We start from the raw sequence: 72089 nt of genomic DNA on the forward strand, positions 1-72089 counted from the left end.
CTTTCCTGGATAAGGTATCTGCTACTACATTGTCTTTACCTCTTTTATGTAGTATTTCCAAGTCAAAAGCGAAATTTTTTTCAATCCATTTTTGTTGTTCTTCGGAAAGCGTTTTTTGTTGAAGGAGATGTTGGAGACTGTTATGGTCTGTTCGAATAGAAAACTTACTTCCCAAAAGATATTGCCTCCACTTAGCTAGTGCGTGCATGATAGCGAGCATTTCTTTGTTGTATGTGGATTTGAGGCGCTCTCTTTTATTGAGCTTCCTACTTTCAAAAGCTATGGGATGTCCTTGTTGCATTAGTACTGCACCTATACCGAATCCAGAAGCATCACACTCAATGATAAATGGTTTAGAAAAATCTGGTGTTGCTAATACGGGAGCATTAGACATAATTTCTTTTATTTTTTCAAAACACCTTCCTGCTTCCTCATCCCATAGAAACGAATTCTTCTTTAAAAGATTTGTTAGAGGTGCAGTTATATGTGCATAGTTTTTAATAAACCTTCGGTAATATCCTGTCAAACCTAAGAACCCTCTTAGCTTGGATATATTAACAGGTTTGGTCCATTCTTTTATAGCTTTGATTTTGTTAGGGTCCACCTTTACACCTTCATGGGATATAATGTGTCCAAGGTATTCTACTTCTTCCTTTCCGAAGGTGCATTTGGATTTTTTTGCGTAAAATTGGTGTTCTTTAAGTAGTGTAAGAACCTTATCCAAATGTTGCAAGTGCTCCTTCCATGTTTTACTGTAAATTAGAATATCGTCAAAGAATACTAATACAAACTTTCTGAGATGTGGGCGAAATAATTCATTCATAGTTGCTTGAAACGTTGCTGGTGCATTGGTTAATCCAAATGGCATTACTTTAAATTCATAATGACCTTCGTGTGTTCGGAATGCGGTTTTTGGTATGTCTTCTAATCTTATTCTAATTTGATAGTAACCTGATCTTAGGTCCAATTTTGAGAAATACCTTGCGCCATGTAGCTCATCCAACATTTCGTCGATAAAGGGGATTGGAAACTTGTTTTTAATTGTTATTTTGTTTAATCCCCTATAGTTAATATATAGCCTGAATGACCCATATTTCTTCCTTACCAACACCACTGGAGCAGCGTAAGGACTTTTACTTTTCGAGATGATTCCACACCTTAAGAGGTCTTGGATTAATCTCTCGATTTCTGTTTTTTGGTGATGTGGATATCGGTATGGCTTGATGTTAACCGGGTCTGATCCTGCCTTGACTTCTATTGTATGCTCAATTTCCCTATTAGGCGGCATATTTAGAGGTAGATCTTGAAATACTTCTTCATGTTTCCTAATTAGTTCTTGTATCTCTGGTGACTCTTCACTGGTCATATTTGCAGATAACATTTCTAACTGATGACATTGTACTACATAAGCAGGTGCTCCTCTTCGAATCATCTTCATCATCTGAGATGATGATACAATTTGATTTTCTGGTGCTTGGAACCCATGTAATTTGTACTTTTGACCTCCCCATTTGAATTTTATAAATTGTACTTGGTGGTTAGCGGCATAAGTACCTAAGGTTCGTAACCACTGGACACCTAAGACTACATCTACTCCTCCTAATGGTACTGTGAAGAACGAAGACTCTAAACTGAAGTCTTGAATTTGCAATTTAACCTTATGACATTTCCCCACTTTTTCAATCCTCTTACCGTCTGCTACCATTACCTTCATGTTTGGCAAGGGAAATGAAAAAATATTGAGTCTCTTGGCCATGGTTGCATCCAAAAAATTGTGTGTGCTACCAGAGTCAATGAGGACCACCACGTTGTTCTTTTTAATGTGTCCCTTTAACTTTAGAGTCTAAGGTTGTGATATACCTGTCATAGCTGATAACGACACTTGCGGAATACTTTCGTCATCTAATTCTGGTGAGAATTCTGGGGCATCTCCTGTTTCTTCTATGTCAGAATCTTCACTGTTTGAATCATTGGTTGCTTCACAATTATATAGGTTTTTTGGTTCTTTTCCTTTAGCACATCGATGTTTGGGATCCCACTTCTCACCACAGTGCTTGCATTTACCCTCCTTTATCATTTGCGCTTCCACATTAGATTTTTCATCTTCACGACGATGTGGTGGAACATATCTTGTATTTTTTGCATCTGCATACTGAGGTGTTCTTCGTCTTGAATATGTTTTTTTCGGCTTTTGACCAAAATATTTGTTCGAATTTCTTTTCGGCTGTTTTTGCTTTTCGTCTTGCTACTTCTATTGATGAAATGTCATGCATCTCAAGTTCTTCTTGTAAATGGGTTTTAAGTCTCGAGATGTATGACTGAATTAAACGAGATTCTGATAACCCAGGTACTCGAGTTACTATGGTCTCCCATTCTTGAGTGTATTCATCCACACTTCCTTTTTGTCGTAGTTTGATGAGTTTTGAAAAGAACTCTTCTTATTTTACACCTTGAAATCTTTTAAAAAAAGCATCTTTAAATTTTCTCCAGCTAATGACGTGTGTTGTTTTTTTCCACCACATATACCAGTTATATGCTTCTCCTTCCATTTTCATGGATGCATGTCTGAGCTTTTCGTCATTGTCAGTGATTTCATATATCTAAAAGTATTCTTCTGCTTTATTTATCCATGCAACATTGTTTTTTTCGTTTCCATCGAATTTAGGCATCTCAACCTTTGCCCTCTTCTGGTATGTGGCTAATGGTTGAGCAAAAAGAGGGTGTTGATTAGTAAGGGTATCCCAAAGTTGCTTGTTTGTAAAAGCTGTGTTACTTGCTTCTTGGTGGGGTGTCGCTGATTTTCTTGGGGATTCAACCTTTTCATGAGAATATGTTAACTTTGTTGAATCTAATGAGAGGTGTTCTTGATTCTCTTCACTTTCTTTTAATAGCTCTTCAGGTGTACAATTCGACCTTTTACACAGAAGTCTCAGCATTGTTAAGGCATCTCTGATGTTTACTTCTGTTTGGACATGTTGACTTTCCATCTTTATCTCTATTCGATTTGTAGTGTCTTGAAGATTTTTGATTTTGTCTGCTTGCTCCCCAAGCTTGCTCTCGACTTCATTTAATCTTTTACTAACCTCGTCGTGGTTGTTATTTATCTTATGCTCTGCGTCAACCAATTTTTTCTGGAAATCCGCCATTGTCATTGTCGACATTGAGCGGGTTTGCGGGGGCGTGTATTTATCTGCCAGCTTAAGTTGTTTTGTTTTGTTTTGTTTTTTTTTTTTTTAAATTAAATTAATTTAATTTAATTAATTTTTTTTTTAATTATAAATTATAATAATTATAATTTATAATTATCAATTATTTTATATATATATAAATTAAAGTTATAAATTATATAACTTTTAATTAAATTATATATATAATATATATAATTAAAATATGATATATATAACTAAATCACGTTATAATTTTTTTTTATATCTATCATTAACTTTTGAACCGTCACGTTGATTAACATAACCCCTTGACTATTCAAAAAAATATCGAATATTACCGCAGGCTGGGGTGTATGGAACGAACGCAGCGGGGACGGTGGACGCGAACAGTAATCTCTAACGGCTGGTCGATGGTGGATGTGGAGAGTTACGGTGTTTTACGGGGAGACTGATGCGGTGTCGGACATGGACACGATTGGGAGCAGCGAAGTGGATGCAGCAAGGTGGGAACAACGAACGGATGCAGCAACAGCAGAGTGGATGCAACGAACAGAGACCGAGGATCGCTAAGCTCTGATACCAGATGGAGCAGAGAACTTAAGATGCGCAGAAATTTATATATAAATATTTTATTAATAAGATGAAATTACAGATGATGAATGTTTACAGTGGGCTGCCTGGCTTATATACCGCCATGGGCACCCTTTAGGAAAGGGCATGATCTTATGTTCATGCCCTTTTGTCTAACTAAACCTAAATTAAATAATAAACCTAAAATTAACTAATTTTTTTACATAACATCCGATAAGGGAGGGATGTTCAAATAGCTGCTTGATGGGGGGGCAGATGAATGCGACATGATTAGGGGTTCAAAGACGGCTATGGTGGATGAGCTAGGTAATGTAAAGTTAAAATCGGAGGATGAAGGGAGGGAGGTTAGGCCAACACAAGTATCCACAGGGTTAGGGTTAAGGCAACTCAAGGCAAACCCTAGTGAGGAAGGTGACGACGGAGGGGTGGAAAGGGACGGCCAGGTCGGGGGGTCGTCCGGCAGTATCACCGAATGGTCCGAAGGGCCCGAGAACGGAGGTAAATCGACGATGGTTTCTGTCAACACACAGCTAAACGGGGTCGTGCCTTCCTCAGTAACATGCAGAGTCGTCCAGATAGAGCCTTCCACTAGTGGTTCGTCCGAGTAGTCAACAAGATCGAGGTCCATAGTTGTCGGGGAACACAGATCGCCAGCTGCCTGAGGGTAACCATTGAGGGAGCAGCAAGTAGGGCGGGCGGTAGTGTGACCAAAGAGCTAAACACTGGGCGTGGAAGCAGGAGGGCTACGGGCGTAGTAACTTCGGTAAAAACCTTGTTACGGTAGCAAAGACGGAGGGTAAGAAAGAGAAACCATCACTGTCGAGCGGCCTACATGTTTCTGCTGTTCGCTGCCAGCTACAGTGTCTCGTACTGCAGACACAAGGCCCTGCCCGTATTCTCTAATGTTATTAATGTTATTAAAAATTATTAATATATAATTAATAAACATTGTTATTTATTTACACTATTATTTATTGTTTAATAATACTTAATTGTTTTATTATTATTATTATATAGTATAAGTATATGCCACATATTAATTTTCACAATAGTTAAGTTGATAACTTTGTTTGGTTTGGATTTAAGTTTTCAAAATTTTAATTTAATTATTAATAATTGATAAATATATAGTAAAGATTTATTTTTTATAAAATATTTATAGAATATTTTAAATATTAATTAATATAAAGGATTCAAATTTATCTCAAAGTGAGTTATATCTATTTTATTTTAATTAAAAAATGTTATAAAATTAAATAGAAATAAAATATACATAAAATATTTTAGTTGTGAAATGAGTTATGATTTTTTAGATATGTGATGTTGATCTAGTTTTTTTTCTAAAAAATCGAAATCTAAAACCATCTCATCAAAACCACTAAAGAATAATACCAAACTTACCTTAATATAACTAATTTTTTGTAAAAAAAAAAACTTTATAAAAATATTCCCTTAATAAAAAATACCTTCAATCAAACAAAACACCCTATCACAATTTTTGATAATCTCATAGCTTTAGACTAATAATATTCAGGGTTCATGTTTTATAATTTTCATAGCTCTGGCTTTAAAATTGCCAATGCCAATTTTTGCCACACCTTAACAATGTGTATATGTTAAGTGTATTAGAAAAGGGGAGCAACCCCTTGGGAAGAAACACATATATTACCTCATCATTACAACATCGTTGCGTCAACAAACAGTTACACATCATGTATAAATCGCGATTCGACCCCAGGTGAGGAGGTAATTAATGAATAGTTACAACCATCGGCGATAATATCCACATAATATGTTAAGTATATTGGCATACTTGTTTAAAATTATAGCCTTGAAATCTATTGAAGAAATGCTTACATATGATTGCACTTTTAAAGTATTTTACCATAGTTTACAATTTTGCTAGATTATGAAAATAGTGTAAAATGGAAATTTGTGTTAGCGTAAATATGAATGTCTTTAAGATTTTCTGGACCTTATGTAAATCGACTACAACAGTTAAGTTTTTCAATATTTTATTTTATTGAATGCACTTTTCCTTCTATGTTTTGCTAGGCTATACTTTTATCGAGTTAAAATATATTTCCGTAACATTGTTGAGAAAGAAAATTGTTAATGAGACTTTATGATTTTCAACCAATTAGGTTCGGGGTTTAGGAACATTTGTTAAGGAGTTTTTACTGAGTGGAGAAATTGTTTAGATGGCTAAAAGTGTTAAGTATTTGGTTAAAAAAATCAAAAGATTTTGTGTTAGTGGAAATGGATTCAGCATCATCAAAAATTTATGGGGCACTCAAAACCTTGAAGTTTGACAGGTGTAATTTGGATTTACAAAAATCTCTGCAAGATTTTATCAAAATCTTACCAGAATTTCCATAATTTTAACAACAAAAAGTCTAATTAGATTACAACATTTGTTAATATCAGTCATTAATATCTTTCAATAATTATAATAACCATTAATATATAAGCAAGTAATTAACAACTTTCAATAATTATAATAACCATTAATATATAAGCATGTCAGACCATAAAATTGGCTAGATTATTCAGATTTATCTGATTGGAAACGAATTTTAAAAGTTTATGAATAAATTTTATAAAATGACTCATCCTTAAGAAAGGTCACATATGAATTCTATTATTTCAGCGTATTTTGGTTTATTAATCCGTGCTACACCATATTCATTGAATCATTTATAATGAGAAATATAAAAAATGAACATGATAATTCCACATTTAATCACTTATTCTTACACATGTTTGAACTTTCAACTCTTTCATGAATCACTCTTTCAAAATTAGGTTGAAACAACATTATTTTTTCTGAGGGTAGCAATTGAGTTAGTTTTTGAAACGACATTATTTTTAGATGGGTAACCCCTCGTACCACTTCACTTAGTGAATAAAAATAACCATTGAAGTTAATACATCACAAATACAAGATTGCATAGTTTATGCCACCAAAACGATTCGGGAAGCTAATCCCAAAACTAGCCAAATGTGTTCATAATATACAAGTGGAAAGAGAGAAATCCATATCTGTATTCCATGTGAAATTTTTTTAGGTTTATAATTATGATATGTTAAATGTGAAGTGGACTTGAAATATGTCACTATATGTCACTATTATATGAAAGGTGTTTTTAAGATATTTTTTTTAAGACAAAAGAATTTTTTGTCTTAAAAAATCATTTTTTATTTTAGCTATTTTGTATTAAAATTTAATATCAATTGAATTGTCTTAAATATAAAATTTAAGACAAAAACAGTTTGGGACAAAAATATTTCAAGGCAAAATTTTATATTCAAAACAAAAACAGTTTAAGACAAAAGTATTTTAAGACAAAATTTTAAATTTAAGACAAAAACCGTTTCAGACACAAATATTTTAAGACAAAATAGTTTAAGACAAAAATATTTTAAGACAAAAATATTTTAAGACAAAACTTTATATTTAAGACAAAAACAATTTGAGACAAAAATATTTTAAGACAAAACTTTATATTTAAGACAAAAATAGTTTAAGACAAAACTTTATATTTAAGACAAAAATAGTTTGAGACAAATATTTTACGACAAAACTTTATATTTAAGACAATGGCCACTTAAGACAAAACTCATTTAAGACAATTAACAATTAAGACAAAAACATATCAATTTAAGACAATATTATCTAACAACTGCAAAATTGACTTTGACAATGCGCCCTAAGTCCGTTAGTTTGCAGGCTACTACTATCTCGTGCCTATACCGAGGTTGTTATTTCACTTACCATTCACGTTATCTTATATAAAGACAATGATTTGTTGGGATCTTCGTTTTGTGGGGTTAGCCGACTCTGAAGAACGCAACAATTTTTCCTGGCAAGATTTCTTGGACATCAATTCCACTTCTATCCCTTCGATCTCTCCTGATACAATTAGAGACAACTTGTATGTCGTTGCAATTCGACTGGTGAGTCACTTTAGTACTTACTATTGCAGAGAAGTTGATAAACTAACTAAACTGTGGACTCCTTCTCCTGGTTATGGGATTAAGCCTCGAGTTTGAATTTCCCTTAATATGCATCCCCTCAGACTTTGGATCTAGCTCAGGGTAATCAGCTACAAGAAAGATTGCAATGTGGTTGGCTTACAATTGGGTGGAGAGTTGAAGTCCTTCCTTCATTTTTCAGTCATCATTAAACACATAGATAAGTGTACATTGCTTATGTGTATTGCCTTATGGAGTGTGATGAATCTTGTTACATTGTGAATGGTGCAAGATCTTGCGTGTTTGTAAATGTAAATGAATGTCTGAGTTTTGACGCTCACTATATCTTCATGATTAGAACGGTGTAATGTATGCACATGAATTTTAAAGTGTGCCTAGAATATGTTATTCATTATTATGTGCATGGTGAATGCACAATTATGTGTTCATATTCAGTCAATTGATTTCCAAATTTATGGGTATAATTAGTTTAACCAATCCCTACACTAGTTATTTTGTTAACACAAAGAATTTAAGTATCAAGAATTGGGTCATGAGTCTCCTTGAAACTACAAGAGGGTGGGCGCACACAGTTGTAGTTCTACTTTATGAACCTAGAACATGACTTTGTTGACATGCTATCAAGTCCAAAACCTAGTGGGCACTTCACCCTAGTGGAACCATGTTGTGTGTATAGACACCAATCATAATCCATCGACCCCAGTGATCAAATATGAGGTAAGGGAAGGGTCTATACACTTGGCCAAATGTTGTTTTATTTTGGGTGAGAATCCTAAAGGGCAAGAGTGTGGTACAGGTAGAACTGGGAGTGTTGGGAACATTTTCAGCCACCCATCGTTGAAATATTTGTACCTTACAACACCCTAAGAGTGTAAAAATTAATATAAATTTGCTACTACTGATGTATTCGAACTGAAAACAAGAGATTACAAATTTCCTCTGCTATTCTGAGAAATGGAAATCACAATTTAGAAACACATGCAATGACATGCAACCATCAAAACAACACAAGAACACAATTATTTATAGGGAAACCCAACAAGGAAAAACCCTTCCACTTCTTTTCATTAATCATATGAGAATGAGAAATGATTACAATGTCTTGCTTCAATCTTGAAGCACACCTTGCATTGTAAACCTATTCTCCTACTGATTGTCCTGCTCTGGCTAACACTTAGTCAATTCAAGGCCCCATCTTTCTCCTATTTCCTTGCACAATTCCCAAGGAAATTAGTTCCTAAATAATAGGGGAATTCACTATTCCCTTGTGCAAATCCCAAGTAATCGATCACTTGCCTCAATGCCCAACATGTACACTCAACTAGTATACAATTAATAATTACAATGTGCCTTTTCCTCCACTTCAGTTTGGCAATTCAAATTCCATGCATGTCTGGGCTATTTTTAGCTAATTGACGAGTTTAACTGAGAGATCATTGAGTTAACAAAAATTCTACTACTCAATTGACCTTCAACTGACTCGACTAGTTGCTTGAGCTCAGTTAACTGAGTCAAACTGAAAATAATTGAATTAGATTGCTAAATTTTAGCAACACTACATGCACAACTCTACTTCTAGCATATAACTAGAATTTATTGAGTAAACAAGTAGACAAGGCCATGCCACACAAGTTAACTGCCATCCAAGCCATCTTGCTGATTTGGAAAATTGAATTACTAAATTTGACTAAGGAACAAGTCAAATTTAGCCTTTCTTACTACATTTTCTAACACTCCCACTTAGCAAGAAAGGGATTTTGAACCACCCATATCTTGCACTTGTGGAATTTGAATTTTCCTCTTGACAATGCCTTTTTCAATATATCTTCATCCTGCTTCTCAATTGGAATGTAATGTAGCATCATAATTCTCCTATGCACACAATTCCGCAAGTGATGGTACCTGATATTAATGTGCTTGGACCTATCATGAAATACTGGATTCTCAGAGAGTTTGATACAACTCTGATTATCACAATAAATCATTGTTGAATCCATCTACTTACTGAAAAGACCCACGAGTATTTTCCTCATCCATATGGCCTCACATGTTTCTTGACTTGTGGCCATGTATTCAGCCTTTGTTGAGTTGAGTGCCACATACGTCTATTTCCTATTATACCAGGAAATAGTTGCAGGCACAACAATGAAGATAACACACGAAGTATTTTTCTTGTTTGATGGACTCCCTACCTAATTTGCATCAGTGAAGCCTTGGAGTTTCACTCTCTTTGTCCTCCTGTACCATACCCCATACTTAGTTGTGCCTATGAGGTACCTCAACACATGCTTTATTGCCTTCCAATAAAGCTTGTGATGCAGGAGCATCTAGACTTAGCCAACAATGTAAAATTATGTTCACATGTTGTGGCTAAACAAGTTGAATTTCACTGACCTGAGTGGTCAAAAGTTAGTTTTTACCGAGAGGGTTTAGATCTCTCAAGAAATGAGTTGTATTTCATTATTGTAATAAGTAGAAATTGTCTTATTTTAGATTCAAAGATAAGTTGTTAGCATAGGTGTGTGATATAGTTGGAAAATAGTGACTTTACTGTTAAATTGTTTAAGAATAGGGATTGAGTTGTTAGACAGGATGGAATTGATAAAATGAAGAAAAATGTAATGTAAAAGGATGGGCAGAGAGAGGGAGGATGGAGTGAAGCGAGATTCAAGTCAGAGCGAGGATTTTATATTGAAACAAGGGTCTTTTAATCGTTGTAATCGAGCCCAAGGCCGAGACTCTGTAACCTTTTTTTATTATGAATAATTGATGTGTGTATATGATTACATTGATGTTGTGTGTGATTATACATCAGATTTGTGGAAATCCCTCATTTTCTTTTGTTTCTTTGTATTCGGGACGATGTTGAATATTTCTTTGTTTTCATGTTCTACGATATAAAACACACAGTTAATAGAAATCACAACCTTTTGTATTATTAACAGCGTTGAATGCTTAAGATCTCAACCGTTGATCCAAGTTTGAACCAACGGTGCGAAGCCTCACCGATCGTTGGATCACTTATATCGCATCACAAAGATTTGTTCACGAGGGGCGGACATCAAGCCTCAAAGAATTGTGATATGCAATCAACGTAATATTGCATCGCAAATAGACAGTGGGGTGTGGTCGAATCACGATCTCAAGGAGTTGCGAAGTGTGATCGTGAAATCTTGCATCGCAAGAATGCTTGTGTATTATCGGAACCCAGTTGTGGAAACACTGCAATATGCGATTGCGATCCATCGCATCGCAACACTTCACTACCAAAGGAAAAAGGGCTTGAAACTATAGTGATTTGTGACTATGCGATTTAATCTGGACCGTTGGATCAAATGTATTACGATCTATGGAGAATCGCGAGAAATTCTATAATGAAGGTGAAACATTAGTGTTGGGCTATTAAAAGAGGGGAATCAGAATAAGCACAACAAGAGGAACTATAAGGGAAGTAATAAACGCAAGGCTGATTGTTGAGATTTTCTTGAAGCAATTGAGCCTGCGTCATTTGTGGTATCAGAGCACATAGAGATTAAGGTTGATTACAGTAAACATGCCGCCAAGGAGAGTAGCTGGCATTGGTCGAGGAAGACCGGAAGCAAATGAAGTTCTGCTGGAGGAGATCCGAAGTCTGCTTACAAGGATGGAAACAGTTGAGACTGCTCAGAGAATAACACCTGATGAAGGGGATGATAGTGCTAAAGAAGAATCTTCTGAAGAAGAAGAAGAGGAGGAAAATGAAACTACCAGAGTTATTAAGATGCTGGCGAAAGTGGGAGGAAAACTAAAGGTGGAAATTCCTACGTATGAAGGGAGTCTCAATGCAGAAGAGATAATGGATTGGATCAGGTCATTAGACAAATATTTTGACTATGAAGAGGAAGTTGATGACAAGAAGAAGGTGAAATTTGCAGTTACCAGATTAAAGGGTCATGCAACTATTTGGTGGTACGAGCTACAGACATCCAGAACGAGGAAAGGAAAGTCCAAGATCAAGCAATGGGACAAAATGGTAAGTAAGATGAAAGCCAAATTTATGCCTAAATATTATCAGTTAAATCTTTTTAAACAGTTGCAGAATTTAAGACAAAAAGGAATGTCTGTTAAAGAATACACAGAAGAGTTTTATAGATTGAGTATTAGAGCAGGATATGCAGAAGATGACATGGAGAAGGTAGTCAGATATATCAATGGCTTACGATATGACATACAAGATGAGATCAGCTTGTTAAGTTTGAAGACTATTGAGGATGCCTATCAAGCAAGTTTGAAGGCAAAGGAGAAGATGTTGAGAAACAGAATCAGAGGAATAGAGGAAGGAGCTCGATAAGAGGTAGAGGAACTACCAAACCAAGGGGACAACAACATCAACATGAAGCAAGCAATTCAAGTAGCAGAGCACCATAAAGAGGGGATTTTAATAGAGGAAAATTTGTGCCCAGAGGAAGAGGTCGAGGTATAGATATTCGGTGCTACACATGTGGAGAATGGGGACATGTGTCATGGCACTGTCCTCATAATAAACCAGCAAGTCAGAGGAATACGAAAGTGGTTGAGGCAAAGCTAGAAACACCTCAACTTATCGAAAAGGAAGAACCCCCTGACGTAGGATAATACCTGTTGTTGAGAAGGACATTGCTTAAGACAGAGAAAGAGATTGAAGAACTAGAGTAAAGGAAGAATTTATTTAGAACTACCTGTAAATCCAAAGGTAAGTGTTGTAAAGTAATAATTAATAATTGACAGTGGAAGCACTAATAACCTTGTTTCTGCAGAGATGGTGGACAAGCTCGGATTAGTAAAGATAGCGCAGCCTACTCCTTACAAAGTGTTGTGGTTGCAAAAGGGACATCATATTATTGTGACAGAACAATGCAAGGTTGAAATACAGATTGGTAAATATAAGGATGTAATATTATGTGATGTAATGCCAATGGATGTATGCCATGTATTGTTGGGAAGACCGTGGTAGTTTGATTGGAAAGCTATTCATGATGGGAGGAGAAACACTTATACTCTGGAGAAGGATGGAAATAAACATACATTGCTGCCATTGAAGGATGATGCTGAAAAAGGAGCACTTGGAAATAGTGTTATGCTGATGAGCGAAAAGGAGCTATTGCAAGAGATTGGGAAAGGTGAAGAAATGCATTTTGCTATCATAGGGAGACTGAAGGTAATTTTAACTTCCACAAACTTAGATGATTTACCTAAAGAAATCAAAACTCTGTTAAATGATTTCATTGATATTATTGTGGATGAGTTTCCAAATGCATTGCCACCGATCAGGAGTATTAGTCATCATATTGATCTAATACCAGGAGTGAGTTTGCCAAATAAAGCAGCGTACAAATTAACTGCTCAAGAGAATGCAGAAGTTGGAAGACAAGTGCAAGAACTGATGGATAAGGGACTAATCAGAGAAAGTCTTAGCCCATGTGTCATACCAATAGTACTCAGTCCAAAGAAAGGAGACGAATGGCATATGTGCACAGATTCCAGAGCCATAAACAAGATCACAATCAGGTATAGATTTCCTTTGCCATGAATGGATGGTTTAATGGATTTTTTGAGTGGATCAAAGTATTTTACTAAAATATATCTGAGGAGTGGATACCATCAAATAAGAATTCGAGAAGGAGATGAATGGAAGACTGCATTTAAAACAAACAGTGGGTTGTATGAGTGGTTAGTGATGCCTTTTGGACTCATTAATGCACCTAGCACATTCATGAGATTGATGAATGAAGTCTTGAAGGAATATGCATGCAAGTTTGTTATTGTTTATCTTGATGATATTCTAGTTTTCAGTAAAAGTAAGGAAGAACATTTAGAGCATCTTAAATTGGTTTTAAGAACTCCACAGAAAGAGAAACTACTGATAAATCTGAAGAAATGTAGTTTCATGAAAGAAGAATTAATTTACTTAGGATTTGTAGCTTCTAAAGAAGGATTTAAAATGGATCCAGAGAAAGTCCAAGCAATTTGGAACTAGCCTATTCCCAGAAATATATTTGAGGTAAGAAGTTTTCATGGTCTTGCAAGTTTCTACAGAAAGTTTATCAGAGGTTTTAGTCAGATTTGTGCACTGATTCTTGAAACAATTAAGGAGACCAATCAGCCAATCAAGTGGATAGAAGCAGTAGACCGAAAGTTTAAATTGCTGAAGAGGAAAATCACAAAAGAACCGATTTTAGCTTTGCCTGATTTTGAAAAAGTATTTCAAGTTGAAGCAGATGCTAGCGGGGTTGCAGTTGGTACAATTCTGAGTCAGGAAAAAAGACTGATAGCGTACTTCAGTGAGAAATTGAATGAAGCAAAGAAGAAGTATTCTTCTTACGATAAATAGTTTTATGCTATTGTACAAGCCTTGAAAAAATGGAGACATTATTTGCTACAGAAAGAGTTTATATTGTATTTTGAAAATCATGCATTACAGTTCATAAACAACCAACCAAAATTGAACCAAAAGCATGCCAAGTGGGTAGAATTTTTGCAGAGATTTACTTTTGTGATAAAGCACACAAGTGGTAAGTTGAATAAAGTCGCTGATGCGTTGAGTAGGGTAAGTTTTATTGTGCAAGAATTCAAAGTTGGTGTTGTGGGATTTGAAGAAATGATTGAAGTGTACAAAGATGATGCAGATTTCAAAGAGATCTATACAACAGTTCAAAATCCAATAATTCATAATAGAAGTCAATGGTTAGATTATCTCATCCAAGGAGGCTTATTGTTTAAAGGCAACAAGTTCTTTATTCCCAAATGTTCTATGAGGGAAAACATAATAAAGGAAAAACATAGTGGAGGATTATCTGGTCATTTTGGACAAGATAAAACCTTTGCTTAGGTGAATACTTTTTATTATTGGCTAAAAATGCAAACTGATGTTAAGAGATTTGTTGAGAAGTGCAGGATATGTCAGCATGCTAAGGGGAGAAGTCAGAACACAGGATTGTACCAGCCATTACCAATACCAGACCGACCATTGGATGCAGTTAGCATGGATTTTGTTTTGGGATTACCAAAAACTCAAAGAGGGAATGATTCCATTTATGTTGTGGTAGATAGATTTTCCAAGATGGCACATTTCATTGCTTGTAAGAAAACTAGTGATGCAACACACATAGCTAATCTATTTTTTTCAAAAATTGTAAGGTTACATGGATTGCCTGTAAGTATTGTGTCTGATAGAGATACAATGTTTGTAGGATATTTCTGGAGAACTCTTTGGAAGAAATTAGGAGATAACCTCAGTTTCAGTTCAACATACCACCCTCAAACAGATGGACAGACCGAAGTAGTAAACAGGAGTTTGGGAAACATATTGAGGAGTTTAGTGTATCAAAATCCTAAGTAGTGTGATTTAGCACTAGCTTAGGCTGAATTTGCTTATAATGACACTCCAAACCGAAGTACTGGAATGAGTCCATTTCAGATTGTTTTTGGAATGAATCCAAGAGGGGTGTATGAGCTCAAAAAATTGGGTAAACAGGAAACAAGAAGTTCAAAAGCTGAAGAGTTTGTAGAGTAGATGCATAGACTACAAGAAGATGTTAAAGGCAGATTGTAGGAAAGCAGTGGTAAATACAAACATAGAGTAGATATGAAAAGAAGAGAGAAGGAATTCCAAGTGGGAGATTTAGTGATGGTATATTTAAGAAAAGAAAGATTTCCTGCTAAGACTTACAGTAAACTGAAAATGAAAAAGATAGGACCATGTAGAATTGTAAGAAAGTTTTCAGCTAATGCATATGAAATTGAATTGCCAGAATGGATTGGAATATCACCTATTTTCAATATTGCAGATTTGTATACATGCAAAGAGACAGAGACAGAGCTATAGGAGGAAACTATAGAAGATGGAGTTCAAACCTTGAACTCGGACGAACAAATGCCAAACACTGTTAAGAAGTGGAAGTTGTTTTGGAGAAAAGAGTATCCAAAAGAACCAGAGGACAAACTTATTTTCAATATGTAGTCAAATGGGAAGGACAACCAGTGGAGGATGCTAGCTGGTTAACAAAAAAAGAGTTGCAAAAGTATGGAGTAAGCCCTAAAATTCTGAAGGATGGTTTCTTTCTTCCCAGGAGTCTGATGCAGGAGCATCTGGACTTAGCCAGCAATGTGAAAGTCTATTCACATGTTGTGGCTAAACAAGTTGAATTTCACTGACCTGAGTGGTCAAAAGTTAGTTTTTACCGAGAGGGTTGGATATCTCAAGAAATGAGTTGTATTGCATTATTGTAATAACTAGAAATTGTCTTATTTTAGATTCAAAGATAAGTTGTTAACATAGGTGTGTGTGATATAGCTGGAAAATAGTGACTTGACTGTTAGATTGTTTAAGAATAGGGATTGAGTTGTTAGACAGGATGGGATTGATAAAATGAAGAAAAATGTAATGTAAAAGGATGGGTAGAGAGGGGGAGGATGGAGTGAAGCGAGAGTCAAGTCAGAGCGAGGATTTTATATTGAAACAGGGGTCTTTTAATTGTTGTAATCGAGCCTAAGGTCGAGACTCTGTAACCATTTTTTATTATGAATAATTGATGCGTGTGTATGATTATATTGATGTTCTGTGTGATTATACATCAGATCTGTGGAATCCCTCGTTTTCCTTTGTTTCTTTGTATTCAGGACGGAGTTGAATATTTCTCTGTTTTCATGTTCTACGATATAAAACACAGAGTTAATAGAAATCACAGCCTTTTGTATTATTAACAGTGTTGAGCGCTTAAGATCTCAACCATTGATCCAAGTTCGAACCAACGGTGCGAAACCTCATCGACCGTTGGATCACTTATATCGCATCACAAAGATTTGTTCACAAGGGGCGAACCTCAAGCCTCGAAGAATTGCGATATGCGATCAACGTAATATCGCATCGCAAATAGATAGTGGGGTGTGGTTGAATCACAATCTCAAGGAGTTGCGAAGTGCGATCGCGAAATCTCGCATCTCAAGAAGGCTTGTGTATTATCAAAACCCGGCTATGGAAATACTGTGATATGCGATTGCGATCCATCGCTTCGTAACACTTCACTGCCAAAGGAAAAAGGGCCTGAAACTATAGATATTTGTGACAATGCAATTTAATCTGGATCATTGGATAAAATGTATTACGATCTATGGAGAATTGCGAGCAATTCTATAATGAAGGTGAAACATCAATGTTGGGCTATTAAAAGAGGGGAATCAGAGTAAGTGCAACGGGAGGAACTGTAAGGGAAGTAATAAACGCAGGGCTAATTGTTGAGATTTTCTTGAAGCAATTGAGCCTGCGTCAGCTTGGTAGGCTTCACCATGGCTTGAATCAACTGATTAGTTGCATAGTGTATGTTGGGCCTTGTGTTCACCAGATACATCAAGGATCCCATAAGCTATATGTACATGGTAGCATCTACTGCCTCTCCTAAAGAAGCACTCTCCTTCCTCCAGTTTGTAGTTAGAGGTGTGTCCATAGGCTTGTTTTTCTCCATGTAAAATCTCTGAAGTATTCAGAGGCATACTTCCCCTAACTCACAAACATCTCACCATCACCCTGCCATACTTCCAGCCTAAGGAAGTAATGTATTAATCCCATGTCCTTCATCTCAAATTATCTTGCAAGGTCCTCCTTGCAAGACCGAATCAACTGCTCATCTCCTCTGAGTATCAAATCATCAACATACAATACCAAGATAAGCAACTTTCCATATACCACAATGTGATAGAGGTTGGCATCTGCTTCACTTTTGGTGAATCCCAATCCACTGAGATATGTATAAATTCAAGTGTACCATGCTCAGGGTGCTTGTTTGAGACCATACAGGGCTCTTTTGAGTCTACACACGTCTCCCAGTCATATGTCTCAAATCCCTTTGGCTTCTTTATGTAAATTTATTCCTCAACAACACCATTGAGAAAGGTGGTCTTCACATCCATCATTCAAATTTGTGCAGGCAAAGGAGGTAACTTGAGCGTTACATTGCCTACATGGCTCTAATGACTGAGCTTATAGAGACTAAGCCATCCTCTTTGAAGGAATCAATAGAACAACATGTATGGGTTGATGCAATGGTGGAGGAATACAAATCCATTGGTCAATCTATTGTATTTAAAGAGGTGTCCTAGTGGATTGAGTAGGTGATGACCTACATCGAGTGGGGTCTATAATTGATAAGTGACATATCGACCTACATATTTTATGGAGGTTTTTTCAGACACTACTACATAAGGTACTTTTTCGTAATGCTCTCTAATTTGGTACACATATAGGCAGGATTACAGAGCGTGAGTAATGTCAACTATACAACTAACCGTTACATCTATCAATAGGATGTCACTTGATACTGAAGGCAACTAGGGAAGTGACGTGACATTACTCGATCCGTTGGTACATGCGACTATTGAGGTGGGGAGTCGTGGTTGCCCCAAGTCAGGGGTCCAACTTCTTCTTGCCAGGCCGCATATTTGTTTTCAACAATGGCTTCATCTGGGCTTACTTTCGAAGGGATAAGATGACCATTTTTCTTCCAAACCCTCAAAATGTGATCCTTCTCCAAAAATATTGGGGTACAAGTGGCTTTTGGCTTAGCCTCCAGCATCCAAAGAGCCTCTCTACCACGTTCAATCTTCAAGCAATCTTCAAACCTACCATCCACCAGCCCCTAATCTCCCTCAAATGTGGTCAATTGGGCTCCAAAGTGCATGATTCAAATCCAAGTCATTGTGAAAGTGGAAAGGAATGGTTCTAAGTGGAATTCCCAATGTCTTCAATAAACTATATCAACGGGTGAAAGTTCCCCAAAAGGCCCCTAAACTCAACTCAAAATAAATGTGTGGCCTCTGACCATCAATATACAAGTGTGAGGCTTGCATGATGTGCTAATTCTGAAAGCGCATAGCGCCTCACTAACCATCAACCAAGTAACCATGAACATCAACCTCAAGCCAAAGCTATACTCCTCTAAGCCAGGTTCATAGAGAGTAGTCATTATAGTATGGGAATAATTCTTAATAGTAGGGGGTCAATTTATCTTATTCCCACTTGAATGTTTCAGACGACGGGGTCTAGTGCTTTAGCCACAACCCATCCCCTGAATTCTCTTAAGGTAGTTGGAAGGATAGGGAAAAATGGCCCATCAAACACTCAACAAATGGCCCATCGATCATTTTAGTGGGTAAAAGGTACTTCAGAAAAGTTTCCATCTTACCCAGACTAGCTAGATTGAAATCTTGAGGGATTCATGTCCAACAAATTCATCAGACTTAATTGTGGATATTAATTAAACATGATGTGCAAATACAACTCGCCTTGCTGTCCTTCCTAATAAGGATTGCGACAAATCCTATATTCTTGATTAAACATAACTTAGAAGATGAAGAGTATTGCCACTTGTTTGTTGAAGCTACAAAGGTTGTGACAAACTTGATCTTATAACTAACCAGGCACTACGTAAGGCATCCTAAGTGGTATGACAAATGTATGATGATATGGATATAGTAAGTACACTCCTTTGCATTAAGCCTTGTTCCGTATCTTGCTTGTACCATCACTACGTGTTAGATTTGGCTTCATGTTGCTAGTAAAACTCTTGGGCCCTAGCTAAGAGGTTTGACCATTTTAAGCCCTTGCAATTGACCGTGCATAGAAATTTTGTAACTTGAATGTATTTTTGTCCATTTCAATTTAAATATAGTAGATCAGTTGCTAGGGAAAGTTACTATGCACCTAGTTCGTCATAAATTTATGTAATATTGCCATCTAAAGTGAGAAAAAATTACAATAAAAAACAGAATAATAACAAATTATCAAACTCATTCAAACCTTGATAGTAAGGCTGATACAACCCTATAACAACAGTAAATGTCTTTATCCTACTAGCTAGGGAAAAACAAGGAGGTAAGGTGCCTAGGTCAAGTAGGGCTAGATTTGAGTATTTTAGGGTTTGATAGTAGTTAAGGGTTTTTCTATGGCTTAGGGTCAAACCCTAGATAAACTGTTACCTAGGATGAGACTTTGGGTTTTGCGAAAATGATAAAAATTATGCTAAGACTAGTGCCTTACTCTAATCTAGGGTTAGGGAAAATGGAGTCAAAGCAACCCTAGGGCTAGGGCTTGAGGTTACTCAAGGAAGGAGAGTTAATTCTAGCAAGCACAACTCCAAAAACAATAAAAATGGTTATCATAGATTAGGATTTTATAAGGATGAGGTCTCAAACTAGGGCATCAATCAACTAAGTTTTCCAAACTAGGATTTAGCCTTGATAAACTATGAGGGCACCTAACCAATACAAGAGAGAGGAACAAGCATCAATAATCCCAACACATTCTAGTGTAGTCATCAATAAATGTCATCATATATTTATTTCCATTTGCATAAGGAACATGCATAGGGCCACACAAATCAAAATGAATGAGTTCAAGCTTTCTATGTGCTCTGGAATGAGAATCATGAAATTATTGTTTGTTGTGCTTTCCTAAGGTACAAGCATCACATTGCTTAAGTTTCCTAGGAATAGTTGGCAAACCAGTAACACCATTTTTATTCAACAAACGAAGGTTGTCATAGTTCAGATGTCCAAATCTAGCATGCAATAAAAGACTTGATGGAAGTGTACCTTCATCATAATGATAATTGTATGAAAAGTTTTATGCATGAGCATAGGTTCCTTGCAGCTTCAAAAGTCTTTATTCTTCTATCCCAGTCATGACAAGTGAGTGATCTAATGCTTTTTTGACCTCAACCTTTCCATATAGAGCAGAGGGACATAATATAGCAGGAAATAATGTTAGGGAATATTGCAGAGAATAGGAGTTACATGAGCAAAGAGTTGAATTGGGACTCTGCTTTTTGAGTGGGGGAATGCATAAGGAAAATACATTATACTAAAAAGATTAAAAGTGAGATGCAATCAGACCACAAAAGCCATTTATCTTCAAACTAAAAAGTTGATATGAAATTTAAAAAACATATTACAAATATACCACCTTTAGACATCAATGGAGTCACTTGGTGAGTTTTCAAATGCCTTCAATCCTATTGGATGTCTTCACTTCTACATACAACTTGTCACTTCAAAATATTTTGGTACAATGCTTTTTTTCCTCCTACAACCACTAGATCTTCAAAGAAATGCCTCATCAAACCACTATAACTAATCTACTAAATATTTGGAATTGGACACCATCCTCAACAACAATGGCAATTTGTTACCTACCAAACCTAGACTTCAAATATTACAAAGTCCCTTAACCAATTGCAACCCTATGAAAACTTGGAAAGGTTTCCCATCAAAACAACAATGCTTCCTCACTTTAGGTGAATTCTTTTCCAGCACAAGGGAGGAAACCCTACCAAAATTTAGTTTTATGGTATTTATTTAAAATAAAAATATTGTTGGAATTTACAAAGACCAATGCCTATCCATTTGGGTGATGGAGTTAAAATAAAAGAGCAAAGGCTTTGAATATGACAAAGAAGACATAATTAAGCCATTCACTAATGTGGCTTAATTAGTACAAAACAAATTTTCGAATAACGAAAGAGTAAAAGGAGAGATTTGATTGGGTCTAGTGAGGTACTAGTGATGTCGTTATTGCTTCTTAAGAGTTGGAAGATGGGAGCTTGGCAACATGAAAAAAAAAAGAGAAGAATAACTAGGAACCCTTAAAGAAGATGCACCATCATAAACATGAAATTACCACCAAGTGATAACAAACAACCATGAACAACAAAGGAATAACCAAAACATGAACTCTTAAATGAATTATAGAATGTAGTACAACCTTCTTATTGGACAAACAACCAACAATACATCATTTTTTGAATTTGATTTTGCAAGAAGGTCAAGAGGACCAAACAAGTCTCACCTAAACTCATGGAAATTTCAAAAACCATAATCATCCATGGAAAGAATAGAGTGATGGAAAAAGCTTACATAACCCCTCTTCCAATCCTCCCAAAGATATTCAACTAAGCTTGGAGGGAACTCCCAATATTCCAGCTATGACTTTGGCAAAAGTACCCTCTCCTCTATTTAGATCTTCCAAATCAAACCCTAATTCATAAAATAATATTTATTTTTTCAAGGCCCTAATCCTCCTCAAGTGGAACACTTCCTTTTGTCTTTTGAATAAATAAAATGGGTCCATATTGCCACTTGCCACTTTCTATTTCATGAAATCCTTTTAAAGCATGAATTTTCTATTCATCTGAGGGTTTGATTATGTCAACAAACACATGGTATCTCCCCATGCAAAAATTCTTCCAAATATGAAGAAAAGGTCTCGAACAATATGTACATTGAGAAATGTAGCGCAAGCAAGAACTTGTACATGTTTCAATAAAACATAAATACACCAAGATAGAGAGGTATTGCTCACATTGAACAACTGAGAGAAAGCAATGCACAATAAGGATGAACTTACAAGTTTTCAATAGGTTGAAAGGAAATTGTACAAAGAATCAATAAAATTGTATGGATCTGTATGGTCATATGGAGCAATATAACAGTTGTACAACTTCTGCCTTTCTTTTTTGTGTAGATCGTATACCTCATTTTGAAATGATTTGGATGACCATGCAATTGTTATTTGAGTAGCTTGTAGAGGTTTCCTTGAGGCATTCAAAGCTGATTTTGAAGATGAAATTACTTATGTATCTGTAAAACTCTTTTATTCTTCAAGTACTTAAATTTTTAGTTATTGTGTGAATGATGCCATGATCTGAAAGTAATTTCTATAGTATATTAAATTTAGCAATTTATCTATTTAACTAGGATCATATGGATAAAAGTCACCTAGGGTTGAATTTTTGTAATGTACTTAACCCCAAATACCTCAAAAGGTGAAATATGCCTTCAAATATGTGAAAATGTGTCTGGAAGTTTGTAATGGGCTGTTATGGTTTAAGCAGGCCTCGACGAAATTTAGGGCCTCAATCGAGAAACTTGGTGAAAGAGATAGTTGTTCGGTCAAATCCATTGATATTTTTGTCAGGATCTCGGATGGCACCTCCTTATGCTGCAGGGAGGAGGCAGACTCATTGGTTCCAGAAAAGTTTGGGGAAAAGGGAATCCCTTCTGTGATATTTTCTAGTGATGCAATTTTTTTTGAGTTTGGTGTCACTTCCGTCTCCATTCCAAGCTACTAAGGTGGAGGGTTTGTCCAGATGGAGATATTCTCTGTCAGGTCTTCCAAGTAATCTATCAATTCCTCCTCCATAACTATATCTGCTAGACACTATCGAGCCTTTCAAGGGAGTAAAAAATAAAATCGTCATAGAAAAATACCTTAACCTGTGGACACAACACAAACCCTAACCCCCACCTAGCCACAATGCACGACATTAACTCCTTGATCCATTAGGGAAGACCACGGCTTCTAGATGCAACCGCCTGAAGAGGTCCGACATCATTCCAACACTTATCTTATTCTCATTGTGGCTGTAGTCACGGTGAAGCATGCCAGAATACCTTGAAATCCATTAGAGAAGACTGCATACCAACTACTTTGTATGCATAAATAGGTATATTTTCATCATCTGTAAGAAAACCCAAACCCCATCTAAAACCTATGATTTCAATAGTGGCAATGATGCTAACCACATAACATGTAGGTTTTAAACACGTACAGTAATTACCTGCATACGAATTCTTAAAACACAGAAAAATAAGCAATGCGAGAGCATAACACATAAAACACATATACACAGAGATTTTCCCCTGGATCCCAAAACCGGGACTACCAACTTGATTTTTCATTATGTTCCTTTCATATGTTACAATACATATATATACATGCCAAAGCATCCAATACCATGGACCGAAAACCATCGCGCCCAAAACCATGTGTGAAAACCATGCACAAAACCATAGGTAGGTTCACCCGCCTAATATAGGGTCCAAAAAAATTTCCCCGAGGCGTGCCCTGGACCTCGTAGAGGGGGCTACCCGCCCCCCCTCTAACCCGCTGGTTAACTAGGGAGGCTAGTTGTGGAAAGAATATAACACAACCCAACATAACCCAAGATATTTAAAACATTAATTTTAGACGAAATAATAATTTTGCATTAAAATTATCATTTTTGTCTTAAGCCTTTTTTTTCTTAAAATTTTAATTTATGTTAAGCCTTTTTTTTCAAATCCACATGTGTTTATCGCTTTTCAAAACCCTTTTTCTTAAAATTTTATCATTTTGTCCTATCCCAGCTCTGCTTGTCTTTGGTGCACCCGTGCAAGTTTGAGTCTTCTATTCTATGTGGTCTAGGGTCCTGAGAAGTTTCAAGTTCCTCTTCTCTATCCTTTGTGTGGTCTAGGGTCCTAAGGTGCCATGGAAAGAGGAAGCTCTGCATCAAGCCACCCTTGAACACTCTACAATGAAAATGCTCCACATCGAGCCACCCATGAGCACTATGATGCAACAGCCGAGAGGTGTCATGGCAAGAGCACTCTGCAATGAAAATGCTCCACATCGAGCCACCCTTGAGCACTCCAATGCAACATCTGAGAGGTGCGAGGCAAGAGGAAGCTCTACTTTGAGCCACCCCTGAGCACTTTGCAACGTAACCACACCTCAAGTGCTTCTACTACCCAGGTATGTTCAATGCCCTCTCTAGATTGGGGGAAGTGGGTAGGAGAGAAACTTCATAGCCTTGGTGCCCATGTGGGAATCCTTTGTTTTTTAAACAAAAAATTCAGGGTATTGATTTTTACAACTCTTTGGGTTGCAGACATGTACTGAATGTGTCTTCCTTGGGAGGTGGAGCTCCAGAGTACCCCTAACAAGTAGTATGATGTAGAGAGTAGAAAGAAGCCATGGCGAAATTTGTATCAAGGATCATGGGTTGGTTACGCCTCAACACACTGGTTGGGATTAACAAGTGAGGCAACCACTACTTCACCAGAACAATGAATGTGGATGGAGCTTGTAAGTACTATTTTTTCTCTCTTCATATTAATTCTTAGCTATAAGCATCTTGTTCATATGAAATTCATGTATATTGGCTTCAGAAACAAAACAATATTGTATGGAAATAATGAGAGACTAAAGTTTGAACACACGCTTTGCAAAATTAATATTTGTTGGATTACTTCAATTAGGAAAACAATTGCCACAAGCTAAATATCATTGTTGAATTTGAACTTTCATGGTTTTGCACTGGTTCTTGGATCAGAAAAGGAATTTTATTGATGTACATTGAATAAGCACCTAAAATAGGGTTTCGTTATATTTCCTTGGGAGCAACTTAGCCTCCCAAAATGGTACCCTGATATCTGCCTATACATGGGAAAATACCACATTTTTTTATTTAGATGTCAAAGGTTAAGGCTTAAACTTGACTCCACGTGTTCACCTTACCTTGGCATAGGAGTCCCTCTACTGAAATATTTCTTCCATTCCTACTGCTAAAACAAAGGAAAATTATCATCATGCGACCGGTAGTAGAGACAGAGCATGCAAATGGGTTGTTGGTGGATAATTCTTCCAAGATTCACATGGAAAATCATCGGTTAGGGTTGACACTTTTCGTTCTACAAAGAAGCCTTTCAACCCTACAAATCATCATGCTAAGATTAAGTGAAAGGACAAAACTGGTAAGGATTCCAAGAAGCCCAAGCAGTCAATCTCTCCAGGCAAAAAGCTCACAAAATTTCTAAGTTCTCTCTTTATGGTTGGTGGTACCAAGAAGGAAAAGTGTTCATCACCTCCTTCTGTAAGCGACTCCAATTCATATGATTATTCTGCAATAAAACCCTCCTTTTTTTATTCATATTATTCTTCAGTCCAATCTAGACCATGTTTGAGTAAAACATCCAAAGGGTACTCGAACAAAAGGAGTGGGATGTGTCAAAGTCCATCGCATTCTGCCAAACAAGTGCAAATGTGGATTGGGACTTTCACCCATATGGGGAGAAGTGTCTTCACCGAATGGAAGGGTTTGATAAGGTGGAGAAAATGTAATTAAGCCGTTATTCATGTGTTATAATTACTTTGAAGGAAAATTTTAGAATATGCAAGAATACACAAGAAATGAAAAAAATGCATTACATGGGATGTGTTGTTAAGGAATGACAGTGGTATAAATAATGAAAGATCAATCATGATGTATTCACCGGATACTCAAGTTCCCAAGGCCTTGATGGCACAATGAGTCATGAGACAACAACAAACTGGACAAAACGTGAAACCGTGAGGTCACATGGTTGATTTTCATTATGCATTAATATTCCCTATGACAAAATCCTCTTATCAGTGCTCTGTGATTAATAATCAGGTGAAAGAATCTTTTTGTAGCTTATCTCTTGCTCAAGGGTTCTCAGATGATCATGTAATGGTGGATAGAGAAATATACTATCGAGATAAAAGGTAGAGGGCGGGAGGCTATACAATTAGTTAAGTTTGGAACTCGGCCCTGATATACATGGATTTGTAATGTGCCACCAACTTTTGCAGTAGTATCATGAATATGAAACAATTTAGAAGGAATAATAAGAGGAGAGATCAGAAAGATGATAGTGCTTTCTAGAAACTTATGTGAATTCTGCCCAAATATCTACCTTAGATTCACAATCAAGTGAAAGTTGCAATCATTTGTTTAATCACTTTCTGATACAATTCCTAATGCTACTACTAGCATGGAGAGAAGTTCTCCTCACAAGCTATCCAAAATAGATGATGTGAAGTAGGACATGCAAAACCATAAAACTAAAACATGGTCACAAATAATACCATCTCTAGATGCCATATAATAGAACCTGAGTTTCCACGTTAGGAAGAGGAAAATTGCTTAAGTCATTAACAAGGAACCCAACAATGGAAACAAAAGTCTTTCTTTGTGGGAGCCCAAGCTATTAAAAGATGGCAATATTGTCTCTTTAGAGGATTCATAGGAAGAGTTCTATGATGTGGAGTGATCCAATCTAGGATGCATCCACAAATGATAGCATAGTGGGTGATTCTGCTGCAAATTCTGCTCAGGGCTCATATGCAGAGTCATGTGCTTGGAAAGAAGAATTAGAGAGCCTTGTTTGTGGAGGTGTCCCCATGGCTCTTAGAAAAGAGCCTTGGCAAGATTTTGTTGGAACTCGAACACAAAGGATAGAGAAATGTTATAAGAAGTTACTTATTCTAAGGGGTGATCAAGGGTTTGAGAGAATAAAAGCTAGTGGTATTCTAAGCAGTACCACCATGAATGTTATTTTTGAAACATGTGTTGCTAAGAAATGGAAAAGCTAGATTGAGAAGGATTTGCCTCGAACCTTTCCAGGTCATCTGATGCTGGGCGAAGATGGTCAAAATTCTTTGATATGACCATTGACTGAATATGCATGCCATAATCTACCAATAAGATGGTGGAAGCTTAGGTGGACCAACTTGTTATTTTCAAAGGAATAACAGATGAATATGTGACAAAAGTTGTAAGAAGAAATATATGTTTACGTTTTGGGATATATATCAAGAGGACCCAAGCAAGGTTTCTACAATTGAAGTTGACTTGAACTATATTATATTGGATGGAGAAATAGGATTCTTGATTAATGATGTGAGGTTGGAAATGGTTTTCATGGATATCATAAAGTTACATGATGGAATTCTATGGAATTTTCTAATAAGACAAATATTGAAATCTGAACCATAAATTTGACAGTGGCATATAGTATGATGAAGATGATTGTGAGTTTGTTTTTTCACAGTGCATGAGAACCTCAATGATTTTAATTTTTATTTAAATGTCTCAGTACTAAATGGTTTCTCATATTCTCAAAAGGAGAAATGGTTTTGTGATTTACCATAATATGTTGTGACATTGAGTTGATGAGGCAAGTTATTAATCCTAGAGCACTGATAAGAGGATTTTGTCATAGGGAATATTAATGCATCATGAAAATCAACCGTGTGACCTCACGGTTTTAGCATTTTGTCCAGTTTGTTGTTGTCTCATGATTCATTGTGCCATCAAGGCCTTGGGAACTTGACTATCTGGTGAATACATCATTATTGATCTTTCATTCTTGATACTACTATCATTCCTTAGCAACACATCCTATGTCATGCATTTTTTGTCACAAAAAATAGCCATGCTCCCCTATTCAAACTTAATATATCTGCATAATTTCTTCAATCAAACAATTTCCTTGGTTGTTTAAGAAACTGAAATGTTCTCTACCTCAATACTTGATTGGGAAACCACTAATTTCCTCTTACTCCAACTCAAAACTCCTTCAAAACAAGATAAATAGATAAACACAGGTAGAATTTCCATTGTGCATATCATCTGCCTAGTTAGCATCAACAAACCCATGCAGCTGAAGGTTTTTACCTCCATCTTTCTCATAGAAAATAACATAGTCATTAGTGCCCCATATGTACCTAAATATCCCCTTGATATCTGTCCAGTGATATGTTTGAGGTCAAGAACTTTTTTGAGCTGATGGATGTGAGGCCATGTGGATTCCCTTTTCCTTTACCTCAAAATATGCTGGTTTTAATTCTGGTATTAATTTTTTTTTTTGCTTACACAGTAGCTATTTTCTACAACATGGAATGGTTCTAGAGTTCCTGAGTTGGTAATTTGAGGAGAGATCAGAAATATGATAGTGCTTTCTAGAAACTTATGTGAATTCTGCCCAAATATCTACCTCAGATTCACAATCAAGTGAAAGTTGAAATCATTTGTTTAATCACTTTCTGATACAAGTCCTAATGCTACTACTAGCATGGAGATAATTTCTCCTGACAAGCTATCCAAAATAGATGATGTTAAGTAGGACATGCAAAACCATAAAACTAAAACATGGTCACAAATAAGACAATCTCTATATGCCATAGAATAGAATCTGAGTTTCCATGTTAGGAAGAGGAAAATTTCTTAAGTCATTAACAAGGAACCCAACAGTGGAAGCAAAATTCTTTCTTTTTGGGAGCCCAGGTTATTAAAATATGGCAATCTTGTCTCTTTAGAGGATTCATAGGAAGAGTTCTATGATCTAGAGTGATCCAATCTAGGATGCATTCACAAATAATAGCACAATGGGTGATTCTACTACAAATTCTGCTTAGGGCTCATATGCAGAGTCATGTGTTTGGAAAGAAGAATTAGAGAGCATTGTTTGTGGAGGTGTCCCCATGGCTCTTAGAAAAGAGCCTTGGCAAGATTTTGTTGGAAATCAAACACAAAGGATAGAGAAATGTTATAACAAGTTACTTACTCTAGGCGGTGATCAAGGGTTTGAGAGATCAAAAGCTAGTGGTATTCTAAGCAATACCACCATGAATGCTATTTTTGAAACACATGTTGCTAAGAAATGGAAAATCTAGATTGAAAAGGATTTGCTTCGAACCTTTCCTGGTCATCTGACACTGGACGAATATGGTCAAAATGCTTTGAGATGACTGTTGAGTGAATATGCAGGCCATAATCTACCAACAAGATGGTGGAAGCTTAGGTGGAACAACTTGTTATTTTCAAAGGAATAACAAATGAAGATGTAATAAAAGTTGCTTGAAGAAATATATGTTTACGTTTAGGGATAAATATCAAGAGGACCCAAGCAAGGTTTCTACAATTGAAGTTGACTTGAACTATATTATATTGGATGGAGAAATAGGATTCTTGATTAATGATGTGAGGTTGGAAATGGTTTTCATGGATATCATAAAGTTACATGATGGAACTCTATGGCATTTTCTAATAAGACAAAAATATTGAAATATGAACATAGATAACAACCACAAACCAAAGAGGGCCCACAAGGCATGACACCAAAACCATTTAGTGATGTTAATGGTAGAGTGAAGGAGGATGCTATAACATTAGGGACCTTCACTCGAAAGGAATGGAATCCCAACATGGGAATGTGCCACTTTGGTAACGAGACTTGAAACTATTACAAACCCCAGATATATAGAAATTATTATTATTTTTTCGAAGGAAAATATCATGGGAAATCCAAGGGATTCTTCCCCACATTTGTGGATGATATCCCTTGTAAACCTGTTGACATAGACTTGTTTGTTTAACCTAGGGGGATTTGGTTTGGAGTTTCAGAAGCAAATGAGCAACTGTTGGAATGACCCATTTTAGGAATTTTGAGAATTTTCAAGGGAGTGGAGGCATAATGCTTTCTCTTTCTTTGTCTTTGCAGAATCATGTGATTGCTTGTGGTTTGGATTCAGTAGGCATGTGTGTTTGGGTCATGCTCTTGATTTAGGACCACGTGATACATTTTTCTGTTTTGTATGCCCCTATCCTTAGCTTTGAGCAAGAATAGTTGTGGAATTGGATGGCCTCTTCTTTGTTGACAACTTAATGCATCTTTTGGGGGACCTGACCATGTTTGAGTGTGAAGGAGACAAGTGTGGAGGTGGGGCTTTATATAAGGACTTTATATATTGTACATATGTAGCAGTGGTATCCCTTTGCTTATATTTTATCTTTTTGCTTTGACAAATAGTGTGGGTGTTGCCCAAGATGCTTATTGAATGATAATCCTTTGAAAGGTCACTATTGGGGAAAATGATATGCTGGTTCAGGATATTATGAGATATGATTTATGTGCTTCCTTTAATTCTATGCAAAATGGAAAGTCCTCAAACTGGGTGGTTTTCCTTATGAATTCCCTAAGTTCATGTGGGACTTTATTGGGGATCCTATTTGTTGTTTAGATGTAGATTTTTTTTTCTAGGTTCCTCTTTGAGTTCCTCAAGTCTCAATTATGGCTTGATGAGGCCTATTCCTAAGAATGAAATGAGAGGATATATAGGTGGTTGGTAGCTTATTACTTTTCTTACCTTTGCTTACAAATTTGTGGCAAAGGCTTTTGCTTTGATGATCTAGTGAGTTTCCAAGTATGTAGTGCGACCAAAGTGGACTAGGTTTGTCCAGGGGTCTGGTTAGCTTGGGAGGCAATGGAGTGGGCTAGAGAGATAGGGAAACAATGCCTTAAGTTGAAGATTTACTTTGAAAATCCTATGATCGAGTTGGTTGTTCTTTCATCTTTCAGATGCATTGACGTGCTTAGGTTATGATTCACAGTGTGTGGGTATAATGAGTGATCTTTTCATCAATTCCTTGGCCTTCGTTTTGTCATAAAGCCTTATCCCTACGGATAGTGTTACATTAGTTGATTCAATAGGGCCATCCTTTGGTGCCTTATCTATATTTATGCACTGTTGATGCCTTGGATTACTTGTTGGAGGCAACTTTCATTGTAAGGAATATCAACATTATTGTTCTTTTAGATGGTTGATAAAGGTTAATAACTATTTTGAAGATGACTCTTACTTGCTTGGACACCTTTTGTGGTGTCTTGAGTGCCATTTTAAGCAATCATAAAATTGATTTTTGGATTTTTGGGTTGGATTTGTCTCTGGAGTGGACTCCTACTACCTGGGTTATATTTGTCATGGAGTGATTTTCAGATTTGATATTCTTTTTGGGATTGGGTTATCACCTATGGACTCATGAGATGCAAAAAAATTATCTATTTTATTGCATTTATTGAAAATCGACATTTTATTCATATTAATTACTTATATGTGACTTCTAAAATACTTGATTTGTCCCCAGCGTAGGAATTGAGTATAAATAAAATTTGTTGTTACTAGGTTTTCACATTTGCAAATGGAACCTTGTGAATATTCTTGTCTAATTGCCTTACCTTTAAAATTGCATAAGTTGTTGACTTCAAAAGTTCATTTTCTTATTTCTAAAGCAATGAGGTTTTTGAAGATCTGTTTCAAGATTAGATGATGTTAATATGGGTATGGGCCTCATAAAATGTTGAGCTATTCTATTTGATGGGCCTTATAAAATGTCGAAAAGGAATGAGTGGGATGATTGAAGGGCGTAGATGACAAAGAGGGAAAAATGAGTGAGATGATTGAAGGGGAAGGCAACACGAATTGAATGGGAACGCAACATGCTATCGAAGGGTTTCTGCAATGGGATCTATGGTGGCAATGGAAATAACCCCCCTTTGGAGGGCAAAGTGTACATGCACATAGAAATAATAGAGGGCAGGATGAGCGGGATAAGATAAGGCAACAGATTGTGGAAGGTTGTCTGCAACGGGATCTACAGAGGTGACGACAACAACCACCTTATGGAGGGCATCATGTACATGCAAATAGAGAGAACATAGTAGAATGGCTTTTGCGGTGGGATCTATTGTGGCTATGGAAGTAGCCCCCTTCTGGAGGGCAGTGTGTATAGGCACAAAGAGAGAACATAGTAGAATGGATTTTGCAGTGAGATCTATGGTGACAATGACAACAACCCTCTTTTGTAGGGTAGTGTGTACAAGCACACAGAGATAACATAGTAGAATGGCTTCTACGGTGGGATCTACGACGACGATGGTGGAAGCCCCTTCTAGACGGCAATGGGAATGACCTAGGTTGCCTATGCCAACGTATGTGCTTCCATGCTTAGAAATTTCTTGAAGGAGCCCTACAAATTTGATGCCATCTCATGCGAGAAGGTTTAGTATACTTTTAGCAAATGGGTCGAGAGCAAACCAAAAAAACTAGTCGCGTGAGATCTTCCTTCTCAGGACTGATGATCCATTTGCAATGCAGTTTAGTGAAAGGGTTATTTGAGGAAGGAAAGTCATTAGTTGGTTGGTTGGGGTGTGCCCCCAATCGATATTCAATATTGGGGGAAATTGAAGGGTTATAAGGTGGCATATGCACCTTCTCATCCATTGTTACTTTGTATTCCGAACTGGATTCTGACACTTGCGATTCAGGTCTCTATCGAGTCCAGCTAGAAGGCGAATTTGCAAAACTTATAATAGATAAGATGATGTAGCAGGTCTATTATGTTCATCCTGATGCGTTTCACGTTTTTCGTCTTCAAACAATTTTTCGTTAGGTGCCTTCCTATGGAAGCTTGAATGAGGTAAATTTCTTCCCCACATAAGTCCATGACACATTAATTAGTGTGGACTGATGAAATAATGCACATAGACAGGAAAATTCATATATGTAGCTATTACAAGTAAATATTCTCACAAGCATATTATTAACCATATCGTTCTTGCTTTGCTTCTTAGGACTAAAATCCTAAGCAGCTGCAACTTATCTCCAAAACACCACTCCTTTGATACCATATAGGGTGTGATATTTATATAATTTAGCTAGGCACAAGAAACTTATTAGGAGACAATTACTGTAAAAACCACAAAAGTTAGGCATCAACATAAGCTCTATAATCAAATTTAGGCCAAGGTTCACAAAGATATTCAAATTTTGATTTGAATTCCATTTGTTTTAAAGAATGGCCTGAAATCATGTTGTATTTCATTGCATTGTCAATATTAAAAATAAATGCTTCAGATGGGCAACAAGCCCATGTAAAGTTGGATTTGATATGCACTAAGAGATTGCTAGGGTTGAGAAATTTAGGGATCAATTGATATTGTGGCAGGGATATTTTTTAGATCCCCTTGTTCCTCATCTTTTCCTCTATATTTTCAACCAATTTTTTCTAACTGGATCCCTCATGAAAACCATTTTTTTTATCTGGAACTTCTACTAGTTCTGGAATAGAGTATTTCCCTACCATAGGCTCCTTAAACAGGACAGGCACTATAGATACTTTTTCTTCTTCATAATCAGGTTCACTTTTATGCATTTTATTTTTCCTTCTTTCACCCTCTACCATTTGAAAGGTGGATCCTTTACACTCACATGTGTTGAAAATAGACCAGATTTAAATAATAATTTTCCCAGTTATAGGTATTTAACCAAGTTTGTGATATAAACAGTCAGGTGGATGTGCTCCAACTGCAAGGTACTCACAGTTAATTTAGTTTCCAACACCTTGATTTCCTTTAGGGCACCAATCCAATGCCCAGAGAGATCCACCCACATTTAGCACAAATTCATTCCGAAAGTTGGACAGGCTATTTTGGACATATTGTAATTAAAATATTGGATTAATGCCTACACCCCTAAAGGTTAGTATTGGATGTATTGTAATTAAAATCTTAGATAAAAACTGTTCACATGGGTGATATATTCAAATATTTATCATTTCCACCAAAGCATTTTGGTATCGGATGTATTATAATTAAAATCTTGGATAACAATTGTTCACATGGGTGATATATTCAAAGATATATCATTTCCACCAAAGCATTTTGACACAGAGAGCAAGTAGTAACACTATAGTTCTTTAAATCATGAATTTTTTTTAGTGGATAGAGCTATTGCATCCAAATCCTCATCACTTCTTCTATCAACCAAAATAATCTCCTAAGAATATAAGAAAAGGTTCTCCTTTTCAAAGTTTATCACTAGCTTAAATTGGTGACCTTAGCCAACATCATAGAAGCCATCAGTTAATTGATCATTAATGCCACAGAAAGACTCAATGCTATATTTTTTAGATGCCTAGGAGAATTCTTCCATGGATTTCCTTTCTTTGTTGGGCTTAGAATTTTTGATAAAAATATCATGGTGTTTACTTAGCGTGGGAAAATCGTTGTTGTTGGCCTTAGAGCAACAATCTAATTGACCAATCTCCTTCATAAGACTAAGGGATGTTCCACTCTGATCTATAATCGACATGACATTAGAAATGACTATTCCAAAATTACTACTAATGGAATTAGTAAACTTACAATTAAGATCATCCAAAGGAAATATTCCTTTTAATGTTGATTTTTTCACTAGAGATATGGAATCATTTTCTTTGGCATTAATGAACCTAGAGTCACCTGGATCTTGGATCTTTTCCTCTCGTTAACACATCCTGTATCTTAGGATCCAGTTATTTTTCATTGCAAGAAATTTTCTTATCAGCGCCTCACCCCTCTCTTGTCCATGATATAATTTCCCACTTGACACAGGCACTGACTCTATTGTAATTTCCATGTTCTGCATTTCTTTATGACCTTCAACACAGAGCTTCATACTATTGTTCAATCACTCTTGACGAGCCTTTAATTGTTGATTATCATGGTGCTACCACTTCCAAAGTTTTCTTGGTCTAAATGTAAGAGAATATATAATAGTTGACATGCTCTTAGAGGAATGGTATGAATGTGAGAGAATATCTAATAGTTGACATGTTCTTAGAATAAAGGCTTGACAAAGACATTTTAGAATCTCCTTCAGATGGATTTTTTATTTTTTCCTTACATAAATTTGAATCAAATACCTCTTCCTCAATAGAAGAGTTTATTGGCTCACACTCAACAACCTCTTATTCCAATGCATCATTTCCTTCCAAATTACAACTCATCTAGACAAGAATTTGCCAGTTTTTGCAGAGTTTATTATGTTGCTAAAAACAATTGGCAATATAAGAAGATAAGATTTCCTCATGTATGTTAATTTCCCTGACTCACATCTTGGAAAACAAATTTATAGATTCCAAAGATGTCAACTATTGTTCAACACATCAATAGTTTGCAGGTTTGGTGGACTTGATAGCCCAAATGGAAAGTCCACTAGTTTTTTTCTTGCTACCTTCAACATTTGTAAGGCAATTAAATTGGAAATATGATTTGATAAAGTCTTTAGTTTATTAAAGGATATCAAGCTCCTCTAGATGCTTGAGTGAACCAATATTAAATGATAGAAATGGTATCGAGAAGTGAAAACTGAGAGATACATGATGGATTTCAAGCTCAAAATCTCATTGGAATGATGAAAGATAAAAGTGCATAATCGTACTCTATAGAGCTCCATTTCCTCTAAATTAGAACAAAAATCAAGAAATGAACTCTACTTTCATGTAGGAGTCATCTGAAACCTTAATTATGGGGCTTAATATGATACTTTGAACATCTTTTCTCCATTTTTTTATTTTTTGTTGCACAATGCATGTCACATATTAATAGTTCAATAATTGTTACTGAGGTGGGAAAGTATTAGTTGGAATTTAATATTGTTCAGGGTACTTAACACTTAGGAACCAAACTGTGTAGAATTTGAAGAAACTCTATTTTTTTATTATTGATATGCCATGCAAAGTAATCATATCAAAATCCATGTTGAACCTTCCCACTAGTCTCACACATAAGAAAATATTAAACCTTCTGAACCTTCACCAGAAGAATCATATCCTTTTTTGTACAAACTTGGGTTATTTTTAGTACAAACTTTGCAAATTTAGGAACATATGAAACATGTACCCCTTCCCTTGCTTAATTGGGCACATCAACAACAATATTATACAAACAAAGGAGTTTCTATCTCATCGGTCGTATAAAAAACCCTCTTTTTAAGCACCTACTGGTTATGTCCATAAGGAATCTACTATTATGTCTATAAATCAATTACAAAAAGTGTATCTCAAAATCTTTTAACATAAATCATATGTCTAGATACTCTCTTTGTTAGCCCTAAAAAGGTACTATTTCAGATAATAGAGCTTGTACAATGACCAGGGATGACCAAAGGTGGGCAATGGGATTTAAGTAATGTGAAGTGTAATATATCAAGGGGGTGCACTAAGAATATATAGGCTATGTCTATGAACTGATGGAAAGAAACATACACCAAAATGTTATATATCTGTGTACTCTAACACAAGTATAAGCAATTTAGGAATTTGCGCACTCTTATAAATTATTATAATGTATCCCAATAGTTGTTGAAAAATATCATTTGAAGAACCCTATGACCTGACCACACTGAGGTGAAGATAGTTGGAGACCATGGGGTCACTTGGAAGCTTGGAGAGAATGAGAGAACAAGGGAGCGGTGGTGGATTGGGTGTAAATTTTAGCTCATGGTAGATGGTGGTGGGTTGGCTCGAATGGGCAGTGGACTTCTGCTAGAAAAATCAATTATTAATGCTCAGAAGGGTGGAAAGTTTCTTATAGATAGTGGTCATGGCAAGTTAGACACACCTATCAGAGCCTTAATCGACATATTGGAGCCTTCCACTAGAAATGGCGGTCAGAATGCAGCCTCTTGCTGCCCTCCAGAAGGAAAATGCTGAGATAAAAAGAGGTAAGGAAATACAAAACAGAACCCCAATGGGCATCTCTTCTCCCTTTCCACCGCCTTCAATGAGAGTGTAAATAAACTATTTGATGGTTATTGTAGAAAAAACCATTGTCCCTAAATCTGGCGGCCTCAAGGTGCAACAGCCTGATTTATCTAATCAGAAAGCTCTGGCCACCATCACGAACAAGCTGAAGCCTCCAAATTCTGGACTGGCGACCTCCATCTGCCCTCACAAGGTGGAGAATAATACCAAGGGGGGAGTCTCTGGATCATTTTCTTGTGCTAAGAATGGGTGAGTGGGGATTGTAGCTTGAGCTGCTCTGGGTGATATTACGAATGGGGTGGAATCGTGTAAGGCTCCGAAAATTGCACCTAAACAGAGGAAGGGTCAGGGAAAGATTATGAAAATGGGTCCTAATCAGAGAAATGAACTTATAGAGGAGAAAAAGAAGAACGCATATGCATGGGCTAGCAATGGAATCGAGAGGGTTCAATTTAGTGGTAAAGACATGGAGGCGATGAAGGAAAGAATTGCAGAAGAAGGTATGTGGGTTTTTCAAGGCCATGTTTGTTTTGTTGTTGGTATCTGTGTGTGTTTTCGGGTTTTATTCTTTGCAGGTGTTTTATCTTGGGTAGATTTTCCCTCTCCACTTATGGGAAGACTCATATCTCAAATCTATAACGGGTCCAAGTTTTGTGAGAGACTTTTTTTTGAATCGGTTCAAATATCTCCATGACCAATAGACAACTAACATCATCACCTTCCCTTGGGATGTCTTGATGAATTTGAAATCATCACATTCTTTTTGCTTACAATTAAATTCACTAACACTGCACTTGCCACTGACTACCAGAATACCCATTTCTTGTCCCATCCTTGTTCTTGTCCCCATTCCCATCTTGACACAACAGTAGTACATGAATAATCAAGCGGAGTGAGCTAACAATTATTTTCCCCAAAATCGTCTGCCCCTATTTCTTATTTCATTCTCATTTCCCTTTCGAGTTCCAATTTTTGATAACATAGCTAGCTGCAAATGACCTGTTGGACAGTTCTTGGTATTTTGTGCGTCTTTGGATGTGCACTCAAATTTTCTCTGCTTCTGGGTTGCACGCAGGTCGATAAGCCCCCATAAGTGAAATTCCACCAGTCTCACTCACCCATGTGATTTTCCAGACAACCACCTGAAAATTCTATTGTGTTTGGTGGATACAGGGGTGCCCTGCTAATGCTAAATGTTGTAAGTGAAACTTCTGCAAGCCTTTCTAGAAGAAGGTTGCATTTGATTATTGGAATTTGACTGCTTTTGGCCAAATAAATTGCCTTAGTGTCAGAGAATTCCATGACATATGGTGACTTAGTAAAGATGATCTCTCTTCCAGCTCTGCATTTCATGATCTTTGTTTCAGCTCTGTATTTCATCATCTTTGCTATTATTTACAAAAACGAGGATTTACCTTACATGGAAACCGAGGCGTAGGCTAGACATTCTCATTTTCTACAGTACATAATATTTATAACCATTCAATGCTTGAAATTTTGAATTTCTTTAGGAGTCAAAGTCATTTAGAAGTAGTATTTTAACTCCCTGACGTTATTACAAAATTTCTATAAAATCATATTCTAATCATTATACAAAGAAACCAATACAAACATGATTTATGGATTGGGGTCTCCCTCTTGCTTGAATGCCCACTTTAATAATTCCAACATCTCTTGGATTTGAGATGCTTACGTTGCCTGAATCTTCGTTCCCATTGCTGAGACCTCAGGGGTATTCTGGTACAACAGTTTCAATGATTGAATCTCCCTGTTCTTGATTTTACAATGGGGTTCTTTCCATAGGTTCAGAAGTGGGAGTGCTCTTTCATTAGCATGTAAAATAGTTTTGTTCCACCAGAACTGTTGGTTCAACATCTGATTTGATCTCTTCTTACAGAAAATTCTTAGTATGGTCTGATGAAATTTCCTTAAAGTTGTTGCCGATTTATAAGAACCTTTCATGCAGTAACTTAGAAATTATTTTTTAGTTTCTAGTAGTGATACATTTTTTATATAGATTTCTTTACAGTCTGAGTGAGTTGGGAAGATCCTTCAATATCTGGTGCTTGCATATAAAGGATTTTTTTATGTACAGTAGTGGTGAATTAAATCTAGATGGCCAATTGGATGCAATTGAAAACATGGACACTAGAGGTAAAATATTGAAATTAAAAAATATGAAACCTCAAGCTTGGTGACTACACTTTAGCTTGGCAACCTTGAAGGTGCATATCAGGCTCACTTGGAAACCTTGGGGTGCATATCAAAATTGGGTTCATATTGTTCTGTTATAGTATTAATTTAGCCATCTTTTGTCTGTTTTTACAAAATAAGAGTGCAAGTATAGAAACCTGTCTTGTTTAAGATGAGGATGGTGGCTAGGTTTCTCTTAGGTTGTGTCTGTCGTGATGCTACATATTTTTCCAGAAGCCTTAATAGCTATTTAGTGTGTTAGTCACTTTGGCGTTCATGTTTGTGAAATAATAGATAACATGAAGATATTGTAATTCTCTATTCAGAATAAGGGAAGATGGCCTATGATATGGGTAGTATGATAGCAGTTGCCACTTCTATCTCCCTGGGTAACATTGGAAAGGAGATTAAGTTTGGTGAAATATTTGATAAAAATGCCAAGAAATTGTCTTCTCTTGTTGCCTTTTCACCCATCTCCTTCAATTTATTAAGGAGAAGGAAGACCACAAGATTACATAGTAGAGAGCGGGTAGTCAATCCAAGAGCTATGGAAAAAAATTGCAGTTTATAGAAAAAACATCCATCTAAAGGAAGGTTCTTTTCACATAAAACTTTACTGTGGTAGATCTTTCTTTGTCCATATACATTTGATGTTAATGTGTGGTTTGTATGTAGGTTTGGTATGACATATATTCCAACATTTTATTGTGCATTTATTGAAAATATTTTCAAATTGTCTTGCATTCAGGTGTCAACAAGCTTGCTGATCTTGTCGGAGTCACCCTTGAACCAAAGGGCATAAATGTTGTTTAGGAAAGAAAGTATGGTTCTCCGAAGATTGTTAATGACGGTGTGGCAATAGCTAAGAACTTAAATTGTAGATGTGGGTTGTAAATTTTTTATATTGTATATTAGTTTCCCTTGCCTAAATGTCTTACTATCTTATACCTAGGAGGAAAAATTTTCAAAGGTCATAGACAACATATTGCTCTTTTGATGATCTACCGGTACACAGAGTAGCCATAGTAGAGTAATGAATCAATCTTTCAAAAACTGAAAACAAAGACTTCTGTGCTAGATGTTGATGAGTCAAGGTGAATTGTTATTACCAGTCTAGTTAATGCATTTTAATGTGCACCCTGCTTCTGACAGGTTGAATTAGATGACCCAGTTGAAAATAATTTGGCCAAGTTGGTAAGACATGATGCAGCAAAGATAAATGATTTAGATGGTGATTGAGATCACATGGATACACACCCACACAGGTGGCCATAGATCTAGTGACTGCGGCATAGGTGTAGTAGAGATACAACTAGTTTAGGCCATGAAACACTATGGCACATATATAGTTATGTTGGGTACAATGCTAGTAGCCAGGGACACAGAGATTATCTAGCTAAGGAGAGAGAAGGAGAGCCTACAGACCGAGCTAAGGGGATATAAGGAGGCTAGTAGGTAAGGTATGAAGAGGTCAGGGACATCACAGATAGTGAGTAGTGCTAGAGTTATGAGGGTGAGGACCATCGCCTCACAGATGACCCTACGAGGCATGGGATATATATGCGGATAGGGCTTGTAGTAGATACTGACAAATGATCCTCTTGAGGGAGTGGGCCAGAGTCAGAGCTATACCCCTCTCCTGATGTACTGTGTATACTATCCATGACACACCTATGATTTATTCCATGTGATTTTTTCACTCAAGCATCATATTTTTTATGCAGCTAGCCTAGGGGATGTGTCGTACACTGATACTGTGTACTCATAATTGATGACATATATATATATATATATATAGATATCGATATATATATATATATATACTGATGCAGAAATAGAACAAATCCTATAGTTTATTTCCATACTACCTCAGTATTGGATGCTTAGCTTGACATTGTTTTTTCACTTGATTGATTACTAGCTTAGAATCACCCACAATCTTCAACATTTTCATTCCTATCTTCCTAGAAGTCTTAAGACCCAACACCATGGATTCATACTCAGCCACATTGTTGGTACATTAAAACTCCAATCTAAAGGAAAAAGGATGATGAGTACCCACAAGAGAAACCAGAAAAACACCTACCCCAAAACCATCTTTAGAAGAAGCCAGATCAAAACTAATATTCCATAGACTAGCAGGCTCATGCCTCTCATCCTCATTCATCAAATCCTTAGAAATTTCCATAGGCTCAACATTAAGACTCATTACATATTCACCCATCTCATCAGTTGTATACATGAGAGAATTTGTGTAATTGGTAGGGTTCCCTCTATAATCTACAGGTTCTCCCTCTGAACACAGGGACTGTGGCATATTACAAGTCAAACTCAATATTTTCCCCCAAAGGAGTACCCTAGCTACATGACATCAACAAACCATAAGTAGGATGGACATTTACGATCATTGATTCACTACATCCATCATTACATGCTTTCATGGCATCTGTACCAGCTTAACCACTAGATATTTAATCATTCCAATGTAGGGAACCTTTCTAGAAATAAGGAAATCCTTCTTAAGTAGTCCCCCTAGTATAGTTACTCGCTTCATCTTTCACTAGATTATTTGTGAGTTCAACATGCTAGATTAGTTGATCCAAAATTGTCAGCTAGAGTTTCTTGAAGACTCTAGGGTAGAATGTTGAGGAGTTACTTGTGAAACATCTAGGACATATGTTATATGTAAGGGAGTGTACATGCTAAAACTTAAGACCCTGTAATTGACATTATTCTCTAGGTTGAAGATAGTGAATTAGCATATGTTGCTATAGTAAGTGCTGGGAATAATTATGAAATAGGAAACATGATAGCAGAGGCTATGAGTAAAGTTGGAAGGAAAGGTGTTGTGACACTTGAAGAGGGGAAAAGTGCATAAAAAAATCTGTATGTCATTAAGGGAATGCAATTTGATTGTGGATATATTTCTCTATACTTTGTGACAGACAGTGAGAAGATGTCCCTGGAGTATGAAAATTGCAAGGTAATTGATGTGAATTGAAATCTTCTTGCCTTTTTTTATGGTGTTGATATTTGTTAGTGCTCCTTGTAATGAAAAGAGAATGGATAGAAATCAAGTGTAACATTTTAAGAATAAACTCTCATCTAAGTTGTGGAATTGTTTCCAAATTACCTTCATCTGTCATATATTCATGGCACATCCTCTTGGTTCAATTTGGGTTGGTGTTGGTTTTGTACAGAATTTACAATATGTGCCTTATGAACCTTCTGTTATTTCTTGAATATGTACAATATTGGATTTAGAATACTAATCAGAAAGAAATATGACCACTAATAAGCATGGGAAGAGGGTTTCTAAATTTCTATTTATTTGCACTTGATTTTTAAAATTAACTGATCAGGAATTTGGAAATGAACTTGCATCTTTATATTTTCTTATAATTTGAAGTTATTGTTGGTTGAAAAAAAGATCACAACTGCAAGAGACTTGATCACAATATTGGAAGAGGCCATCCATGGGGGGTAACCTATCTTGATCATTGTTGAGGATCAGTGTTGTAGGAATTGTCCCCCCCAAGGATTCGAAGGCAGATCTGAGTCCTGTACGGATCCGCCCCCGATCCTTCTACGGAACCAAGAATCAGAAAATTGGATCCGCGGTTCCACCTTTTTTTGCCGATTCCTTGAAAATTGGAACTGTGGGGGCTCGATATGCGGTTCCTACTACCCGATACATGGTTCCTAATGCCCTATCCATGGACATGGAAAATATCGAATGCGATCTGTGGAGGTTTGGGCGTGGATCCACCGCGAATCACGAGTGGATCCGAGAGAAGGTGGATGGTTCCGCGGGGCTTTTTCTGTTTTTTTTTTTTTCAAAATTTTGAACTGTAATATGAGGAACTACACTTTTTGGATACTCCCAAGGTGCCCCTTGGTGCTCCCTAGATGCTTCTTAGATGATCCCTAATGGTAATGTTAAATTCTTAAAGTAAAAGTGACATTCTTCTTTATCTTTCATTTCCATACTTTTACTTAAATTTTTAACATTACCATGAAATGACTTAAGATGTTTGAGAGTGGTACTAACCTCATCAGACTTCATATGGAGAAAGCAGAATTTCATATCCCATTCAAAATTAAGTAGACTTAATAGTTTTCAGGATCAATGGGATTGTGGTGTTTCATTGGATTATATCATGTATGAGGGCATGTGATTTGATTTAATCAAGAGAACCAAGCCCTATATGTACCCCAATGTTGGTGTTATTGATTGTTGAACTCCTTTGTGATGGCCTTAGCAATTTTGTACCCTTCACTCAAGTCAAAATCATTGAGTAGGCATGTTAAGCTTTCTCTACCATATTATAAGGCTAGGATTAAGATGTTTGATCAACATTAGGCAATGTTGACTAAAATCCCTATAGAATTGAAGTAAAGGCAAAGTCTAGACAAGAGAAGAGGAATATAGATTTTAGATGGTTGATGAGGGAATAATTAATCACTAATGTACTGTAGGTTTTAACCCCGTACAGAAATTACCTGCTTACGAATTCTAAAACATAGAAAATAAATAATGTGAGAGTAGAACACATAAAACACATATACACAGAGATTTTCCACTAGATCCCAAAACCGAGACTACCAGCTTGATTTTTCATTATGTTCCTTTCAATGTTATAATACATATTTATACATGACGAAGCATCCAATACCATGGACCGAAAACCATCGCGTCCAATACCATGGACCGAAAACCATCGCGTCCAAAAAACATGTGCGAAAATCATGCACAAAACCATAGGTGGGTCCGCCCAACCTAACATAGGGTCCAAAACCAAAATTTTCCGAGGCACTGCCCTGGACCCCATAAAGTGGGGTTACGGGTGCCCCTCAAACCCCCTGTTTACTAGGTGGAAAGAATATAACACAACCCAACATTCTCCTACTTGTTGTTTTCCTTTCCACAGGGGGCCACAAGAGAGCTTAGTCATTTTTCCAGCCCTGAAATGTCCATAGTCTCTCTACACCAAGAGAACTTCTCAGAGCTCACATATTTTTTCAATGCATATGTAGTATTCTTCAAAGTGTCCACTTTTACCAGCAACACCTTTTTGTCTTCTATCATATCCCTCACAAAGTGATACTGAACATCAATGTGCTTTGTCTTTGATTGATATGCAGGGTTCTTTGCCAAGAAAATTGCACTTTGGCTGTCATAGTCTATCCTTATAGCTTCTTGTACTAACCCTATACTTGAACACAATCTATGCAACCAAACTGCTTCCTTGCTTGCATGAGTGGCTGCCATGTATTCTGCCTCTATAGTTGACAGTGCCACTACAAATTGTTTCTTACTCATCCAACTAACTGCACCTCTAAATAGGTTAAACACATACCCACTTGTAGATCTTCTCTAATCCAGGTCTCCAGCCCAGTCTGCATCAAAAAAGCCATGAATATCCAACACTCTGTCCAATTTTGGTCTTCCTTGGTAGCACAAACCATAATCACTAGTTCCACGCAAATACTTGAAAACCCGCTTCATTGCTGTCCAGTGCTCCTTCCCTGGTTTTGACATAAACCTACACAATACTCCCACTTCATGTGCAATGTCTGGTCTAGTACAGACCATTGCATACATCAGGCTACCGACTACACTTGCATATGGAACACGGGACATGTCCTCTTCCTCTTCTTGTGTCTTGGGACACTGTTCAGCAGATAACCTCACACCTATAGGAATAGGAGCCTTCACCGGTTTACTATCCTGCATATTAAACCTCTGCAATATTGTCTCGACATACTTCCTCTAGTTTAACCAGAGCTTCCTCTTTGCTCGATCTCTTTTAATTTCCATGCCAAAAATATAGTTTGTAGCACCAAGATCTTTCATGTAGAATTTGGAGGACAATTGGGTATTCAAATCCTGGATAACTTCTTTGTCATTTCCAACCAACAACATATCATCCACATACAAGATCAGATAAATAACACGGTCACCAATTAATTTAAAATACACACAGTGATCTACTTTGCTTTTGGTGAAGCCAAGTCCCCGTATAAATGTATCAAATTTATGATACCACATCCTTGGTGACTGTTTTAACCCATATAGAGACTTATTTAACTTACATACCAGTTCTTTCTTACCCTTCACCACAAAGCCTTCAGGTTGCTTCATGTAGATCTCCTCTTCGAGATCCCCGTGAAGAAATGTTGTCTTCACATCCATCTGTTCTACCTTAAAATCAAAAGCAGCAGCAACAGATAAAAGTAATCTAATAGAAGTTACCTTGGCAACAGGAGAAAAAATATCACCAAAATCAATTCCGGTCAATTGGGAATAACCTTTTGCTACCAACCAAGCTTTGTAGTTCTCCATTTTTCCTTCTGCATTTGTCTTCTTTTTGAACACCCATTTGTTGCCAATGGGTTTCCTTCCAGCCGGCAACTCCACCAGATCCCAAGCCTCATTTTTGTGCAAAGATGCCATTTCATCAACCATGGCCTCTTTCCAGAGTTTTCCATCCTCTGAATCCACTGCTTCCTTCACAGTTCTGGGATCATCATCAGTAACAGAAAGCAGATGGACTATACCTTTTTGGCTGCCTTCTTTCTCGAACTGATCTTCTCACAGCTGGAGTTTGTGGCTCTTCATCTTCTGATTCCTCCTTTGCTATAGAGTTTGATTCTTCTTCCTTTAGCTCAAACTCTATCTTCTCAAGTTCCTTTGGTTGGACTTCATGTTTAATAACATCTTTCACCTCTCTGAACACCACATCTTGGCTATACACAACCTTGTTACTGGATTCCAAAGCTTATAACCCTTTAAACGACCCTTATACCCAATAAATGTGCACTTTTCATATTTACTATCCAACTTGGTTCGTTTCTCCTTTGGAACATGTACATATGCATCACATCCAAATACCTTCAGATGTGAAAGAGAGGGTTTCTTACCAATCCATAGCTCTTGTGGAGTTTTATCCTCCAACGTTGATGAAGGTGACCTGTTAACCAGGTAACATGCAGTATCCACCGCCTCTACCCAGAATTCCTGTCCTAACCCTGCACCACTGAGCATGCTTCTTGCCCTTTCCATCAACGTCTTATTCATTCTTTATGCAACTCCATTTTGCTGAGGTGTATATGGAGTAGTCTTCTGCCGTGATATACCACACTTCTTACAATATTATTCAAATTCCTTACTGCAAAACTCTCCACCGTTATCTGTCCTCAACACCTTTTTCTTCTTCTCTGTCTGATTTTTCACCAGAGCCTTAAATTCTTTAAACCTGTCAAAGACTTTAGATTTCTTCTTAAGGAAATATACCCATGTATTCCTTGAGAAGTCATCTATCAATGATACATAGTACATAGACTTACCCAGTGATGGAACTTTCACGGGTCCAAACACATCCCTGTGCACAAGCTCTAATATTTGTTTCGCCCTCTTACTACCAAAGGGGAAACTCACCCGATTCTGCATCCCATATACACAATTTTCACAAAAATCAAAATCCAGAGAACTATTACTCATACCTTCTACCATACCTTTACCATGAAGTATTCGAAGGCCCTTCTCTCCAATATGTTCAAGCCTTTGATGCCACAGCATGGTGTTTTCTCCAGAGACCATTAGATTTTCTACTCCACTTTTAGGAACCACAGAACTGTTGCACCCATCAATAACAGTGCTACCTTGCAGCTTGTACAGAGTTCCAATCCGAACTCCCCACATCAATACCAGTGCTCCCTAAACAATTTTATAGGTGTCCTTCTCGAACACTATTTTTACACCTGCATCATCCAACTTACTAACAGAAATCAGATTTCTGGCTAATGCAGGAATATGCAGAACACCCGGAAGTGTTCTAACCCTTCCACCTTGCAGCTTCAACTTTACTTTTCCACGACCAATGATTCTAGCCTTCCTGTCATCCCCCAAGAAGACATCACCACCATTATATTTCTCATACTCACAGAGCCACTCCCTATGGGGAGTGAAGTGAAAGGATGCACCTGAGTCAATCAACCATGCCTCATGATCTACATGTGTACTTGAAGAAGCCAAGTACACATCCCCACCTTCATCTGAGGTGGTTTTCGCCTCTGCAGAAGGAGCCTCATCAGATCCCTTTCCTTTGTCAGGAGCTTTAGATTTACAGTCCCTTTTGAAGTGGCCTTCCTTTCCGCATTTCCAACACACCACCTTTACAGGTTTTCCTGGAGATTTAGATCTCCCACTCGATGACTTATTTTTGTTTATGTTCTAGGACCGTCCTCGTACAAACAAGGCATCACTATTTTGGCTCTCCATATTTTTTCGTCTCATCTTCTCCGTCAACAAGGCTGAGACTATTTCATCAAACTGCAAGGCAGTTGCATTGCTACCTATTGCAATAACTAGACTATCCCACGAATTTGGTAGAGAACACAACAAATTGATGCACTTATCTTCATCTGAAATTTTAATATCAACAGATGCTAACTGACTTACCATACTATTAAATGCATTCAGATGCTCTGTCACCGAGTCTCCATATTTCATCCTCAGGTTATACAACTTTTTCTACAGGAACAGTTTATTCACCAGAGACTTAGATTCGTACAAAGTCCCTAACTTGTCCCACAAAGCCTTTGCTGTAGCTTCCCCTGATACATTTAGCAATACTGAATCTGAGACACACAATCATATTGTGCTCTTTGCCTTCCGATACAACTTCTTCCATTCTTCATCGGACACTCCCGTTGGTTTAGTACCCGGATCTACCGTGATCCACTGATCTTTATCCACCAACAGATCCTCCATCTTGAGTTTCCACAACTCAAAACTCTGACCATTAAATTCTCGATCGCTATCTTTCCACTGCTCGCCATCTTCTTTCACCACCAGAATCGATCTCGCAGATCTCGCACTGAACAGGGTCTACCACAGGCCCGAGTGAAACCCCTCAGCAACAAAGGCGTCCCCTTGAAGCCAAATCTGCTCTGATACCAAATGTAGGTTTTAATCCCGTACAGAAATTACCTGTTTACGAATTCTAAAACACAGAAAATAAATAATGTGAGAGAAGAACATATAAAACACATATACACAGAGATTTTCCACGGGATCCCAAAAACGGGACTACTAGCTTGATTTTTCAATATGTTCCTTTCAATGTTATAATACATATTTATACATGCCGAAGCATCCAATACCATGGACCGAAAACCATCGCGTCCAATACCATGGACCGAAAACCATCATGTTCAAAAAACATGTGCGAAAATCATGCACAAAACCATAGGTGGGTCCGCCATACCTAACATAGGGTCCAAAACCAAAATTTTCCAGGGTGCTGCCCCGGACCCCATAAAGTGGAGTTACGGGTGCCCCTCAAACCCCCTGTTAACTACGTGGAAAGAATATAACACAACCCAACATGTACAATGAATGACATATCTATCTTGATTTATATAAAAATATGAATGTTTTTTTGACTTCTACAACTAATTTGGTATTTTGGATGTTTTTTTAAATATAAATGAAAAAAATATCTATATCTATATCTATATCTATCTGTCTATATATATATATGTGTGTGTGTGTATATATATATATGTGTGTGTGTGTGTGTGTGTGTGTGTGTGTGTGTGTGTATAGTAGACTCTTTCAAGACGCTTCGCTTCCAAGATTTTTAGGAAATGACGCTTTCGTGTCCCTGCTTCCAAAAAAAGTCCCTGCTTCGTGCAACGTTGATGAGGACATTGAACAAGAAGCCTTGGCTACTCTTGTTGTGAACAAGCTTCATGCTGCATTGAAGGTTGGAACTTTGAAAGCTCCTAGATTTGGAGAGCGGAAAAGCCAATATTTGGATGACATTGCTATATTTGCTGGAGGTATTTTTCAAGTTTAGCTACATTAAGGACTTACATGCACTAAGAGCTTAAGTACAAAGCTCAGTGTGTATATAACTAGTCTTATATCGTTTGTCGTGGAAATAATCTTTATTTGGTAATGAGTTTTCTCTACAAGTTCAACTTTTCATGTTAATAGGATAAATTCTCATTGAGTGAGAGCTATTGAGAATAAAATCTCTCCACCATGTCTATAGTCACGGGTTTCTAATATCTTATGTAGATATTGTTTTTTATTCTTTCTATGTGCAGGCACTGTTATCAGGGCTGAAGTTGGATTTTTCATTGGATAAATTTATGGGTATAATTATTTTAACCAATCCCTACACTAGTTATTTTGTTAACACAAAGAATTTAAGTATCAAGAATTGGGTCATGAGTCTCCTTGAAACTACAAGAGGGTGGGCGCACACAGTTGTAGTTCTACTTTATGAACCTAGAACATGACTTTGTTGACATGCTATCAAGTCCAAAACCTAGTGGGCACTTCACCCTAGTGGAACACATGTTGTGTGTATAGACACCAATCATAATTCATCGACCCCAGTGATCAAATATGAGGTAAGGGAAGGGTCTATACACTTGGCCAAATGTTGTTTTATTTTGGGTGAGAATCCTAAAGGGCAAGAGTGTGGTACAGGTAGAACTGGGAGTGTTGGGAACATTTTTAGCCACCCATCGTTGAAATATTTGTACCCTACAACACCCTAAGAGTGTAAAAATTAATATAAATTTGCTACTACTGATGTATTCGAACTGAAAACAAGAGATTACAAATTTCCTCTGCTATTCTGAGAAATGGAAATCACAATTTAGAAACACATGCAATGACATGCAACCATCAAAACAACACAAGAACACAATTATTTATAGGGAAACCCAACAAGGAAAAACCCTTCCACTTCTTTTCATTAATCATATGAGAATGAGAAATGATTACAATGTCTTGCTTCAATCTTGAAGCACACCCTGCACTGTAAACCTGTTCTCCTACTGATTGTCCTGCTCTGGCTAACACTTAGTCAATTCAAGGCCCCATCTTTCTCCTATTTCCTTGCACAATTCCCAAGGAAATTAGCTCCTAAATAATAGGGGAATTCACTATTCCCTTGTGCAAATCCCAAGTAATCGATCACTTGCCTCAATGCCCAACATGTACACTCAACTAGTATACAATTAATAATTACAATGTGCCTTTTCCTCCACTCCAGTTTGGAAATTCAAATTCCATGCATGTCTGGGCTATTTTTAGCTAATTGACGAGCTTAACTGAGAGATCATTGAGTTAACAAAAATTCTACTACTCAATTGACCTTCAACTGACTCGACTAGTTGCTTGAGCTCAGTTAACTGAGTCAAACTGAAAATAATTGAATTAGATTGCTAAATTTTAGCAACACTACATGCACAACTCTACTTCTAGCATATAACTAGAATTTATTGAGTAAACAAGTAGACAAGGCCATGCCACACAAGTTAACTGCCATCCAAGCCATCTTGCTGATTTGGAAAATTGAATTACTAAATTTGACTAAGGAACAAGTCAAATTTAGCCTTTCTTGCTACATTTTCTAACACTCCCTCTTAGCAAGAAAGGGATTTTGAACCACCCATATCTTGCACTTGTGGAATTTGAATTTTCCTCTTGACAATGCCTTTTTCAATATATCTTCATCCTGCTTCTCAATTGGAATGTAATGTAGCATCATAATTCTCCTATGCACACAATTCCGCAAGTGATGGTACCTGATATCAATGTGCTTGGACCTATCATGAAATACTGGATTCTCAGAGAGTTTGATACAACTCTGATTATCACAATAAATCATTGTTGAATCCATCTACTGACTGAAAAGACCCACAAGTATTTTCCTCATCCATATGGCCTCACATGTTTCTTGACTTGTAGCCATGTATTCAGCCTTTGTTGAGTTGAGTGCCACATACCTCTATTTCCTATTATACCAAGAAATAGTTGCAGGCCCAACAATGAAGATAACACCCGAAGTATTTTTCTTGTTTGATGGACTCCCTACCTAATTTGCATCAGTGAAGCCTTGGAGTTTCACTCTCTTTGTCCTCCTGTACCATACCCCATACTTAGTTGTGCCTATGAGGTACCTCAACACATGCTTTATTGCCTTCCAATAAAGCTTGTGATGCAGGAGCATCTAGACTTAGCCAACAATGTGAAATTCTGTTCACATGTTGTGGCTAAACAAGTTGAATTTCACTGACCTGAGTGGTCAAAAGTTAGTTTTTACCGAGAGGGTTTAGATCTCTCAAGAAATGAGTTGTATTTCATTATTGTAATAAGTAGAAATTGTATTATTTTAGATTCAAAGATAAGTTGTTAGCATAGGTGTGTGATATAGTTGGAAAATAGTGACTTTACTGTTAAATTGTTTAAGAATAGGGATTGAGTTGTCAGACAGGATGGAATTGATAAAATGAAGAAAAATGTAATGTAAAAGGATGGGCAGAGAGAGGGAGGATGGAGTGAAGCGAGATTCAAGTCAGAGCGAGGATTTTATATTGAAACAAGGGTCTTTCAATCGTTGTAATCGAGCCCAAGGCCGAGACTTTGTAACCATTTTTTATTATGAATAATTGATGTGTGTATATGATTACATTGATGTTGTGTGTGATTATACATCAGATTTGTGGAAATCCCTCATTTTCTTTTGTTTCTTTGTATTTGGGACGATGTTGAATATTTCTTTGTTTTCATGTTCTACGATATAAAACACACAGTTAATAGAAATCACAACCTTTTGTATTATTAACAGTGTTGAATGCTTAAGATCTCAACCGTTGATCCAAGTTCGAACCAACGGTGCGAAACCTCATCGACCGTTGGATCACTTATATCGCATCACAAAGATTTGTTCACAAGGGGCGGACCTCAAGCCTCAAAGAATTGTGATATGCAATCAACGTAATATCGCATCGCAAATAGACAGTGGGGTGTGGTCGAATCACGATCTCAAGGAGTTGCGAAGTGTGATCGTGAAATCTTGCATCGCAAGAAGTCTTGTGTATTATCGGAACCCCAGTTGTGGAAACACTGCGATATGCGATTGCGATCCATCGCATCGCAACACTTCACTGCCAAAGGAAAAAGGGCTTGAAACTATAGTGATTTGTGACTATGCGATTTAATCTGGACCGTTGGATCAAATGTATTACGATCTATGGAGAATCGCGAGCAATTCTATAATGAAGGTGAAACATTAGTGTTGGGCTATTAAAAGAGGGGAATCAGAATAAGCACAATGAGAGGAACTGTAAGGGAAGTAATAAACGCAAGGCTGATTGTTGAGATTTTCTTGAAGCAATTGAGCCTGTGTCATTTGTGGTATCAGAGAACAGAGAGATTAAGGTTGATTACAGTAAACATGCTGCCAAGGAGAGTAGCTGGCATTGGTCGAGGAAGACCGGAAGCAAATGAAGTTCTGCTGGAGGAGATCCGAAGTCTGCTTACGAGGATGGAAACAGTTGAGACTGCTCAGAGAATAACACCTGATGAAGGGGATGATAGTGCTAAAGAAGAATCTTCTGAAGAAGAAGAAGAGGAGGAAAATGAAACTACCAGAGTTATTAAGATGCTGGCGAAAGTAGGAGGAAAACTAAAGGTGGAAATTCCTATGTATGAAGGGAGTCTCAATGCAGAAGAGATAATGGATTGGATCAGGTCATTAGACAAATATTTTGACTATGAAGAGGAAGTTGATGACAAGAAGAAGGTGAAATTTGCAGTTACTAGATTAAAGGGTCATGCAACTATTTGGTGGGACGAGCTACAGACATCCAGAACGAGGAAAGGAAAGTCCAAGATCAAGCAATGGGACAAAATGGTAAGTAAGATGAAAGCCAAATTTATGCCTAAATATTATCAGTTAAATCTTTTTAAACAGTTGCAGAATTTAAGACAAAAAGGAATGCCCGTTAAAGAATACACAGCAGAGTTTTATAGATTGAGTATTAGAGCAGGACATGCAGAAGATGACATGGAGAAGGTAGCCAGATATATCAATGGCTTACGATATGACATACAAGATGAGATCAGCTTGTTAAGTTTGAAGACTATTGAGGATGCCTATCAAGCAAGTTTGAAGGCAAAGGAGAAGATGTTGAGAAACAGAATCAGAGGAATAGAGGAAGGAGCTTGATAAGAGGTAGAGGAACTACCAAACCAAGGGGACAACAACATCAGCATGAAGCAAGCAATTCAAGTAGCAGAGCACCATAAAGAGGGGATTTTAATAGAGGAAAATTTGTGCCCAGAGGAAGAGGCCGAGGTAGAGATATTCGGTGCTACACATGTGGAGAATGGGGACATGTGTCATGGCACTGTCCTCATAATAAACCAGCAAGTCAGAGGAATACGAAAGTGGTTGAGGCAAAGCCAGAAACACCCCAACTTATCGAAAAGGAAGAACCCCCTGACGTAGGATAATACCTGTTGTTGAGAAGGACATTGCTTAAGACAGAGAAAGAGATTGAAGAACTAGAGTAAAGGAAGAATTTATTTAGAACTACCTGTAAATCCAAAGGTAAGTGTTGTAAAGTAATAATTAATAATTGACAGTGGAAGCACTAATAACCTTGTTTCTACAGAGATGGTGGAAAAGCTCGGATTTGTAAAGATAGCGTAGCCTACTCCTTACAAAGTGTTGTGGTTGCAGAAGGGACATCATATTATTGTGACAGAACAATGCAAGGTTGAAATACAGATTGGTAAATATAAGGATGTAATATTATGCGATGTAATGCCAATGGATGTATGCCATCTATTGTTGGGAAGACCGTGGTAGTTTGATTGGAAAGCTATTCATGATGGGAGGAGAAACACTTATACTCTAGAGAAGTATGGAAATAAACATACATTGCTGCCATTGAAGGATGACGCTGAAAAAGGAGCACTTGGAAATAGTGTTATGCTGATGAGCAAAAAGGAGCTATTGCAAGAGATTGGGAAAGGTGAAGAAATGCATTTTGCTATCATAGGGAGACTGAAGGTAATTTTAACTTCCACAAACTTAGATGATTTACCTAAAGAAATCAAAACTCTGTTAAATGATTTCATTGATATTATTGTGGATGAGTTTGCCAAATGCATTGCCACCGATCAAGAGTATTAGTTATCATATTGATCTAATACCAGGAGCGAATTTGCCAAATAAAGCAGTGTACAAATTAACTGCTCAAGAGAATGCAGAAGTTGGAAGACAAGTGCAAGAACTGATGGATAAGGGACTAATCAGAGAAAGTCTTAGCCCATGTGTCATACCAATAGTACTCAGTCCAAAGAAAGGAGACGAATGGCATATGTGCATAGATTCCAGAGCCATAAACAAGATCACAATCAGGTGTAGATTTCCTTTGCCATGAATGGATGGTTTAATGGATTGTTTGAGTGGATCAAAGTATTTTACTAAAATATATCTGAGGAGTGGATACCATCAAATAAGAATTCGAGAAGGAGATGAATGGAAGACTGCATTTAAAACAAACAATGGGTTGTATGAGTGGTTAGTGATGCCTTTTGGACTCATTAATGCACCTAGCACATTCATGAGATTGATGAATGAAGTCTTGAAGGAATATGCATGCAAGTTTGTTATTGTTTATCTTGATGATATTCTAGTTTTCAGTAAAAGTAAGGAAGAACATTTAGAGCATCTTAAATTGGTTTTAAGAACTCTACAGAAAGAGAAACTACTGATAAATCTGAAGAAATGTAGTTTCATGAAAGAAGAATTAATTTACTTAGGATTTGTAGTTTCTAAAGAAGGATTGAAAATGGATCCAGAGAAAGTCCAAGCAATTTGGAACTAGCCTATTCCCAGAAATATATTTGAGGTAAGAAGTTTTCATGGTCTTGCAAGTTTCTACAGAAAGTTTATCAGAGGTTTTAGTCAGATTTGTGCACTGATTCTTGAAACAATTAAGGAGACCAATCAGCCATTCAAGTGGATAGAAGCAGTAGACCGGAATTTTAAATTGCTGAAGAGGAAAATCACAAAAGAACCGATTTTAGCTTTGCCTGATTTTGAAAAAGTATTTCAAGTTGAAGCAGATGCTAGCGGGGTTGCAGTTGGTACAATTTTGAGTCAAGAAAAAAGACCGATAGCATACTTCAGTGAGAAATTGAATGAAGCAAAGAAGAAGTATTCTTCTTACGATAAATATTTTTATGCTATTGTACAAGCCTTGAAAAAATGGAGACTTTGCTACAGAAAGAGTTTATATTGTATTTTGAAAATCATGCATTACAGTTCATAAACAACCAACCAAAATTGAACCAGAAGCATGCCAAGTGGGTAGAATTTTTGCAGAGCTTTACTTTTGTGATAAAGCACACAAGTGGTAAGTTGAATAAAGTCATTGATGCGTTGAGCAGGGTAAGTTTTATTGTGCAAGAATTCAAAGTTGGTGTTGTAGGATTTGAAGAAATGATTGAAATGTACAAAGATGATGCAGATTTCAAAGATATCTATACAACAGTTCAAAATCCAATAGTTCATAATAGAAGTCAATGGTTAGATTATCTCATCCAAGGAGGCTTATTGTTTAAAGGCAACAAGTTGTGTATTCCCAAATGTTCTATGAGGGAAAACATAATAAAGGAAAAACATAGTGGAGGATTATCTGGTCATTTTGGACAAGATAAAGCGTTTGCTCAGGTGAATACTTTTTATTATTGGCTAAAAATGCAAACTGATGTTAAGAGATTTGTTGAGAAGTGCAGGATATGTCAGCATGCTAAGGGGAGAAGTCAGAACACAGGATTGTACCAACCATTACCAATACCAGACCGATCATTGGATGCAGTTAGCATGGATTTTGTTTTGGGATTACCAAAAACTCAAAGAGGGAATGATTCCATTTATGTTGTGGTAGATAGATTTTCCAAGATGGCACATTTCATTGCTTGTAAGAAAACTAGTGATGCAACACACATAGCTAATCTATTTTTTTCAAAAGTTGTAAGATTACATGGATTGCCTGTAAGTATTGTGTCTGATAGAGATACAATGTTTGTAGGACATTTTTGGAGAACTCTTTGGAAGAAATTAGGAGATAACCTCAGTTTCAGTTCAACATACCACCCTCAAACAGATGGACAGACCGAAGTAGTAAACAGGAGTTTGGGAAACATATTGAGGAGTTTAGTGTATCAAAATCCTGAGTAGTGTGATTTAGCACTAGCATAGGCTGAATTTGCTTATAATGACACTCCAAACCGAAGTACTGGAATGAGTCCATTTCAGATTGTTTTTGGAAAGAATCCAAGAGGGGTGTATGAGCTCAAAAAATTGGGTAAACAGGAAACAAGAAGTGCAAAAGCTGAAGAGTTTGTAGAGTAGATGCATAGACTACAATAAGATGTTAAAGGCAAATTGTAGGAAAGCAGTGGTAAATACAAACAGAGAGTAGATATGAAAAGAAGAGAGAAGGAATTCCAAGTGGGAGATTTAGTGATGGTATATTTAAGAAAAGAAAGATTTCCTGCTAAGACTTACAGTAAACTGAAAATGAAAAAGATAGGACCATGTAGAATTGTAAGAAAGTTTTCAGCTAATGCATATGAAATTGAATTGCCAGAATGGATTGGAATATCACCTATTTTCAATATTGCAGATTTGTATCCATGCAAAGAGACAGAGACAGAGCTACAGGAGGAAACTATAGAAGATGGAGTTCAAACCTTGAACTGAGAAGAACGAATGCCAAAGACTGTTAAGAAAGAAGTGGAAGTTGTTTTGGAGAAAAGAGTATCCAAAAGAACCAGAGGACAAACTTATTTTCAATATGTAGTCAAATGGGAAGGACAACCAGTGGAGGATGCTAGCTGGTTAACAACAACAGAGTTGCAAAAGTATGGAGTAAGTCCTAAAATTCTGAAGGATGGTTTCTTTCTTCCCAGGAGTCTGATGCAGGAGCATCTGGACTTAGCCAGCAATGTGAAAGTCTATTCACATGTTGTGGCTAAACAAGTTGAATTTCACTGACCTGAGTGGTCAAAAGTTAGTTTTTACCGAGAGGGTTGGATCTCTCAAGAAATGAGTTGTATTTCATTATTGTAATAAGTAGAAATTGTCTTATTTTAGATTCAAAGATAAGTTGTTAGCATAGGTGTGTGATATAGCTGGAAAATAGTGATTTGACTGTTAGATTGTTTAAGAATAGGGATTGAGTTGTTAGACAGGATGGGATTGATAAAATGAAGAAAAATGTAATGTAAAAGGATGGGTAGAGAGGGGGAGGATGGAGTGAAGCGAGAGTCAAGTTAGAGCGAGGATTTTATATTGAAACAGGGGTCTTTTAATTGTTGTAATCGAGCCCAAGGTCGAGACTCTGTAACCATTTTTTATTATGAATAATTGATGCGTGTGTATGATTATATTGATGTTGTGTGTGATTATACATCAGATCTGTGGAAATCCCTCATTTTCCTTTGTTTCTTTGTACTCAGGACGGAGTTGAATATTTCTCTGTTTTCATGTTCTACGATATAAAACACAGAGTTAATAGAAATCACAGCCTTTTGTATTATTAACAGTGTTGAGCGCTTAAGATCTCAACCATTGATCCAAGTTTGAACCAACGGTGCAAAGCCTCATCGACAGTTGGATCACTTATATCGCATCACAAAGATTTGTTCACAAGGGGCGAACCTCAAACCTCGAAGAAATACGATATGCGATCAACGTAATATCGCATCGCAAATAGATAGTGGGGTGTGGTTGAATCACAATCTCAAGGAGTTGCGAAGTGCGATCGCGAAATCTCGCATCTCAAGAAGGCTTGTGTATTATCAAAACCCAGCTATGGAAACACTGTGATATGCGATTGTGATCCATCACATCGTAACACTTCACTGCCAAAGGAAAAAGGGCCTGAAACTATAGAGATTTGTGACAATGCAATTTAATCTGGATCGTTGGATAAAATGTATTACGATCTATGGAGAATTGCGAGCAATTCTATAATGAAGGTGAAACATCAATGTTGGGCTATTAAAAGAGGGGAATCAGAGTAAGTGCAACGGGAGGAACTGTAAGGGAAGTAATAAACACAGGGCTAATTGTTGAGATTTTCTTGAAGCAATTGAGTCTGCGTCAGCTTGGTAGGCTTCACCATGGCGTTAATCAACTGATTAGTTGCATAGGTATGTTGGGCCTTGTGTTCACCAGATACATCAAGGATCCCATAAGCTATATGTACATGGTAGCATCTACTGCCTCTCCTAAAGAAACACTCTTTTTCCTCCAGTTTGTAGTAGGAGGTGTGTCCATAGGCTTGTTTTTCTCCATGTAAAGTCTCTGAATTATTCAGAGGCATACTTCCCCTAACTCACAAACATCTCACCATCACCTTGCCATACTTCCAGCCTAAGGAAGTAATGTATTAATCCCATGTGCTTCATCTCAAATTAACTTGCAAGGTCCTCCTTGCAAGACCGAATCAACTGCTCATCTCCTCTGATTATCAAATCATCAACATACAATACCAAGATAAGAAACTTGCCCTATACCACAATGTGATAGAGGTTGGCATCTGCTTCACTTTTGATGAATCCCAATCCATTGAGATATGTATAAATTCAAGAGTACCATGCTCAGGGTGCTTGTTTAAGACCATACATGGCTCTTTTGAGTCTACACACGTCTCCGAGTCATATGTCTCAAATCCCTTTGGCCTCTTTATGTAAATTTATTCGTCAACAACACCATTGAGAAAGGTGGACTTCACATCCATCATTCAAATTTGTGCAGGCAAAGGAGGTAACCTGAGCGTTACACTGCCTACATGGCTCTAATGACTGAGCTTATAGAGACTAAGCCATCCTCTTTGAAGGAATCAATAGAACAACATGTATGGGTTGATGCAATGGTGGAGGAATACAAATCCATTGGTCAATCTATTGTATTTAAAGAGGTGTCCTAGTGGATTGAGTAGGTGACGACCTAAATCGAGTGGGGTCTATAATTGATAAGTGACATATCGACCTACATATTTTATGGAGGTTTTTTGAGACACTACTACATAAGGTACTTTTTCGTAATGCTCTCTAATTTGGTACACATATAGGCATGATTACAGAGGGTGAGTAATGTCAACTATACAACTAACAGTTACATCTATCAATAGGATGTCACTTGATATTGAAGGAAACTAGGGCAGTGACGTGACATTACTCGATCCGTTGGTACATGCGACTATTGAGGTGGGGAGTCGTGGTTACCCCAAGTCAGGGGTCCAACTTCTTCTTACCAGGCTGCATATTTGTTTTCAACAATGGCTTCATCTGGGCTTACTTTCGAAGGGATAACATGACCATTTTTCTTCCAAACCCTCAAAATGTGATCCTTCTCCAAAAATATTGGGGTACAAGTTGCTTTTGGCTTAGCCTCCAGCATCCAAAGAGCCTCTCTACCACGTTCAATCTTCAAGCAATCTTCAAACCTACCATCCACCAGCCCCTAAGCTCCCTCAAATGTGGTCAAGTGGGCTCCAAAGTGCATGATTCAAATCCAAGTCATTGTGCAAGTGGAAAGGAATGGTTCTAAGTGGAATTCCCAAAGTCTTCAATAAACTATATCAATGGGTGAAAGTTCCCCAAAAGGCTCCTAAACTCAACTCAAAATAAATGTGTGGCCTCTGACCATCAATATACAAGTGTGAGGCTTGCATGATGTGCCAATTCTGAAAGCGCATAGCGCCTCACTAACCATCAACCAAGTAACCATGAACATCAACCTCAAGCCAAAGCTCTACTCCTCTAAGCCAGGTTCATAGAGAGTAGTCATTATAGTATGGGAATAATTCTTAATAGTAGGGGGTCAATTTATCTTATTCCCACTTGAATGTTTCAGACGACAGGGTCTAGTGCTTTAGCCACAACCCATCCCCTGAATTCTCTTACAGTAGTTCGAAGGATAGGGAAAAATGGCCCATTAAACACTCAACAAATGGCCCATCGATCATTTTACTGGGTAAAAGGTACTTCAGAAAGGTTTCAATCTTACCCAGACTAGCTAGATTGAAATCTTGAGGGATTCATGTCCAACAAATTCATCAGACTTAATTGTGGATATTAATTAAACATGATGTGCAAATACAACTCGCCTTGGAGTCCTTCCTAATAAGGATTGCGACAAATCCTATATTCTTGATTAAACATAACTTAGAAGATGAAGAGTATTGCCACTTGTTTGTTGAAGCTACAAAGGTTGTGACAAACTTGATCTTATAACTAACTAGGCACTACGTAAGGCATCCTAAGTGGTATAACAAATGTTTGATGATATGGATATAGTAAGTACACTCCTTTGCATTAAGCCTTGTTCCGTATCTTGCTTGTACCATCACTACGTGTTAGATTTGGCTTCATGTTGCTGGTAAAACACTTGGGCCCTAGCTAAGAGGTTTGACCATTTTAAGCCCTTGCAATTGACCGTGCATAGAAATTCTGTAACTTGAATGTATTTTTGTCCATTTCAATTTAAATATAGTAGACCAGTTGCTAGGGAAAGTTACTATGCACCTAGTTTGCCATAAATTTATGTAATATTGCCATCTAAAGTGAGAAAAAATTACAATAAAAAGCAGAATAATAACAAATGATCAAACTCATTCAAACCTTAATAGTAAGGTTGATACAACCCTATAACAACAGTAAATGTATTTATCCTACTAGCTAGGGAAAAACAAGGAGGTAAGGTGCGTAGGTTAAGTAGGGTTAGATTTGAGTATTTTAGGGTTTGATAGTAGTTAAGGGTTTTTCTATGGCTTAGGGTCAAACCCTAGATAAACTGTAACTAGGATGGGACTTTGGGCTTTGCGAAAATGATAAAAATTACGCTATGACTAGTGCCTCACTCTAATCTAGGGTTAGGGAAAATGGAGTCAAAGCAGACCTAGGGCTAGGGATTGAGGTTACTCAAGGAAGGAGAGTTAATTCTAGCAAGCACAACTCCAAAAACAATAAAAATGGTTATCATGGATTAGGATTTTATAAGGATGAGGTCTCAAACTAGGGCATCAATCAACTAAGTTTTCCAAACTAGGATTTAGCCTTGATAAACTATGAGGGCACATAACCAATACAAGAGAGAGGAACAAGCATCAATAATCCCAACAAATTCTAGTGTAGTCATAAATAAATGTCATCATATATTTATTTCCATTTGCATAAGGAACATGCATAGGGCCACACCAATCAAAATGAATGAGTTCAAGCTTTCTATGTGCTCTGGAATGAGAATCATGAAATTATTGTTTGTTGTGCTTTCCTAAGGTACAAGCATCACATTACTTAAGTTTCCTAGGAATAGTTGGCAAACCAGTAACACCATTTTTATTCAACAAACGAAGGTTGTCATAGTGCAGATGTCCAAATCTAGCATGAAATAAAAGACTTGATGGAAGTGTACCTTCATCATAATGATAATTGTATGAAAAGTTTTATGCATGAGCATAGGTTCCTTGCAGCTTCAAAAGTCTTTATTCTTTTATCACAGTCATGACAAGTGAGTGATCTAACGCTTTTTTGACCTCAACCTTTCCATATAGAGTAGAGGGACATAATATGACAGGAAATAATGTTAGGGAATATTGCAGAGAATAGGAGTTACATGAGCAAAGAGTTGAATTGGGACTCTGCTTTTTGAGTGGGGGAATGCATAAGGAAAATACATTATACTAAAAAGATTAAAAGTGAGATGCAATCAGACCACAAAAGCCATCTATCTTCAAACTAAAAAGTTGATATGAAATTTAAAAAACATATTACAAATATACCTCCTTTAGACATCAATGGAGTCACTTGGTGAGTTTTCAAATGCCTTCAATCCTATTGGATGTCTTCGCCTCTACATACAACTTGTCACTTCAAAATATTTTGGTACAATGCTTTTTTTCCTCCTACAACCACTAGATCTTCAAAGAAATGCCTCATCAAACCACTATAACTAATCTACTAAATATTTGGAATTGGACACCATCCTCAACAACAATGCCAATTTGTTACCTACCAAACCTAGACTTCAAATATTACAAAGTCCCTTAACCAAGTGCAACCCTATGAAAACTTGGAAAGGTTTCCCATCAGAACAACAATGCTTCCTCACTTTAGGCCAATTCTTTTCCAGCACAAGGGAGGAAACCCTACCAAAATTTAGTTTTATGGTATTTATTTAAAATAAAAAGAATAGTGGAATTTACAAAGACCAATGCCTATCCATTTGGGTGATGGAGTTAAAATCAAAGAGAAAAGGCTTTGAATATGACAAAGAAGACATAATTAAGCCATTCACTAATGTGGCTTAATTAGTACAAAACAAATTTTCGAATAACGAAAGAGTAAAAGGAGAGATTTGATTGGGGCTAGTGAGGTACTAGTGATGTCGTTATTGCTTCTTAAGAGTTGGAAGATGGGAGCTTGGCAACATGAAAAAAAAAGAATAACTAGGAACCCTTAAAGAAGATGCACCATCATAAACATGAAATTATCACCAAGTGATAACAAACAACCATGAACAACAAAGGAATAACCAAAACATGAACTCTTAAATGAATTAGAGAAAGTAGTACAACCTTCTTATTGGACAAACAACCAACAATACATCATTTTTTGAATTTGATTTTGCAAGAAGGTCAAGAGGACCAAACAAGTCTCACCTAAACTCATGGAAATTTCAAAAACCATAATCATCCATGGAAAGAATAGAGTGATGGAAAAAGCTTACGTAACCCCTCTTCCAATCCCCCCAAAGATATTCAACTAAGCTTGGAGGGAACTCCCAATATTCCAGCTATGACTTTTGCAAAAGTACACTCTCCTCTATTTAGATCTTCCAAATCAATCTCTAATTCATAAAATAATATTTATTTTTTCAAGGCCCTAATCCTCCTCAAGTGGAGCACTTCCTTTTGTCTTTTGAATAAATAAAATGGGTCCATATTGCCACTTGCCACTTTCTATTTCATGAAATCCTTTTAAAGCATGAATTTTCTATTCATCTGAGGGTTTGATTATGTCAACAAACACATGGTATCTCCCCATGCAAAAATTCTTCCAAATATGAAGAAAAGGTCTCGAACAATATGTACATTGAGAAATGTAGTGCAAGCAAGAACTTGTACATGTTTCAAAAAAACATAAATACAACAAGATAGAGAGGTATTGCTCACATTGAACAACTGAGAGAAAGCAATGCACAATAAGGATGAACTTACAAGTTTTCAATAGGTTGAAAGGAAATTGTACAAACAATCAATAAAATTGTATGGATCTGTATGGTCATATGGAGCAATATAACAGTTGTACAACTTCTGCCTTTCTTTTTTGTGTAGATCGTATACCTCATTTTGAAATGATTTTGATGACCATGCAATTGTTATTTGAGTAGCTTGTAGAGGTTTCCTTGAGGCATTCAAAGCTGATTTTGAAGATGAAATTACTTATGTATCTGTAAAACTCTTTTATTCTTCAAGTACTTAAATTTTTAGTTATTGTGTGATTGATGCCATGATCTGAAAGTAATTTCTATAGTATATTAAATTTAGCAATTTATCTATTTAACTAGGATCATATGGATAAAAGTCACCTAGGGTTGAATTTTTGTAATGTACTTAACCCCAAATACCTAAAAAGGTGAAATATGCCTCCAAATATGTGAAAATGTGTCTGAAAGTTTGTAATGGGCTGTTATGGTTTAAGCAGGCCTCGACGAAATTTAGGGCCTCAATTGAGAAACTTGGTGAAAGAGATAGTTGTTCGGTCAAATCCATTGATATTTTTGTCAGGATCTCGGATGGCACCTCCTTATGCTGCAGGGAGGAGGCAGACTCATTGGTTCCAGAAAAGTTTGGGGAAAAGGGAATCCCTTCTGTGATATTTTCTAGTGATGCAAATTTTTTTGAGTTTGGTGTCACTTCCGTATCCATTCTAGGCTACTAAGGTGGAGGATTTGTCCAGATGGAGATATTCTCTTTCAGGTCTTCCAAGTAATCTATCAATTCCTCCTCCATAACTATATCTGTTAGATACTATAGAGCCTTTCAAGGGAGTAAAAAATAAAATCGTCATAGAAAGATACCTTAACCGTGGACATAACACAAACCCTAACCCCCACCTAGCCACAATACACGATATTAACTCCTTGATCCAATAGGGAAGACCACGGCTTCTAGATGCAACCGCCTGAAGAGGTCTGACATCATTCTAACACTTATCTTATTCTCATTGTGGCTGTAGTCACTGTGAAGCGTGCCAGAATACCTTGAAATCCATTAGAGAAGACTGCATACCAACTACTTTGCATGCATAAATAGGTATATTTTCATCATCTGTAAGAAAACCCAAACCCCATCTAAAACCTATGATTTCAATAGTGGCAATGATGCTAACCACATAACATGTAGGTTTTAAACACGTACAGTAATTACCTGCATACGAATTCTTAAAACACAGAAAAATAAGCAATGCGAGAGCATAACACATAAAACACATATATACAGAGATTTTCCCCTGGATCCCAAAACCGGGGCTACCAACTTGATTTTTCATTATGTTCCTTTCATATGTTACAATACATATATATACATGCCGAAGCATCCAATACCATGGACCGAAACCCATTGCGCCCAAAACCATGTGTGAAAACCATGCACAAAACCATAGGTAGGTTCACCCGCCTAATATAGGGTCCAAAAAAATTTCCCCGAGGCGTGCCCTGGACCTTGTAGAGGGGGCTACCCGCCCCCCCTCTAACCCGCTGGTTAACTAGGGAGGCTAGTTGTGGAAAGAATATAACACAACCCAACATAACCCAAGATATTTAAAACATTAATTTTAGACGAAATAATAATTTTGCATTAAAATTATCATTTTTGTCTTAAGCCTTTTTTTTTCCTTAAAATTTTAATTTATGTTAAGCCTTTTTTTCAAATCCACATGTGTTTATCGCTTTTCAAAACCCTTTTTTCTTAAAATTTTATCATTTTGTCCTATCCCAGCTCTGCTTGTCTTTGGTGCACCCGTGCAAGTTTGAGTCTTCTATTCTATGTGGTCTAGGTTCCTGAGAAGTTTCAAGTTCCTCTTCTCTATCCTTTGTGTGGTCTAGGGTCCTAAGGTGCCATGGAAAGAGGAAGCTCTGCATCAAGCCACCCCTGAACACTCTACAATGAAAATGCTCCACATCGAGCCACGTATGAGCTCTATGATGCAACAGCCGAGAGGTGTCATGGCAAGAGCACTCTGCATTGAAAATGCTCCACATCGAGCCACCCTTGAGCACTCCAATGCAACATCTGAGAGGTGCGAGGCAAGAGGAAGCTCTACTTTGAGCCACCCCTGAGCACTTTGCAACGTAACCGCACCTCGAGTGCTTCTACTACCTGGGTATGTTCAGTGCCCTCTCTAGATTGGGGGAAGTGGGTAGGAGAGAAACTTCATAGCCTTGGTGCCCATGTGGGAATCCTTTGTTTTTTAAACAAAAAATTCAGGGTATTGATTTTTACAACTCTTTGGGCTGCAAACATGTACTGAATGTGTCTTCCTTGGGAGGTGGAGCTCCAGAGTACCCCTAACAAGTAGTATGATGTAGAGAGTAGAAAGAAGCCATGGAGAAATTTGTATCAAGGATCATGGGTTGGTTACGCCTCAACACACTGGTTGGGATTAACAAGTGAGGCAACCGCTACTTCACCAGAACAATGAATGTGGATGGAGCTTGTAAGTACTATTTTTTCTCTCTTCATATTAATTCTTAGCTGTAAGCATCTTGTTCATATGAAATTCATGTATATTGGCTTCAGAAACAAAACAATATTGTATGGAAATAATGAGAGACTAAAGTTTGAACACACGCTTTGCAAAATTAATATTTGTTGGATTACTTCAATTAGGAAAACAACTGCCACAAGCTAAATATCATTGTTGAATTTGAACTTTCATGGTTTTGCCCTGGTTCTTGGATCAGAAAAGGAATTTTATTGATGTACATTGAATAAGCAGCTAAAATAGGGTTTCGTTATATTTCCTTGGGAGCAACTTAGCCTCCCAAAATGGTACCCTGATATCTGCCTATACATGGGCAAATACCACATTTTTTTATTTAGATGTCAAAGGTTAAGGCTTAAACTTGACTCCATGTGTTCACCTTACCTTGGCATAGGAGTCCCTCTATTGAAATATTTCTTCCATTCCTATTGCTAAAACAAGGGATAACTATCATCATGCGACCCGTAGTAGAGATAGAGCATGCAAATGGTTTGTTGGTGGATAGTTCTTCCAAGATTCACATGGAAAATCATCGGTTAAGGTTGACACTTTTCGTTCTACAAAGAAGCCTTTCAACCCTACAAATCATTATGCTAAGATTAAGTGAAAGGCGAAAACTGGTAAGGGTTCCAAGAAGGCCAAGCAGTGAATCTCTCCAGGCAAAACGCTCACAAAATTTCTAAGTTCTCTCTTTATGGTTGGTGGTACCAAGAAGGAAAAGTGTTCATCACCTCCTTCTGTAAGCGACTCCAATTCATATGATTATTCTGCAATAAACCCTCCTTTTTTTATTCATATTATCCTTCAGTCCAATCCAGACCATGTTTGAGTAAAACATCCAAAGGGTACTTGAACAAAAGGAGTGGGATGTGTCAAAGTCCATCGCATTCTGCCAAACAAGTGCAAATGTGGATTGGGACTTTCACCCATATGGGGAGAAGTGTCTCCACCGAATGGAAGGGTTTGATAAGATGGAGAAAATGTAATTAAGCCATTATTCATGTGTTATAATTACTGTGAAGGAAAATTTTAGAATATGCAAGAATACACAAGAAATGAAAAAAATGCATGACATGGGATGTGTTGTTAAGGAATGACAGTGGTATCAAGAATGAAAGATCAATAATGATGTATTCACCAGATAGTCAAGTTCCCAAGGCCTTGATGGCACAATGAATCATGAGACAACAACAAACTGGACAAAACGGTGAAACCGTGAGGTCACATGGTTGATTTTCATTATGCATTAATATTCCCTATGACAAAATCCTCTTATCAGTGCTCTGGGATTAATAATCAGGTGAAAGAGTCTTTTTGTAGCTTATCTCTTGCTCAAGGGTTCTCAGATGATCATGTAATGGTGGATAGAGAAATACACTATCGAGATAAAGGGTAGAGGGTGGGAGGCTATGCAATTAGTTAAGTTTGGAACTCGGCCCTAATATACATGGATTTGTAATGTGCCACCAACTTTTGTAGTAGTATCATGAATATGAAACAATTTACAAGGAATAATAAGAGGAGAGATCAGAAAGATGACAGTGCTTTCTAGAAACTTATGTGAATTCTGCCCAAATATCTACCTCAGATTCACAATCAAGTGAAAGTTGCAATCATTTGTTTAATCACTTTCTGATACAAGTCCTAATGCTACTACTAGCATGGAGAGAAGTTCTCCTGACAAGCTATCCAAAATAGATGATGTGAAGTAGGACATGCAAAACCATAAAACTAAAACATGGTCACAAATAAGACCATCTCTAGATGCCATAGAATAGAATCTGAGTTTCCACGTTAGGAAGAGGAAAATTGCTTAAGTCATTAACAAGGAACCCAACAGTGGAAGCAAAAGTCTTTCTTTGTGGGAGCCCAGGCTATTAAAAGATGGCAATATTGTCTCTTTAGAGGATTCATAGGAAGAGTTCTATGATGTGGAGTGATCCAATCTAGGATGCATCCACAAATGATAGTATAGTGGGTGATTCTACTGCAAATTCTGCTCAGGGCTCATATGCAGAGTCATGTGCTTGGAAAGAAGAATTAGAGAGCCTTTTTTGTGGAGGTGTCCCCATGGGTCTTAGAAAAGAGCCTTGGCAAGATTTTGTTGGAACTCGAACACAAAGGACAAAGAAATGTTATAAGAAGTTACTTATTTTAAGGGGTGATCAAGGGTTTGAGAGAATAAAAGCTATTGGTATTCTAAGCAATACCACCATGAATGTTATTTTTGAAACATGTGTTGCTAAGAAATGGAAAAGCTAGATTGAGAAGGATTTGCCTCGAACCTTTCCAGGTCATCTGATGCTAGGCGAAGATGGTCAAAATTCTTTGATATGACCGTTGACTGAATATTCATGCCATAATCTACGAATAAGATGGTGGAATATTAGGTGGACCAACTTGTTATTCCAAAGGAATAACAGATGAATATGTGACAAAAGTTGTAATAAGAAATATATGTTTACGTTTTTGGATATATTTCAAGAGGACCCAAGCAAGGTTTCTACAATTGACGTTGAATTGAACTATATTATATTGGATGGAGAAATAGGATTCTTGATTAATGATGTGAGGTTGGAAATGGTTTTCATGGATATCATAAAGTTACATGATGGAACTCTATGGAATTTTCTAATAAGACAAATATTGAAATCTGAACCATAAATTTGACAGTGGCATATAGTATGATGAAGATGATTGTGAGTTTGTTTTTTCATAGTGCATGAGAACCTCAATGATTTTAATTTTTATTTAAATGTCTCAGTACTAAATGGTTTCTCATATTCTCAAAAGGAGAAATGGTTTTGTGATTTACCATAATATGTTGTGACATTGAGTTGATGAGGCAAGTTATTAATCCTAGAGCACTGATAAGAGGATTTTGTCATAGGGAATATTAATGCATCATGAAAATCAACCGTGTGACCTCACGGTTTCAGCATTTTGTCCAGTTTGTTGTTGTCTCATGATTCATTGTGCCATCAAGGCCTTGGGAACTTGACTATCTGGTGAATACATCATTATTGATCTTTCATTCTTGATACCACTATCATTCCTTAGCAACACATCCTATGTCATGCATTTTTTGTCACAAAAAATAGGCATGGTCCCCTATTCAAACCTAATATATCTGCATAATTTCTTCAATCAAACAACTTCCTTGGTTGTTTAAGAAACTGAAATGTTCTCTACCTCAATGCTTGATTGGGAAACCACTCATTTCCTCTTACTCCAACTCAAAACTCCTTCAAAACAAGATAAATAGATAAGCACAGGTAGAATTTCCATTGTGCATATCATCTGCCTAGTTAGCATCAACAAACCCATGCAGCTAAAGGTTTTTACCTCCATCTTCCTCAGAGAAAATAACATAGTCATTAGTGCCCCATATGTACCTAAATATCCCCTTGACATTTGTCCAGTGATATGTTTGAGGTCAAGAACTTTTTTGAGCTGATGGATGTGAGGCCATGTGGATTCCCTTTTCCTTTAACTCAAAATATGTTGGTTTTAATTTTTTTTTTTTGCTTACACATTAGCTATTTTCTACAACATGGAATGGTTCTAGAGTTCCTGAGTTGGTAATTTGAGGAGAGATCAGAAATATGATAGTGATTTATACAAACTTATGTGAATTCTGCCCAAATATCTACCTCAGATTCACAATCAAGTGAAAGTTGCAATCATTTGTTTAATCACTTTCTGATACAAGTCCTAATGCTACTACTAGCATGGAGATAATTTCTCCTGACAAGCTATCCAAAATAGATGATGTTAAGTAGGACATGCAAAACCATAAAACTAAAACATGGTCACAAATAAGACCATCTCTATATGCCATAGAATAGAATATGAGTTTCCATGTTAGGAAGAGGAAAATTTCTTAAGTCATTAACAAGGAACCCAAGAGTGGAAGCAAAATTCTTTCTTTGTGGGAGCCCAGGTTATTAAAATATGGCAATCTTGTCTCTTTAGAGGATTCATAGGAAGAGTTCTATGATCTAGAGTGATCCAATCTAGGATGCATTCACAAATAATAGCACAATGGGTGATTCTACTACAAATTCTGCTTAGGGCTCATATACAGAGTCATGTGTTTGGAAAGAAGAATTAGAGAGAATTGTTTGTGGAGGTGTCCCCATGGGTCTTAGAAAAGAGCCTTGGCAAGATTTTGTTGGAAATCAAACACAAAGGATAGAGAAATGTTATAACAAGTTACTTACTCTAGGCGGTGATCAAGGGTTTGAGAGATCAAAAGCTAGTGGTATTCTAAGCAATACCACCATGAATGCTATTTTTGAAACACATGTTGCTAAGAAATGGAAAATCTAGATTGACAAGGATTTGCTTCGAACCTTTCCTGGTCATCTGACACTGGACGAATATGGTCAAAATTCTTTGAGATGACTGTTGAGTGAATATGCAGGCCATAATCTACCAACAAGATGGTGGAAGCTTAGGTGGAACAACTTGTTATTTTCAAAGGAATAACAAATGAAGATGTAATAAAAGTTGCTTGAAGAAATATATGTTTACGTTTAGGGATAAATATAAGAGGACCCAAGCAAGGTTTCTACAATTGAAGTTGACTTGAACTATATTATATTGGATGGAGAAATATGATTCTTGATTAATGATGTGAGGTTGGAAATGGTTTTCATGGATATCATAAAGTTACATGATGGAACTCTATGGCATTTTCTAATAAGACAAAAATATTGAAATATGAACATATATAACAACCACAAACCAAAGAGGGCCCACAAGGCATGACACTAAAACCATTTAGTGATGTTAATGGAAGAGTGAAGGAGGATGCTATAACATTAGGGACCTTACTCGAAAGGAATGGAATCCCAACATGGGAATGTGCCACTTTGGTAATGAGACTTGAAACTATTACAAACCCCATATATATAGTCATTATTATTATTTTTTCGAAGGAAAATATCATGGGAAATCCAAGGGATGCTTCCCCACATTTGTGGATGATATCCCTTGTAAACCTGTTGACATAGACTTGTTTGTTTAACCTAGGGGGATTTGGTTTGGAGCTTCAGAAGCAAATGAGCAACTGTTGGAATGACCCATTTTAGGAATTTTGAGCATTTTCAAGGGAGTGGAGGCATAATGCTTTCTCTTTCTTTGTCTTTGCAGAATCATGTGATTGCTTGTGGTTTGGATTCAGTAGGCATGTGTGTTTGGGTCATGCTCTTGATTTAGGACCACGTGATACATTTTTCTGTTTTGTATGCCCCTATCCTTAGCTTTGAGCAAGAATAGTTGTGGAATTGGATGGCCTCTTCTTTGTTGACAACTTAATGCATCTTTTGGGGGACCTGACCATGTTTGAGTGTGAAGGAGACAAGTGTGGAGGTGGGGCTTTATATAAGGACTTTATATATTGTACATATGTAGCAGTGGTATCCCTTTGTCTATATTTTATCTTTTTGCTTTGACAAATAGTGTGGGTGTTGCCCAAGATGCTTATTGCATGATAATCCTTTGCAAGGTCACTATTGGGGAAAATGATATGTTGGTTCAGGATATTATGAGATATGATTTATGTGCTTCCTTTAATTCTATGCAAAATGGAAAGTCCTCAAGATTGGATGGTTTTCCTTATGAAGTCTCTAAGTTCATGTGGGACTTTATTGGGGATCCTATTTGTTGTTTAGATGTAGATTTTGTTTTTCTAGGTTCCTCTTTGAGTTCCTCAAGTCTCAATTATGGCTTGATGAAGCCTATTCCTAAGAATGCAATGAGAGACTCTATAGGTGGTTGGTAGCTTATTACTTTTCTTACCATTGCTTACAAATTTGTGGCAAAGGCTTTTGCTTTGAGGATCTAGTGAGTTTCCAAGTATGTAGTACGACCGAAGTGGACTAGGTTTGTCCAGGGGTCTGGTTAGCTTGGGAGGCAATGGAGTGGGCTAGAGAGATAGGGAAACAATGCCTTAAGTTGAAGATTGACTTTGAAAATCCTATGATCGAGTTGGTTGTTCTTTCATCTTTAAGATACATTGATGTGCTTAGGTTATGATTCACAGTGTGTGGGTATAATGAGTGATCTTTTCACCAATTCCTTGGCCTTCGTTTTGTCATAAAGCCTTATCCCTACGGATAGTGTTACATTAGTTGATTCAATAGGGCCATCCTTTGGTGCCTTATCTATATTTATGCACTGTTGATGCCTTGGGTTACTTGTTGGAGGCAACTTTCATTGTAAGGAATATCAACATTATTATGCTTTTAGATGGTTGAAAAAGGTTAATAACTATTTTGAAGATGACTCTTACTTGCTTGGACACCTTTTGTGGTGTCTTGAGTGCCATTTTCAGCCCTCATAAAATTGATTTTTGGCTTTTTGGGTTGGATTTGTCTCTGGAGTGGACTCCTACTACCTGGGTTATATTTGTCATGGAGTGATTGTCAGATTTGATATTCTTTTTGGGATTGGGTTATCACCTATGGACTCATGAGA

At 37.0% G+C, this 72089-nt stretch overlaps 1 protein-coding gene across 1 annotated transcript; it reads left to right on the forward strand.

The window, feature by feature from the left end:
* Positions 1-36647: 36647 nt before the first annotated feature.
* LOC149264388 (uncharacterized) lies at positions 36648-49101 on the forward strand. Its single transcript, XM_089398711.1, is given in 4 exon segments — positions 36648-36708; positions 36805-37248; positions 48593-48790; positions 49061-49101. Coding segments are annotated over 4 exon segments (744 nt in total).
* Positions 49102-72089: the final 22988 nt, after the last annotated feature.

The sequence above is a fragment of the Pinus tabuliformis genome, chromosome 6 (genome assembly GCF_031772625.1).
Source record: "Pinus tabuliformis cultivar Carrire ecotype Pingquan chromosome 6, CPIR1, whole genome shotgun sequence".
In the NCBI taxonomy this organism is placed as follows: Eukaryota; Viridiplantae; Streptophyta; class Pinopsida; order Pinales; family Pinaceae; genus Pinus; species Pinus tabuliformis.